At 35.5% G+C, this 72,089-nt stretch overlaps 1 protein-coding gene across 3 annotated transcripts; it reads right to left on the reverse strand.

The window, feature by feature from the left end:
• Positions 1-12,153: 12,153 nt before the first annotated feature.
• Positions 12,154-42,223, reverse strand: LOC120091545 (uncharacterized). Of its 3 annotated transcripts, none has more exons than XM_039049632.2 (17): positions 41,785-42,223; positions 41,207-41,273; positions 41,035-41,107; positions 40,826-40,948; positions 40,574-40,743; positions 40,321-40,470; positions 31,990-32,133; positions 31,773-31,833; positions 25,366-25,463; positions 15,535-15,666; positions 15,036-15,155; positions 14,837-14,923; positions 14,631-14,753; positions 14,307-14,427; positions 13,538-13,663; positions 13,296-13,430; positions 12,154-12,566 (listed from the first exon to the last, which is right to left on the reverse strand). In XM_039049632.2, exons 2-17 carry the CDS (start codon positions 41,261-41,263, stop codon positions 12,442-12,444), a joined length of 1,845 nt encoding a protein of 614 aa, XP_038905560.1. In that variant the 5' UTR covers positions 41,264-41,273; positions 41,785-42,223; the 3' UTR covers positions 12,154-12,441. The 3 variants fall into 3 exon arrangements, with proteins under 3 accessions (XP_038905560.1, XP_038905558.1, XP_038905559.1); XM_039049630.2 differs by having other exon boundaries at positions 25,366-25,676; XM_039049631.2 differs by having other exon boundaries at positions 25,366-25,676; positions 41,811-42,168.
• Positions 42,224-72,089: the final 29,866 nt, after the last annotated feature.

The raw sequence follows: 72,089 nt of genomic DNA on the forward strand, positions 1-72,089 counted from the left end.
CGATGACCCTTCACAAATTGCTCGTAAGTACATCTGGGCTAAAATTACCGTTTTTTCCCTGTAGTTATAACTCCTTAAGTACCACTAATTCCTCTAATGAACAATAAGTCATAGTTCAACTATGACTAAGTCCCTCTCGAGCCAGGAGAGGGTGTGGCCACATTTTTCAAGTCCCAGAATCAGCCGTTAAGGGAGCAATTTATCTATTTACCCTGACATTAGGGAATGAGTGAATTCCGTCTTGTGTAGCTATGTTCCCAGCTCCCCAATTAGACAAAACCCCAAATGGTAGGCTTACTGAGTTGGCAATCTAGCCACTCTCACTCATACAAATCAAAGGATTGCCTTCATGAGCAAGAGTTCACAACTCACTCAAGATTCAGGTCATGTCACATTTGGTCATCCTAGTTAAATATAAGTCTCTACTATTAATGGTGTTATATAATGAGACTTAACTATTTCATGGCCCAGTGTTATACAAACTCTTTGTATAGGATACTCCCGCTCACATGTCTCCACATGAATGATCAAGATCAGATCATTTGTAGCACTTTACAACACTTATAACATCTATAAAGTGGGTCGTATCTATAGTGTCACCAGGATAAAGTACCCAACCTTATCCATCTACTACAGACTGTTTAGGTTATTAATTAAACAAGAACCACCTGTATGTCTCTACATGTTTAAATTATATAAATTAACCTAGGATCTTATTTTATTGGATTGGGTGTATGTTCATAAAATAACAATTATTTTATTAATAACAATTTGTTTATACAAAGTCTACAAACTACGAGAATACAAGAGATTTAGGACATCAATCCCAACATTAGGTACTTAATTTTTCACACGTCAATTAATTTAAAACCTTTCGTTACAATTACCTTTAAAAATCATCCGTACAGTAATTCTCAAACAAATATTGGTTTTACAAAATGAACGATTAAAATAAATGAGGAAAGTTTGAGTAAGAGTCTAAATTGATTCATTTATGAAAATTTCGGATTTAATTAATACAATTATAATAATGGAGGATGTAGATGGATACACTTATAAATTTAAGGTTTAAATCGATACACAATTCATAAAATTTAGAATGTAAATGGATATATTTCTCAAAAATTTAAATCTCAATTATTTATTAAATATAAATATAAAAGTTGTTGACTAAATTTGTAATTTAAATGTTCTGTAGCCACCCCCTTGCAAAGGTAATTAATGACCCACGCTATTTGCATACGTATCTTATGAATGCATGAACTTAAACCAGATGAGGACAAGAGGAGTTAAATGATGATTTTGGAGTTAATGAAGGGGTAGGGCCACAGATATAAAATACTTGGAAATTAAGGGACCTTCAGATGCAATTATTGATAAATGCTTGAGATTCAATGATGATGGAGGCCAAGACGTGTTAGGGTGGAATTTCCAAGTTATCTTTCCCAAACGAATTTTAATATAATATATTAAATTTCGACTTAGGCTAAATTAATTACTTGAGCTTGAATTTGATCATCACAAATAAGGTTCAAATTTGAAATACTTGGTCCTGGATTAGATGAACCATCGAAGAATTCGCAGGGCCAATTTGGCCTTAGCATGGGCCAAGGTAACCCTAGTTTGCTTAAAAATGTACAATTTGCACACCCATGGCTCGGTATTTACCAAAGAGAGGAACCCTAAATTCAGAGAGTACGAACTTAAAAGAGATGGAGAAATTATAGGTCTGTTTATCCTATATATACATCATTACAACTATGGAAGAAGTAACATCCTAAAGTCTCGTACTAATTTTACTAATTAAGTATTGTAGGTTTTGTGACAAGTACCACACATGTGCAAAAGATATTTCATTTAGCACGTCACGTCTTTCCTAATCAAACAAATTCATCTTTGAGTACGTGAACACGAGTAAGATATTTTCTATCTAGATTTGTGCATCAACAGTAGTACAATCTTCGAACTTTTAAGTTTATATTTAATATAATATATGACACTAAATTTTAAAAAGTATATTTAATAGATTTGTTTGATAACAATTTCGTCTCAAAATGATTGGAGATGAAAAGAAAATGAAACTAGCAACGAGATTTAAAGAATACCCTAGGAAAAGGGAACAAGATCGGCGGGGGGGATAATTTTTTCCCTTCATTTTTTCATTTGTTTTATTTTTATGTGTCATGCCAGTATATATATATATATATCGATGTGTAAATTTTAAACATGTTTTGAAAATTTTACAAATAAAAAAAAATGTATGTTTCGAAAACTTTAGAAACAAAATTCAAAATTCAACGACTAAAAAAACTCATATATTTTACATGTAAAAATAGTTTAAAATACGATTGTACTACCGATTTAATTTATTAATTTTAATGTTTAAACAATTTGATTTGTGCTTTTTTTTAATGTATTTTATAACATTTTATTGTCATAACTTTAGTAGATAACAATATATTTATTATATCTAAAAATGTACGATAATATCATAAAAAATTGTTAAGATTTAATGAAATTTCTTATCAACATATATCTGATTCTATGTGTTTATAAATAACAAATTAAAATTAAACTATTAGATCCAAATATTTAATTTTGATGAAAATTTTCATATTATAAATTTTAAAATACAATAATAAATTGGTATATATTAAAACTTAAAGAACTAATAACTATTACAATTTTGAAAATACAATTACTATTCATAAATCAAGGATCAAATTTTTATTCATGAAAGTCTAATGATCATAAGCATGTTTTCTACCTATTATAAAATATATAATTTTTATTCAACAAAGTAATGTTAAAATAAATTAAATCTCTTTAACACAAAGTATGAAATCTAGCAATCACTTGAGACACATAGATCAAACTGATATTTGTTCATATCTCATATTACAGATTGGTTTAAATCTTATTTTGGTCACTAAACTTTGAATTTAGTTCTATTTTAGTTTCTAAACTTTTAAAAACGTTCATTTTTGTTCCTGAACTTCTAAAAAGTATTTATTTTAGTCTCTGCAATTAAAATTTTATTAAAACTTAAATGAAAATGTGAGGCAACATATATTTGTGGACTCTAGATGTATTGAACAAGATTAATATGAAGTAAAATGTCAAATATCAATGTAACAAAATAGTGAACGTCCAAAATTTTGAACGAAAAATGACTTTCACTTTACCACAATATTCAATACAAAATCACTTTACCACCTTACTCAAGATTGAAGGCATAGATCTTTTAGCGTGGTTAACTTATTTGGTACCTTAATCATCTAAAAATACAAGTCGTCTGACCATTTTATTAATAAGTTAACAAAATTTTAATACCAGGGACCAAAGTAAGCATTTTTAAAAGTTCAATGACTAAAATTGATATTTTTAAAAGTTTAAGGACCAAAATATAACACTATTCAAAGTTTAGGAACTAAAAGATGATTTAAACCTTAAAAATATTAAGAGATCTTACAATTTTTATAAGATAAACAAGCTACAGTCTTTTCATTACTAATTATTTTGAGATAAAACTTCATGTTATCTAATAATATCAACACAATAATGATATCATTTTAATAAATAAATAAAAAGTAGACTTTAGAATGATCAGTTTTTACTATAATAAAAGATAACGACCAAGGAGTAAAATTACATACCAACATTGATGATATCAATGTCGACGAAAATATTGAAATCTCAATTTTATTGAAACATTAATAAAATGTAGATGTTAATGAATATTTCTTAAAAGATTAAAAAAAATAAGTTCATAAAAAATGTTTAAATTAATAAATAAACAATCTAAAAATTCAACTTTAAATCATTTATATTATACCCACATTAACGATATTTTGTTAAGTATTGATATGGTAATGAAAGTTTAATACCATTGTTGAATTTCTTTTCAAAAAAAAAAATAAATAAATAAATGAAAAAGAGGATTTGATTAAACTTCCCGTGAAGAAAGAAAGGTGCATGGTATAATAGTACACAGCGTAGTACTCGATTCTCACCCACACGCCTCATTCACAAGTTTTCCCAACATCAATATCCGTGGCTGCTTTTCATTATGACGTCATTACCAAAAGTCGACATGACGTCACGATGGAGACGATTTGTCGTTTTACATTGGTTCAGTGCATTATTGGTGCACACAAATCGCATCCCACGCGATCTGTAGGACGCTGAATATACGCGCCAATAAGAAATAGAAGCAAAGTACTATTTATTTATGTCCACGCGCTCCTTCAGCGTTTGAGATTGACAAGTTTCTTTTCCTTGTAGTTCTTCGACGCCATTGGCTTACCGAATTTGCCAATTTGCTGTGATTTGTCTCAAAACATTGGCTGTTTTCAGATTCCTATTTTCCATATTACTTGTCAGCAATTTCAGTCCGAATAATAATAATAATAATTTTTTAAAAAAAAAAGTTACCCATCCTAAATTGTAAAATAACCCAAATTTTAATTTGAGATTATAACTTTTGAAAGAGTTTACTAGTTTTTTTTTTTAGTATAATTAGAGATATAAAGATTTAAACCATGAATCATGTGGTTAACAAAATACTCAGATGCCATGGAGCTATGCTCAATTTGGCAAGTATGAGTATTTTTAAATTTTAAATCAAAAATAAAATTAATGGATTTATATATATAATATTTTATATTTAACTTTTTTTCCTCCTTTATTTTCCAAGAAACCTCCTACTTACAATTTTGCAGCCACCAAACACTTTTCTTCCCCTAATAAATGAACCCCTAAAACCGCCTTTTCCTGAATCCAAACTCGAGCTCGAAAAGGATAAGAAAAAATGGATCGGAGTTTAGTGGTAAGTGAGTTGACGACGACGACGATGACAAAGAAGAAAACAACACGAAAAAGAAAATCATGCGAAGAAAAGAAGCAACCCCTAAAAGTTGTGTACATATCCAACCCGATGATGGTTCATACTAGCGCGTCTGAATTTAGAGCCTTAGTCCAGGAACTAACGGGGCGAGATGCGGAGTTTCCCGACCCGAGTAAATTGTATCCGACCTCATGCGAGATCATGAATGAAATTGAGAAGAAAGTAGTAGCAGAAGGAGAGGGAGATGAGCAAGTGTTATTAGTTGATTCAAGCTTGGATGATGATTTTTTGAGTTCATATGAAAGCTTGGAGGATATATTGAGGAGAGATATGATGGAGAACTTGGGGGCCATCTCTACATCTCTGTTCAATCCTTTGGTTTAGTAATTATTGAGGTTTCATCTTTATTCTCACTCTAAACCCTTCATCCAATTTACTTCATCTAATTTACCTATCTTTAAGCTTTAATTTATGTCCAAAAATAAATGAAAACCACAATATTTTGCAATGTGTATGTTTCCTCACACTATAATAATCCCATCTAACTCATAAATTTTAGCTTTCAATGCTTCTCTCTATATTTCTTTCAAGTTACTTCATAATTTCTAGGCTAAATCATTATTTATAAAAATTAAATTTAAAAAAAGAAAAAAGAAAAAAAGAAAAAAATTGAGTTAACCTTGCTCTAATTTTTTTTTTTTATGTATAACAAAAATGTCCTTACCCTTATTCGTTTAATATGCTCTTGATCTTCCAGGAACATTTTAGGAAAGATATCAATTTATACCCCTAAACGATTTAGAGGTTTTGTCAAATTAAACCTTGATCTAATAATTGTATTAACCCAAACTCTGAACTTTTGTAAGTGAATTTATATCGTCTATTACATTTAGTGTGAAAAAATCTTGTGTATATCTTATAATTATATAAATTAAACATCTAAACATTCATCAATCAACCAATTTCGATTCTTAGTCAGAATTTTCTTAGAGATTATCCAATGCATTTACTCTAATATTTCATTTTGTAAAATCGACATTTGAAGAAGTCTCCACATGTTTGAAAATTAATGCATGGATGATTTCCAAAGGTGAATATAATGAATGGTACTTAAATTATAAATTTTACACAATATTGATGGAATGAAATCTAAAGGAAGGGTGTAGATACCTATGAAAGTCTAATGTTTAAATTGATACAATATTAGTTTGTGGTTTTAATTGATACAACTTTTAAAGTTTACGGATATAAATTGATATACATCAACGATTTTAAAATTACTTTTGAAGTGCAGTAATACTTTAGAATTTCATACGAAAATTGTTATACAACTTAATTATGTTCTAGGTCGTCATCACTTGTCGTAATATTCAAGATTTTGATTTTCATTCGAAATTCTAAAAGAATTCTATTTCAAAAGTCATTTAACTCATTTATGAAAGGTTATATTACAACTTTTGAATTTTTAAAAATATTTTTGAAACAAAGGATAAGAAGTTTTTTTTTTTTTTTATGATTTAAACTAATTTCTATCATTTGAGTGTAGCTTACTTAACATTTTTATTATTAATAAAGAGAGACAAGAAAAATCTGATATATTGAATTATCATACGAGAAAAAAAAAAAAAAAGAAAGAAAAGAAAACCATAAACTTTAAATCCGCACATTATATCCAATTGCACTCTTGAAACAAAATTAAGCTTAGGGAATATCCTAGGACTATAATAACTATCTATTGCTACAGTAAATTTTATTTCAAACTCCCAATTAGTTACTGTAAACATTATTTTCAAAACTTCTTTGCTACAGTATTTATTATCTGCTACAGTCTTTACTATTTTACATTCATGATTTTTTAATTTTTTTACTATAGTGTTTACTATTTTCTTCTCAAATTAAGATAGTTTACATCTAAAATACATATTATTATAACCCAAACTAAAATAATCTATAATCTAAACACAAACTATTATAACACAACTATAATAACATAGGACTATAATAATCAAGTTCATGCCTCAAACGCCCCTTTAGTGATTTTTCCTAAATTTAAGCCATAATAATATATCTTAAAATTGCAATCCAAAAGTTTATGTTTTTCCACTAGTGTTGGTTACTATAGGTTCTAAGTTATTGAAACGAAATTTTATATATAATTTTTAAAGTTGTAAGAATCTAAACTGAAATTAGAGTGAAAAGATCATATATCAAATTAAACCTATAACTTATAACTCATTTATGTCAAAATGAGCAAAGCTTAACTAGCATATAAATGTATTAAAGGCCAAGAGGTTTGTGCTTCAAATTTTCTTACTCCTATTTTAAGTAAAAAAAATAAAAATAAAAAAATAAAAAAAAACTCAACCCATTTCTCAAGTTCCTTCATCTTCAATTATGAGTGCATGATTTAATAGCATTTGCAAGAAATTTGGTAACAAGCTCTTTTCCTATATATCAAACTCTCAATAATATCACAATTGAATTTGAATACTTGCTCCATAATTGATTAGACTTAAAATCATGGTAGCTTTGATTGATGATGCACTGTGATCTTGAATAATTTACATTTAGCATGTGTGTGATAAGTTTTTCAAAATCCTTAAAGAAAAACTAAAATAGTGTATATGTTTGTATCAATATTGTCTAGTTAAATTCTTTAGGTTTAATTATAATTGTAGTCCCTATGATTTGAATTTTAAAAACAAAAATAAAAATTTTAAGAGTTAGAATTTAGTCCTTATAGTTTGATCAAAACTTGATAAATAATCCATATGATTTCATAAAATTCTTATATTCCTTATCATAGAAATTATTTATGAGAGTTTTATCAAACCATGAAGACTAAATTCCTATTGGATCTTCATCGTAAAAGAAAGTGAAACATTTGAAAATTGAAATATAAACAAATGAATTTAATTATGTAGATTAAATTAAAGATTAAAAACTCTCAAATTGGATTGAAACTTCAAATTAGATTATATTTCATGTACAAATTTAATATATCTGAAATTTAATAAATTTGTAATTTTTTCAATTTGAATGAGTTGTATTTGATTTTGGTCAAGTAACAACTCAATTGAGTTAAATTTGACAAATGTTCCAATTTTTATATTTATTTTGATTTTATTTTATATTTTGGAGAATTGCTAAGTTGCTAGCCTATAAATAACAACTTGTTTCTTCATTTGTAGTATCTCATTCCAAATTGAAGAGTTCTATCATTTCTTTCTTTCTTTGGTCTTGAGTTGAATTAAGAGCAAGTATCTAAGAGTTCTGCTAGATCCGAGTAATTCGAGATTGCAATTCTATCGAAGTTAGTCGTTGTATCCTGTTGAGATCATCGTTGTAGTTTGCTTGTAGTCCGTGAAAAATAAATAACTATTTTTAGGACCGTGCTTATCAAATAGATGCCTCGGCTACATTTAGAATCTCGAAAGGTTTTGAGATTTTTTTCAAATCTTTGGTTATTTTATATCTAAGTCTTGTTACATCATCTAGCTTACGTTTGAGTTTGAATATTATTTATCGAGTATACTGTTAGTTATTAGTTGAGACATAACCAATTTGTTAGTATATTAATTCTTATATATATCATTTCTCCTAACCGTTCCAACTTTCTCTAAATGGTGGGAACTAAATTTCCAACTTGACCAAAATTTTAATGGTGCTTTAAACTGATTCAATATTACGTATTTAATAGTTTTTATAGTTGAACTCAAGGTAGTTTGAAAAATAATAATCATTATTACAATAAATAAAAACACGATGAAACATTTAACTAGTTTAATAAATTTGGAAGAAGAAGGATTCAAGTAGTTGATGATTAAAATTTCATACTAAAATATAACTTTTTAAAAGTTTTTTTTTTTTTTTTGGGAAAATTAACTTTTTGATCTAGTTTCCATAATTTGGTCCCTAAATTTTAAAATATTACACATTTAGTCATTAAACTTTGAATTTGGTTTCACTTTAATCTCTATATTTTAAAATGTTACAATTTTATCCTTAAGATTTGAATTTTATTTCAATTCAGTTCCTAAATTTCAAGATTTACACTTATAACCTTAACTTTTGTCTAAATACTCACTTTTAGTCAGTTTAATGTCTATTAATTATTTTAAGAGAACTAAAAGAACTAGAATCAATTAAGTTTCACTACTAAAATTATAGTTAAATTTCACTTCGCAATTATTTTAAATTAATTAATAGATATTAATACTAATGACTAAAAGTGATTATTTAATGAAAAATTGAGATTAAAAATGTAAATCCTAAAATTCAACATCCAAACCGAAACAAAACTCAAATCACGAAGGTAAAATCGTAATATCTTGAAATCTATAGACTAAACTAAAACCAAACGCAAAACATAAAGATTAAATGATGTATACCATTTCAAAATCTATGAACCGAATGAAAAGTAAATCTAAAATCAAGGAATAGAAAAGGTATTTTTCTTTTTTTCTTAAGTTATTGAATTTTGAAACTTATTTTCAAAATATAATAATTTTGAAACTTATTTTCAAAATATAATAATTTTGAAACATATTTTAAGAATCGTGTGATTTTATATAAGATCGAAACAAAGTTATCCTGTGAAGAAAATAAGTTTGTGTCATGATGTCATCTATTCAATAAATGATTACGCCAAAAACTGTCCTGTCGACTATATGCATTTAAGAATTTGAGAAAAACTGAGATCTTTTGTTGCAATTATTAAAAAAAAATAGTAATATTATCTTCACTTTTCATGGTATTATTTTATAAAATTTTACAAATGCATTTATTGATATATAATATAAAAAAAAATAGATTTGAATGTATATCAAAATTTTCATTATACCATTAAGAAATCGATAAAATATGAAAAAGTAAGCAATAAAATCTCACTAATTAGTTTAATATTTATAAAAATAATTTAGTTAATCATTCAAATATTTCTATTTTATTTCTAATTCTTTTTTAAGAAATATCAATCAACATGGTAATTCTTTTCATATTTCTACCAAAATTTCTGTAAAATTATGACTTCAAAGTTTTCTTCAATATTGATATTTAAAACCTTGAATTGCATCCTAAATAGAATTATCAAATTTGAGCCAGACGAAAACAAGCAGATGTCGCCATTGTGTCAAACAAAAGTTTGTTTTAATGTTATATAAGTCGTATGTTTTAAAGACAACATTTGATGTGGCAATTTTCTATCCATTAAATAATGAAGTTGTCTTTTGGAGAAATGGCATAATATACATGAAAATTCGAAAAATAATAATTTAATACTCAATAGCCATATATCATCTTAAAAAGTCATTAAATGATATATTATTGTATTTCGATGGATTTCAAATCATTTTTAATCTTTTTCGTGACAAATAATGAATAAAAAACGGAAAAAAAATCATGATACTGTAATCTTATAAAATTTTCTCGAACTTGTTTTTGGCCTATTCAAAATTATGGTATATTTAAAATAAGTTTCATAATTATTGTACTTAATAAGAATATTAAAAAGTAAATAAATAAATAAAGTTCTTTTTATTTTTGACATGTGAAATAGGAGAATCAAACATCTAATATTAAAATGGATTGTATAAATTTTATCAACAAACTCATTTTGGCAAGAAAAAAAATCTTATTTTTGAAAGCTCGTGATATAGATATATATGTATATATATAAAGTGAAATTTTGGAAAAAAGTTTGCCTTTTACGAAAAAATTCCCGGAAGAAACGTTTGCGACCATTCATCCATGGCATTGACTATTGAGTTCATGACAACATTGTGTGTGCGAGAGAGACGACTTGGATAATATGTAGCGACTAGCATTAAATAAATATCTTCAATATATTGTTGTTAAATTGATTACTATCATCATTTTCTCTCTCTCTAAATTTACGATAAATATCAATTATATCTAAACTTTAAGGGTTCTATCAAATAAAACTTCAAATTAATAATTATACTCGAATTTTTGTAAGTATCAATTTATACTTTCTATTATTTTTTATTTGAAAGAACGTAATTTGAGATTTGTATCAATTAAATCTTTAAACTTTTATAAGTAAATCAATTTAAACTCTCTTTCAACTTTTATAAGTGAATCAATTTAGACTCTCCATTATGATTTCTCTTAAAAGCGTTCATGCATCAACTCTATTCGTCTATATTGTGAAACCTAATATTTGAAGAAATTTGTATGTGTAATAATTGATGCATTAATGATTCTTGGAGATTATTATTATTAAAGGTCTAAATTCATTTACTGATAAAAAATTTAGGAGTTTAATGGACAAAAATTATAAGTTTCATATAGTATTTAACTAATCTTAATTAACTCATTAAATATATTTAGAATCTTGTTTATTAATTCATTAATAAATTTAAGTATAGAGTAATTGCATTAATTTAATATTTTTTATTTGTAAAAAATAAATAAATAAATAAGGTAATCACTAATAGACCGATACAGCCTTTAGGATTAAACTCATGAGTGCCCATCTCCCTTCAACAAACCCTCCAACCAAACAACCTTTAGGAGCCATTTTGTTTAGAGTTTTAAAAGATGTTTAAGAATTAAGTATATTTTAAAATTAAAAAAAAAAAAATGAAAATATGATTAAGAATTAAAGATGATTGTGTTTGATTATACATGAGAATATTATTAAAATTTTATGGTAACAAATTAACTTTACATTTTATTTATAAAATTAATCATGAACATCTCTATAAAACTTTGATAGATTAATTGATAACCAATAAATTCAATTCAAAGTTTTAAACAAAATTAATTATTTAACTATCAAATAATATTATTAATTAATAAAACAATTATAATTAGTTAAAAAAAATATTAACATTTTATTATTAAAAAATAACAAAATTATAATTAATCAATGATAAGCTAATTATAATTAATAGTATTAATGCATCGATTCTTTATAATTTATTATATCATTAATTAATTAATTTGAAATAATTAAATTCAAATATTATAATTTAAAATTTAATATAATTTTCTAAATTATAAATTTAATATTCATATATTAATTAATTTTAATAATATAAAATAAAAGAATAAATTAATGTATTAAAAGAGGAAATAGAATTGACATCAAAAAAAATTGCACAGTTTATTCTCATGCCTAAAACTTTAAAACTTGAATCAAACAAGGAGATGTATATCTTTTATCTATTCCCACCCTAAGGGTTAAACTCTTTCCTTTCAAACCTTTTATGTGATCTTAACATTTAATAATTCTATACTAAATTAAAGTAATTTTAACTCGATAATTAATAACATTCAAGGGGTCGAATCAACCATCAACTAATTTTTTTGAGTAAATAGATGCATATTCAACCATACGGGTAAAAAGAATAATCTAAGCCTAAAACCGAAAATTGTAACACCCAGTATACAAAATTAAATCGTAATCCTAATTAATTAACTGATTAGCTATTAACTACATCAAAAACCACCTGCCTAATAAATTGATTTGAAAAAAAAAAAAAAAAAAGTATATAATACACCGCTACAGAGAGGAGAGAAGAACAAGGGGAAGAGAGGGCAGTAAAAGACAGTGGAGCAAACTCCCAAGTTCAGTCAACTAGTACTTTCTCTAGCGTCTGTTTAATAAGAGAATTGTCACCAATTTGTGACAAGCATGAGTAAATTACTTTCCTGATTAACTTCGAAGTTTCGTACTTTGAGGCCTTATTGCTTTCTGCATCAACAGATACATCATGTTCACATATATATATCCATTGGAATTTAAGAAAATGTACGGAAATTAAGAAAAGAAAAGGAACAGAAATAAACACATAAAATCTTTTCAAGAAACAGCAACTAAGGTAATACAGGTAAACTGGAAAAAAAAAAACGAGTTGATCAATCATTCCAATTTCCAATTCCTATAGCTTGCACGCACCTCAACTCTTGTCACGGAAAAACCACCTTACTATATTTGATTACCAAGATAGCTTGCAGAATATGAAATCCCAGATGCAAGTTATCAAATTCCATAGATTTTTTTATGCTATAGTTAATGCGGTTGTGACCTGGTGTAAATGGTTCCCCTTATTTCACCACTATAGCTTTACCTTGCTCCTTTCCGATTGGAAAGATTTTTTGCAACTCTCCTTTGGGGTCTTTCCCCTTTTTGTAATTTTCTATCATCAATGAAATTGTTTCTAGATGGCTGCCATAACTTGAACTCATTCCCTCTAAGTCCTTTATTATTTACATGGTTCTATAATTAATGTAAAATAAATAATATCTAAACTAACCAATGATTTATATAAATCGATAACCATCCATGAAAGAAAAACAAATTAATGGTTATTATTGTAGTTTTTCTTTTTCTTTTTTCATTTTTTTGATAAGGTTATCATTAAAGTTAATCCATGTTTAATAAGTTTCTTGAGAAAGTGCTTAAGAGGTTTGGAAGTGTTACCTGGGGAAACTTTAAAACAAGAGAGTAGTGTGGCACAGAAACTAATATAGTCAGCAATCTGTATATGTCCAACTTTATAGGCTGAATGAAGAACCTCTATAATTCGAAACACTATTTCTGGATGCAACTCAGGACCTATGAACATGAAATAAGATGATTGTAGGGGGGGAAAGAATTGTCAAAGCAGGTAAGTATGTCGTACAGGACTGAAAACATAATAACACGATGAAATAACTACTCACATAGGCAGCAAGAAGCTAGTGATTTCAATAGAAGAGGATCCAAATAAGAGAAGTAATAAAGACAACAAATTGAGAGCTCCTGACATTCCTTAGGAAGCCTTGTAAAAGGACCGTAGCAGTTATTCCCTGCAAGATAAAAGAGAATGATAAATGAAAGAAGAGTTACTTATTTAAGGATGGAAGGAAAATTACAAACTTAACCTCCGCATTTTGTATTCTAATGAATGATGATTTGCACTTTGGTTGAAAAAGGTCGGTAAAATTACAAACCTAGTCATTGAATTTGATGGTAGTTTCACTCAACATCATTGAGCTTTCGATATCAATTTCAATAATTTTCTGCTTTCAACATTTAAGTTGGAGTGGCAAGTTGATTTGGCATAACATGTCGCAAGGGAGTTGACAAATAAATAAAACAAAGATAGGCAGAACAAAAGAAAAAATTGATTTAAAATATATCTCATCTACCTACGTCAACTGTTTTACGGCCGGGCAACCTATTTTGTTTAGTTGGCCAACTCTCTGGTGTCACTAGTTGTCCCATCGTGTTAAATGATAGATCATTTATTCAACCAACGTGCCACATGACCTAATACTGATAGATAATAGGACCCTATAGAAGTCAAAATTGAAAGTTCACATACGTAAAAACTTGTGAAAGTTCAATTACTAAACAAGCATGACCATCAAAAATTTGGAAACCAAATTTATAATTTAATAAAGAACTACAACTAAATATAAATGTCCCTCAGGCAAATGATACTTGTACCTTCAGCAGTGCTCCTGTGGTAAAACTCTTGCAGTGGGTGCTGGGTGTTGTCGTATTCCCATTTCAGAGGAGAGTTCAAGAAAGAGGCTTGTCCCACATGAAGTAAAAGGCGCAATACAACCTACGATACAGTAGCAACTTAGAAGTAAATATGAAAAATTTAAAGTCAATACAAATGTTTCCTACAGACAACCACATCCTGAATTACAGAAGGCCGGAATAAACACATTTTCATTAGATGAGGTTTCGAGGAAGGGCAAAGCAACAAGATACAGATTTTTTACTTTAGGCAAGGCATTTGCACGGCTCTAGAACGATAAATACCTCAGAACAGGAAGGATAACTATCACCAAGAAGGATCAGCAACGAAGGCAGTTCTCTAATCCATGCCACCCGATGCTCTACTATTTCAGGACAACTTGCATCTATCCACGAGAGCTCACCGGTCTATGATTGATAAAATAAATCAAAAGATGAGTCAGTTTTTATCTTTCAATAATTCCTTAAAAAATATAATTGAGAAAACTTACAGGAATGAGCAATTCTTCAACGACATGCAAGCAAGCCAATTTTAATGAAGATTCTGGGTGGCAATCTTTGAATGCATGAGTAAATCCCTGTGTAAGTATTTTACCTGATCAATATGGTTTTCTAGGTTCTATGTTTATTTCTAAAACATTAAAAACAGTCCAAACAAAATATAGAGTACGCTTGTTAAGAAGGCCAAACCTGAAGCAGTCGAAATTTCCAAGTATTCTCAACTTGTGCAATAAGTTCAGGAATAAAAGGAAGTAATGGAAGGACATGCTTCTCTCTGACCACTTTCCTAGATTGAGTCTCACTAACAATCTGTAAGTAAAAACATTAGGGAGCCCAAAAATTGATCAACCACTTTCCCAAAAGTACCAACAGAAAACAAACCTTCAACCAAAAATACCCAAGAAAACATCTTTTGATCAACTAAGGAAAACATCTGACTACCAAATAAAACCCCAGACGAATTTATGAAAGGTGAATGCTATTATTGTCAACAAGTGTAGTGAACCACATCTCGATGCAAAAGATATTATACTTAATGTGATGTGACCAATGCATGTAAATGCACTACTCACATCACCAGAAAACGAAACCCCATGAAATTTAGAAGAAGATGAACCAACAAGGTACGAGTACTACAGAGCTAAACTAAATTGCACTAAATCTTGAAATAAGGCTTGTGAATTATTACCTTTCCAAGCAAAACACTTTCTATAAATTCTAGAAATGTCTCCAATATTGCATTTGGAGGTTTGATACATTTCACCGAATGCAGAAATATCTCTGTTATGACAATGTTCACAGTCAGTAATCTATCGTGGTCCTGCCAGACAAACAAAAGAACCGAATCACTAAATTTTAAAAGGTCATAGTGCCATAACATTGGTGCATTGCTCTGACATTCATATTTTTTCAATGAACAATGAAATAATAGAAGGGCATACAAAAAAAGAGCCCACAAAAAAGAGGTGGTTACCTAAAAGAAAGACCCCCAATCAAACAAGATAAAGTTATGAGAATAATTATAAGAAAGTCCCCACACATACCCAAAAAAAAAAAAAAAAAAAAAAAAAAAACTAGAGGGGGACCAAACATCAAACAGAATAAGCTTTCTCCCGCTAAAGATTCTATTGTTCCTCTCACCCCAAAGCCCCCACAAAATAGCACGCCCCTGCTTGCCACAAACTTTCATCTAGCCAATTTTAACACCAAACTCGTCAAAGCATGTCCACACCACAAAGGCAAAGTCACAACTCCAAAGGATATGATCAAGGTCGTCAGCTACCCTTTTGCAAGGAATGCAACACAACCACCCCATCAAATTAGGCATTTTCCTAGACACCTTGTCCAAGGTATTTACCCTACCATGGAGAACCTGCCAAACAAAAACTTTCATCTACTTGAGAATTTTCATTTCATATATCGAGGTTTAGGGTTTAGGACATCCGCCAATAGCAAGCACATTATCCAAGAAGTTTCCATCCACATGGTCATATGCCTTCTCAAAGTCAATCTTAAAGATGGCCTCTTTTCTCTCTTTCGAGCTCTATAGTTCTGAATCGCCTCATTAGCAATAAGTGCATGATTAAGAATTTGTCTACCCTCAAGGGACGCACCCTGGGTTTCGAAAACCATGGAAGGGTCTTTTTTAATCTATTAGCCAACGTTTCTGCAATAATTTTAGACATTGGCAATCAAGCTTATAGGTCTGAAACCTCTCACGCTCCTCACACTATCCTTCTTAGGACTAATACGGCAAATGAAAGTCTCAAGAAGATAATTATGCAGGGCTCTCTATCATAAAACTCACAAAAGACACTAAGGGGAGTTATCCTAGAAGAAGCCATAGAAAAGCCACCCAAACCATGGGCTCTATTCCTATCAAACCTAAAAACCACCTTAATTTCCTCCATGGAGAAAGGAGCATCCACAGCTAACGAATGTAGAGTAGTGATAGGATTTCAGTCCACTCCATCAAAAAAAGGTATAGGCTTAATAGGCTAGAAAAAGATAAAGGAACAGAGAGACGATCTCCCCCTTGATATCTCCATCTTCCTGCAAGCACTCTCCTCGATCATTCTCCAAAGGGGCAATAAAATTCTTACTTCGACTACCATTGGCCATTCTATGGAAAAAAAATTGAATAAAATAAAACAAATAAAAACGTTGTATTAGCATCATTGTCCTAACCCCCAGAACACTGACTTTTGTCTCGAACTCACCACATCCTTCCTAACGAACTCTGCAAACTCCCCATTAACTAAGAGACATTCTTCCTTAAGATGATCACTAAGGTCCACCTCCACCACTAGGTCATGTAAAGCTTTAAGCCTGCTTAGGATCTCTTGTTTTTTTTAAAAAAAAAATTATTTTCAGGTCTCCAAAAATCTATTGATTCCAAGATTTCATGGACTTCTTAAGGGCTCTCGTGCCTATATAAATTGAGACCCCTCCCATTACCAAGCATCTCCCCTTGCCAACAGCCAAGCAAGAAAATCCTTGACTAACCTATGCTTGTCTCTCCCAAGGTATCTAACATTCTAGGATATCACTTTTTTTAAGAAATAATTTCATTGATGTATGAAATTACCAAAGAGGAGAAAAGAGAGATCCCTGTACCAAAAGAGTTTCAAAAAGCATCTCCAATTGGACAAAAGAGAGGAAAGAGTATAAGAGGAGATCACTTTCATTGAAACACCTCTTGAACCCCCACCTCGCTCTAGGCCTTCCTACCATTGAATTAACGGACCACGTCAAATTCTTCAACTCCCTCCTTCCAGTCCTGACCAGAAATCCCTCCCTTAATAACATGTCTCTTTCTTAGCAGTAGATTAAGACCCTTTAGATTTTCATTCATCAGAATTGAAAAAAAACTCTTCCATCTTTAGGGTGTGTGTGGGCCACACTTCTTCAAGGCCCTGCTTGTGGTTCTTTTGTCGATAGATGCTCCTATTACACTCAATGTCTCTAAAGGATGAGAGCCCACTATGTAGCATCTACCTCAAGAATTCGAAGATTGCATAGGTAATATCAGCCGCTTTATTGAGTTTACAAGGCTTACCAAAGAGAAACTTGCTACCAATGTTATTATTAATATTAGGCTCGCCTTTATTATTAATACTCTCCTAAGGCAAAAACTAGAATAGATGGCATGCGTCAATTGGATAGATGGTGGGAATTCAAATGCTAATCTCTTTTACATATATAAATATATATAAGCCAGCTTAAGAAGCTCTCCAAATTTGACCCCTCCCACATAGAGGTGACTGGATCAGGAAAGAACCCACCCATCAACCTAACAACAATGAAAGGGCTTGGCTTGAATGTTTTACTAGAGCAAGCGCACCCTTAGCAAGATCAGATCAAGAATAGCCAAACACTACAATAGCACAATAAATACAACTTATTTGAATATTCCAGTGACCTACCAAATTATATGCAAGTCGACCATGTATATGTTCTTCGTACCTCAGGCCCATAAATAGAATGAAAAGAGACATAGGCTAAAGAAAGCACCAAAAGATGATCTTTTGTGTATAATTTTCTCTTCTTTCACATTCATTAATTGAAAATCAAGACAAACTGGCCGGTCACCTTTCTTTTTAAAGGTTAAGCTTATTCATTAGGTTGAAAAACAGCTTGTAACCCTAGGGGTATTTTAGTAATTATATGTATCCTAGGCTTCCTACTAGTCTATTTATTTGGCCTATTCTCTTGTACTTTGTGTATCATAATTAATAATAAAAATCAGTCTCTATCGTGGTTTTTCTCCCTGTACTAGGGTTTCCATGTAACTGTGTTGTTGAAATCCTAGCCGTTATGGAAGAGAACCAACCACAATCATCTTCTGCTGATGGAACTTCGAGTTTTGACATGAAGACTGCTATTCGAGCGGCCGTAAAGAAGTGTTTTCAAGCAGCCCTGCCGGAGTTGATTTCTGACGTCCAGCTGCAGTCGACGAAGAGCCAGCGTCGGTGGGAGCCACCAAACCAGATAGAAGCACCAAGTGAATCTAGACAAGTCTTCGACGGACGGACAGGTACGTTTTCGGTCGATTCGAGCCGTGGGTCGCCGCAAGCCACACCGGTCGAGGCCAAATGTATCATCGACAGGAAGACAAGAACAGATCCGGTCATTTCGAGCTATGGGTCGTTCCGCACCAAATCCGTCACAGCCCTTCGCGCGCCAGCACAGTCCTTCATGCTGGTTGATCCTTTCACGCTAGATCCGTTCAACCTACGAGTCGCGCCGAACACGGTAGATCTGTCGACGCCTGGCCCTAGTTCGTTCGACCAACAACGAGTCGACGACCACTTTGAGCAGTCAAGCCGGTTGGGGTCTTCTCGAATGCCGGCGAACCCCTTCCAACCGATGACCTCCCTCCAGCTGGCGACTGCCTTCCAGCCGGCGATCTCATTCCAGCCGTTAGTGGCTGCCCCGTTTCCAGCCAGTTATGGTTTGACCCAATACCCAGATGATGTGAGACAACGGTTGGTTTATCTCCGAATGCAGATTTCAGATTTAGAAACGGCTCTTGGCACAAATCCTCAACCAGATTTCTCGGCCAACATACCAGTATACTCTAAAAACCCAGTAAATTCTTTCCCTATTTTACCCACTACAAATATCCTGCCTGGGTTTCCCTCAATAGACAGTACGACCAGCTTGAGTACGGTTGGAATCAGTACCATCGCCCAGTTAGTCAATATACAGTCTTTTGGTCTTATTAGTGTTAACGGTAAAAAAACCTTGGATTGTTGACTCAGGGGCGACGGATCATCTTACTGGTACCTTTGATCAGTTTCTCTCATATTATCCAAGTGCTGGTAACGAACGAATTAGGATTGCAGATGGGTCGTTCGCACCTGTTGTAGGAAAAGGGCATTTATCTCCGTTTGAGGGTTTGATTTTGTGGGATGTTTTGCATGTTCCTAAAATTTCATATAATTCGTTATCCATCAGTAAGATTACAAGAGATCTGAATTGTCAGGAAGTATTTTCACCTGACTCTGTTTTATTTCAGGATCTAAGCTCGAGGATGACAATTGGCACTGCCCAGCACGATAAGGGACTCTACTTCCTGACAGATGATGCTTCCTCTAGGAATGATTATAGGACTAGCCTTGTCTCCTAAAATTTTTCTAACTCTGAGAATGATTTTCTGTTATGGCATTACCACTTAGGACATCCAAACTTTCAATACATGAAATACTTATTTCCGCATTTATTTCGCAATATTAATGTCTTCTTTAAAGTGTGAAGTGTGTATTCGTGCCAAACAGATTCATGTCTCTTTCCATTCTCAGCCCTATAAACCATCCAAACCCTTCACCTTAGTCCATAGTGATGTTTGGGGTCCCTCACCAACCACAACCTCCACAGGGAAATGTTGGTTTGTCACTTTTATAGATGACCACACTCGGCTTACTTGGGTCTTTCACTGATAAGTCCGAGGTGTTATCTATATTCCAGCAATTTTATGCCACTGTGGAAACCCAGTTTAATGCCAGGATTGGTATTTTGAGAATTGACAATGGGCGGGAATTCTTTAACGCTTCCTTCCAGGAGTTCCTTGCATCCAAAGGGATTATCCACCAGAGTTTGTGTGCCTACACTCCCCAGCAAAATAGGGTAGCCGAGAGGAAAAATTGTCATTTGGTGGAAGTTGTCAAGTCCTTAATGCTATCCACATCACTCTCGTCTTACCTACGGGGTGATGTCATCCTTACTGCTGCTCACTTAATCAACCGAATGCCTTCCCGAGTCCTCAATCTCCAAAACTCATTAGACTGTTTGAAAGAGTCCTACCCTACTACTCGTTTAGTCTCCGATGTAACACTTTGAGTTTTTGGTTGTGTTGCCTTTGTTCACTCCCATAGTCCAAACCGCACAAAATTTACCCCCCGTGCTCAAAAATGTGTCTTTGTTGGGTATCCACTCCATCAGCGTAGGTATAAATGTTACCACCCATCCTCTCGCAAATATTTTGTTTCCATGGATATCACCTTCCTTGAGGATCAGCCCTTCTTCTCTGTTAGCCATCTTCAGGGGGAGAACTCTAGTGAAGAGACTAACTGGTCCACACATACAGTTCCCTTGGAGTCATCTCCTATTCCCGAACATGTCGGTCCTATCCTCCCTACCAATCATGTCCCATGGATAACATACTATAGGAAGAATCTCAGGAAGGAAGCAGCGTCACCTGTTGCATCTCCAGCTCCGGTCCATGAGTCAAACCCGACATCAGGTACGTGTATTCCTGAAATTAATGAGATTGATACTTGTACTGAGATTAACGAGTGTAGAGAGGAAAAAGGAGGAAAAGGTGCTGACAGCATCACTATAACAGATGGGAAGACGACGGTGAATGACGATTCAAACACAACTCTAGAAAATGTGAGTGATACTAGAGATAGTGGTGAAAAGGTGGTGATTTCTAAAGATGAAACCCAGGCAGAAGAGACCAATGATCACAGTGGAAATTCTGAGTCTGAAGGAGTATGATGCTTCTTTTGATCTTCCAATAGCCCTGAGGAAAGGTATTCGGTCATGTACAAGGTACCCTATGTATAGTTACATGACATACAATAACCTGTCATCTGAATTTAGGGCCTTTACCACTAGTTTAGATACAGGGATGATACCGAGTAACATACAGGAAGCAATGGGAAATGAAGTTTGGAAGGCGTTGTTATGGAGGAGATGAGGGCTCTGGAGAAAAATGGAACGTGGGATCAGGTGATCCTACCCAAAGGGCACAAGACAGTTGGATGCAAATGGGTTTTTACTATAAAGTACAAGTCAGATGAGACTATTGATCGGTACAAGGCCAGGTTAGTTGCCAAAGGGTTTACTCAAACCTTTGGAGTAGATTACTCCAAGACATTCTCTCCCGTAGCTAAACTCAATACTATCCGAATATTGATATCAATTGCAGTTAACAGAGATTGGCCTCTGCATCAACTGGATATAAAGAATGTCTTTCTCACTGGAGAACTTGAGGAGGAAGTCTACATGAATCCTCCTCCTAGATTTGAAGATCAGTTCAAACGAGTCTGCAGGCTGAGAAAGTCGCTATATGGGTTGAAACAGTCTTCGAGAGCCTGGTTTGACAGATTTGCCACCTTTGTCAAAGGACAAGAGTATACCCAAGGGCACTCAGATCACACACTTTTTACAAAGAAGTCAACTTCAGGGAAGGTAGCAGTTCCCATTGTGTACATTGCCGATATTGTGCTCTCCGATGATGATGATGATGAAATTGTGAAACTCAAAGCAAAGATGGCCAAAGACTTTGAAATTAAAGACCTTGAGAAGTTAAAGATACTTTCTCGGAATGGAAGTAACCCGGTCAAGGGATGGAATCTCAGTGTCCCAACGGAAATACACGGTTAATCTCCTAACAGAAACAGGAATGACTGGGTGCAAACCTACTGACACCCAGTTGAATATAATTCAAAGCTTAGCAATACTAGTAGCAGTGTCCCGGTCGATAAAGAAAGGTATTAGCGGTTAGTTGGAAAATTGATATACTTATCTCATACGAGACCCAATATTTCATATGTAGTGAGTGTTGTCAGTCAGTTTATGCAGGCCCCTTGTGAGTTACACATAACAGCTGTTGAGCGCATCCTACGATATCTGAAAAGTACACCAGGTAAGGGGTTAATGTTCAAACAGTCTGATAAACATTGCATTGAAGCCTACACTGATTATGATCGGGCAGGGTCTGTTGTTGATAGAAAATCAACATCTGGGTATTGCACATTTGTTTGGGGTAATCTGGTGACTTGGAGGAGCAAGAAACAGGGAGTTGTGGCCAGTAGTAGTGCAGAAGCTGAGTATCGGGCCATGAGTTTAAGGATATGTGAAGAAATCTGGTTGATCAAAGTGTTGCATATCTTCATCAAGACAATGAGCTCCCAATGAAACTGCTCTGTGATAATAAGGCAGCAATAAGTATTGCAAATAATCCTGTACAGCATGACATAACAAAACACGTTGAGATCGACCGACACTTCATCAAGGAGAGACTTGACAACGGAAGTATATGCATTCCTTATGTTCCCTCAAATCAACAAAGTGCAGATGTGCTCACAAAAGGGTTACTGAGGCAAAGCTTTGATTACTGTATCAGCAAGTTGGGTCTTATTGATATTTACGCTCCAACTTGAGGAGGAGTGTTGAAAAACAGCTTGTAACCCTAGGGGTATTTTAGTAATCATATGTACCCTAGGACTTCGCACTAGTCTATTTATTTGACCTATTCTCTTGTACTTTGTGTATCAAAATTAATAATAAAAATCAGTCTCTATCGTGGTTTTTCTCCCTATACTAGGGTTTCCACGTAACTGTGTTGTAATTCTCTTCCCTACTCTTTTATTTTTAACACATTATTTGGTACAAGGAAACTTTTCAGCAGAATATGGGGCTTCACATTGGAAGGCAACAAAGTTCAAATCATGACACTGTGGTAGAGTGGAGAAGCAGCAACACAAAGATTGATTGTTAATTGTTGGTTGTACTGAAAACTGGTCCAAGCCATAATTCTTCGTAGGGATTATTTGGCTCAACAGATAATATAAATGAAATCCCCTCCCTGACCGTCTATCTTATGAGTCTTAAGTTATAAGAATCTCTTTCTATGTTAGAGAAAGGGGTAAGGAAAGAAGAAGAAGAGGGAGGGAGGAAGAAAGAAAGAAGAAAAAGAAAATGATGAAGCAAATCTGATGTAGAAGCATTGCTTCCTGTATCTTCTATGTTCAAGAGCTTGGTAACTCATCCTAAACCTAGCTAGTGTCAGATTTTTCAAAGTCTAAGGGGAAAAGGAACATTCGGATGCATTTCTCCCTTTCTTCACTTTAAAGAGAGAGAAAGAGAGATTAGGCACGTACAATGTGAATTAAAGGAAGCAAAAGGAAAGTGGAGAGTGGATTTTTTATATTTTAGAATAAAGGTCAATTCCTTCATGTTGAGCCTATGGTCTCTAGACCCTTTATTTTTCTTTTGTTAGTTAACCCACCTTTTTCTCAAAGAGATTGCAGTTATTCTGCATCTTAACGATGGAATTGGATACCCGCTTTTCAATTGAAGTTCCATTTCAGTGCAGAATATCTCTATTTCACTCAAAAGGGTGTTCACCACTTCGACTCTCAAGACCACCAACAAAACACCCACCCTCGAAGGAACCTCAGAAATGGAATGTGGAAAACAAGAGGGGAAGCAAACCTAGCCGACTACCATCATAGGTTTTACCTCTGCCACAATATAAGGAATTTCCATCATATCCAGAGTTAAAGAGCTACCATTCTTAGCCTTTGACATCACTAAAACACCATTGGCTTCAACTCATTAGCCACTTAACCGTAAGTCAACCAACTTTTTGCCAACGAACAAACACTCACTTGACTAGACAGTATCTCAACAACGTCATCCACTCCCTCGTGCGACCCTAACAATGGTTTTTCTGGTTTATGAGCCCCAAACGAATTCCAGGCCAGCTTCTACACACCTTGACTAATCTCTCAACCCACCTGACCCTACAACATTTGGGTGTCAAGGACACGTAAGAAATTAATTCCTAAGTAGGTGGCCACCATGGATTAAACCATCGACCTCCTAGTCATTTCCTACGAGTTTTTCCCTAATCATAACCGTTTACTCCCTTTATAGAGGGTTCTCAACCCACCCAGGTTGTTTCCTTTGGCTTGCAAGGATGTGTTATTTTGTGGGTGGTGTGAGGTGAGCAGAACCATAGGGTTTTTAAAGATAGGGAAAAGGACCCTAGTGAGATTTGGTCCCTTGTGTGTTATCATGTTTCTTTGTAGGCTTCAAATTCGAAGGCTTTTTGTAACTATTCCATAGGTGTTATTTTGCATAATTGGAATCCCTTTTATGGAGGGTTCTCCCCCTTTTTTTGTTGGCTGGTTTTTGGTTACCCTTGTATTCTTTCTTCTTCTTTTTTTCTCAATGAAAGTAGTTTTTATCATAATAATAATTTTTTAATTTTTTTTTTTTAAAATCTGCCTGCTCCAGACCCAAATCCGCTTGTAAGCCCATTTCTTCCATTCACAGGGGATTGACTACTTTTCATTCTAGTCTATTTCCGTTTCTTCAGTCAACGGCCACACAGAAACACTCTTGAAGGACTAGTTTCATTTCTTGGGCTCAAGTCCTTGTGGCCTTTATCATGCACACAAGACTCGTGTTGCAGCCAAGCCTTCCTCAACAAAACCCACCCACTCTGCAAGCTTTGGGATCCATCCACACATTTATACTACATATATAAGGAGCTTATAAAACAGGTTCTTACAAAAGTATTACATGTAGCATTCCATCCTTTTCTAAATCTTTCAAAATTACCAAAAATATTTTCTATTGGAAAAAATGTCACCAAAACGCACACAAAAAATTTGATCATTAAGATGGAAAAGTGGTAAATTTGGAAGTAAGTCAAAGGTTCATTCAAAGGAAAAGCAGGTATAGGTTATCATTTGGGATCAAGAAAATGATCTTAGCTTACCTTCTCCGAGATGTGATGCAACGGATTAAGGGGAAATACAGAAAGCAATTTCTTTAACAATGCTGACGAAATAGTCCCCTCCAACTGTGTGTCAGATCCTTTACAAGGAGAATGTGATTCCACTTTACCATTTCCAATCCCATAAAAGAAATACTGAACGGCAAGATGTATACTTCGAACAACATATAGAATACAGTCATAAATTTGTGCATTAAGAAGATTTGCATCATGAACTACCGGCATAAACTCTTGGAAGCAATTTAATAACACAAGCACCAGATCCTCTAATTTCTTATTAATGACACAAGGCCCTGACCAAAACAACAAAGAAACAAAAAAAAAGGGTCGGATTTAACGGTTAATGACAAAAAACATTACAAGAAATTGATAGAATTCGCAGTATCATACAAAAAAAAGGCTACGATGACATTGATTTTCTTAAATCGGTAAACACTTATCCATTTTTTTAGTACAATCGGGGGTAGGGGGATTCGAACCACAGACCTCATGGTTACTAATACAATTGTATGCCAATCGAGGCTCGATTTGGCCATTAAAGTTGATTTTCTTAATGTGAAACAAACAATGGTTTGCAATTCTTTCATGATGAAAGCCTAAATTTCTCTTTTTTAAAAAAATAAATAAATAAAATAAATCATTAAGAAGAATTAAACAAAGCAGGAATGACTCTATCAAAAAAAAAAATGAACACACCTATTTCCGGGTTTTGTTTCCTTATGAAGCATGATGACACACTACACAATAGGTTAAATCACAACTTTAGTCTCTGGATTTTGAAATTGTCTACTTGTCATTTTGAATTTTTTGTCTAATCCCTGAAACTTAAACATGAGTAGTTATGTCCATGAACTTTCAATTTTTTGTCTAATAGGTCCTTGACATATTAAAAAAAATAGAATTAAGTAATCTATAAGTAATCTTTTATTCTCCAGGCAGCCCAAATTTCAGGATAGGTTCATTGTGCATGATGTTGAAGCTTCTATTCTCCTCCTTTATTAAAATTCTATTTGTTCAAGGTTGCAGCACTATCCCAGAGAATTGAAGCACTGAGTTGAAGTTTTTAAGGCGTTTCCTTTTTCAAACAAACTTTTGGTTGTCTACATTCAAGAGCTGCATTTTTCACTAATTCTATGGAAGTGTACTGGTCATTCATCCAAAAAGTTCAGTGGCATTTGTCTATTTTTGGTTTATTTTGTTTTTTTCCCAAAGTATTTGTATCTTTTGAGCATTAGTCTCTTTTCATTATATTATATCATTGAAAAGTTCCGTTATCTTTTCAAAAGAAATTCTATGTTAATGGAGCCTAAAACTTTCAGGTTTCAATTTTGTGTTTAATAGATCAGTGAATTTTTAAAAATATCAAAAATGTCAAAAGACTAATTAGACACCTTTTAAATTTTAATGACATATGGCCGTCCTAAGGGAAAGATTAAAGCTCACGAGGTCTCAAACAAGGAGACCCTTTATCTCCCTTCCCTTTTGTGAGATCATCATGGATTGTTTTAGTAGAATGATGATGGAAGCTCATGATCGGGACTTTATAAAAGGCTTCACTTTGGGAGGAGCTCTCTATCTATCCATCATCTTCTCTTTGCAAATGACATAATTCTTTTAACAGAGAGAGATCCTAGAGCCATTGATAATCTTTTTGGCATTGTTAAACTCTTTGAGGATTGGGCTTAAATATCAATAACTGTATATGGGCATTAACATTTCACAAGAGGACATTTGCTAAATTACTACTAAATATGGTTGTAAAATGGGTCAATGCTCTGGCCCTTATCTTGGCTTGCCCCTCTTTAAAAAGCCTCGAACATTATCTTATTGGACTCCTGTTATTGAGGAAGTGGGGAAAAGACTTTAATCATGGAAGCACTCACACATTTCCAAGGGTGGTCATGTTACCCTTCTACAGGCTACTCTTACAAACCTCTCTACTTATTACTTAATCCTATCCCTATACAAGATCCCCACCAAGGTCATCACTATCATTATAAAAATCATACAGATCCTTAATGTGGAAAGGGAGTACCAATCGACTGGATAGAATCTCGTTAGTTGGGACAAAATTATCAAGCCACTCTCACCTGGTGGCCTCGACATATAAGGCATAGGTAACAAAAACAGGGCTCTTCATGCTAAATAGATTTGGAGATACTACCATGAAGATGGAGCATTATGGAGACAAATATTTGATGCTAGATATGGTGTGGTTCCTGACTCATCATGGCCCAACACCTCTTTCCCAGAACATATTAGAGGCCCATGGAAATCCATATTGCTACATTTAAACCTTATCGAAGAGAGTTTCTATCAAAGTAGGGAAATGGAGACAGTACATCATTTTGGCATGATCATTGGCTTCAAGAAGCCCCTTTATCGACCCTATTCCCATGGCTCTACACTCTGGCCACACACAAGCGGTCCACCATAACCATTTTTGGGATGAACAACATGGATGGACCATCAATTACAGAAGGAACCTGATGTAGTCTAAGTAGCCTCAAGGAGTAATCCTCTAAGAATCAAGAACGCGGATCTTTTATTAGAATGATAATTGTGTTTGATACAAGAGGGGAAGGTTCCTATTTATAAAGCTTTAATACAAGTGGGGTAAAAAGGCGAATTAACCTAGAATATTACCCAATTACCTAATTAACCCCTATTCTTCTTGCATCATCATACCCCTCCAAAAAGAAAACCGTCCTTGAGTTTTAAAAAGAAAAAAATTATGAGGCAAACAAGGAATGAATAAACTAGTTCAACAGAGTTTGACCAAACCAGCCTCCTACATGTTGAACAAAAATAATATGATTAAAGGGATAAATTCAAGACAAAAAATCCAATATTGCCACAAAAAATGAGCTTTTCCGTTGGCCATAAATCCAAAAAAGATGTTCCCTTCAAGCTCATTCTTTTTTTTTAAAAGGAAACAAGTCTCTTTATTAATAAATTAGTGAGACAAAAGCTCAAGATACAAGAGGATTATACAATGAGCATTAAGACTAAGGATCAACGGGCGCACACGGACATCTCAACTAGGTTGACACACCCATAGCGCCCTCATCATATCCTACAAACAAACACAAAAATATACTAATCCGCGGCTAACACTCAGCCTTCACATCAAAATCAACATGACAAGACCTAACCATAAAAGAACTAGAATAAAGAAAAACAAAGATGTGAAAAGAAACCAATAAAGAGCAGCTGAAACAATGAACACAGAGTCTGCAATTAAGCTGGAAAGATAAATGCTCACCAATTCAGATTAAACTCTTGGATGCTGTAACTTTAAATGCACTTGGAAAGGATGCACCAAGATCAAGCATTGCGACGAGCAATTTCAAAATGATCCAACCATCCAAGGAATTTGTCATTGAACACCCTTTGATTCCTTCCAAACCATAATTCCGTCAAAAGCGCCTTAACCACATTAAACTCAAGTAAACGAGAGGATTTATTAAAGCACGTCCCAACTAAGAGTTGCTGCACATTTCCTCGAAAATCTTCGCTAAACACCCAAGATAGATTGAAGATAGAAAACATATTCACCCAACACCTAACTGAATACGGGCACGAAAAGAAGAGATAATGGGGATCTTCACCGTGCTGATGGCACAACGGACAAATGGATGGAGAAAGGCAGCTTGAAGGCAATTTGTGCTGCATAACTGAAGCGACATTCAAGTGACCAATCAGCATAATCCAAACGAGAATTTTCATTCTTCGTGGACTATTTGTCTTCCAAAGGGCCGTATACAGCAATTTGTCCATAGGGGAAGATGGAGAAAGATGAGTTGTGAGAGACTTAACTGAAAATTTCCCATTGTCTACTAAAAACAACGACCTTTTATCAAAGGCATCAGATACTCTCCTTGCTGCAATTTTGCCAAGCAATTCCTGAAAGTCAAGAACTTCTTCTTCCTTTAATGGGTGATGAAAAATAATAGACCAAGAGGCCAAGGAAGCGTCCCAATGATCAGCTACGGACCCTTTTGGGAGTATGGCAATTCTGAAGAGTCTTGGAAATAGAATATGAGAAGGAACCTTCCCTACCCTAGGGGTGGTCATTCAAACCGCAAAAACCGAACCGTTTCTAAAAACAAACCGAACCGAACCGAAAACTCAGTGAAACTGAAAAATGTGGTTTGATCCGGTTTAAAGAAATTTTGAAACCGAATTAATTCGATTCGATTCGGTTCAGTTTCACTTTCGAAAACCGAATTTGAAACCGAACCAAACCGTTTTTAACTAATATATATGTATATATTTATTTATATTTTTAAAACAAGAGTAAAACCGAACCGCTTTTAATTTAAAGAACAAAACTGAATTTAAAACCGAACCGTTTTTAATTAAAAAAGAATATAACATGGTTTTTTTTTAATGCCAAAACCAAATTTGAAACTAAACCGAACCACATATATGCGGTTTGGTTCGGTTCGGTTCGATTCGATTTGACCACCAAACCGAACCGAACCGTTTCCACCCCTACCCTTCCCATGGATCTAACCAAAATGCAATCCGACAGCCATTTCCCAACTTGAATTTAGCCAGAGCATCCACTTTCAACCAAGTCCGGGAAATACTTACCCAAGGGCTTCTCAAACTCTTACCATCTTTACCGATCATGTGCCAATTGAAAGAGCCCTTGCCATGAATGCTTCTAACCACCTTGCACCAAAACGAATCTTCTTCTTCAATATATCTCCACCGGCGGCACTTAACGTTGGCCCAGATGGATGCTCTGATACCAAATTGATGTAGCCTAAGTAGCCTCAAGGAGTAATCCTCCAAGAATCAAGAATGTGGATCTTTTATAAAAATGATAATTGTGTTTGATACAAGAGGGCAAGGTTCCTATTTATAGAGTTTTATTACAAGTGGGGATAAAAAGGGAATTAACTTAAAATATTACCTAATTACTCAACTAATCCCTAATCTTCTTACATCATGACCTCAAAGAAGATAAATTTAAAGATTGGATGACTCTCATGAACGATCTTGATGGAGGTTGGTTGACCACCACAAGAGATAAATGGTTTTGGAAACTAGAGAAAAATGGCCTTTTCTCCACAAATTCCTTGGCTAATGATTTGGAATTGAGGGGATGCCCTTAACACCTCCCATTTTGACACCAAATAGACGGATTCCTTCCTTCCCCCCCCCCCCCCCCCCAAAAAAAAGTAAAATGCTTCCTTTAGGAGATTAGTCACGATGCCATCAATCCAAATGATATATTCAAAGACATTTCCCTCACATGGTTCTCTCTCCACAACGTTGTCATCTTTTCCATGCCGCTTACAAGACCCAAAGTCGCCTTTTCATTCACTACTCATTTGCTCGGCGTTTTTGGAGGGAGATCACCTTCTACCCCCAACCTAATGATGTCATGAGTTTCCTCACATATACTCTCACAGGCAACCCTTTCAGCTCACATAAGAAGATAATGTGGTCAACATGATTCATGCTTCCTCAGGAAGGAGAGAAACAATTGCCTCTTTAATGATAAAGAAAGCTCTTTTGAAATTTTGTTAACATATTATCTACCTTACTTTGACTTGGTACAAGAGTACATCTTTCTATAGGTTTTTTTATCTGACATATCTTTTGACCAATTGGAGAAGTCTTTTGAAACTCCTTTGGTTTAAGCATCTTGCCCTTCTTTCGTAGATTTCATACATCAATGAAATTTGTTTCTTATAAAAAAAATAAAGTTTAATGACATATTGATATTCAACACAAAATTGAAAGCTTAGGGACCAAATAGAGACACGAACCTCAAAGTCCAAGAACTAAACTTGTAATTTAACCTATTTAAAATTAGTAAGCAAAGAAAGCCATGTACTTTCCCCTGTAAGATCTTACCTACTCGTTTCATGAGTTTTCACCCTAATTTTCATTTTCCCTTCCATGCATATTGGCATTGGCTGTTAATAATTATGCTATCTGGATTATCATCATCCTTTTCTATTTAGATAAGATTCTGCTCACGAGCCAACCATGCTATAACCATTTCTATGAAAGGAAATGGTGTATTTCCCTTCCAATAACTTCAGATGTCCAAATGAGTCAATAAACTAAACAGATACAAGTAACCAAATCTTAAAGTCAATTGGTATGGGTTCTATTATCTTTTGGCTTCATGGAGGATACTTTAACCTCCTCCTCTGTATCTTATTGTGATTTAATGGTTATTGATTGGTTTTCCCCTGTTTTAGTCATGGCCTTATTTTAGTGTGGTTATCCTTTATTTTGCCCTTTTAATTTCTTGACAAATTATGGTTTTATATCTAACAGGAAAAAAAATGGTTACCGATGGGAAAAAGAGAGAGACAATGTAACAGGCACAAGCACAGCAAATGGACTCTTCTTTCACTTACCAGCAGATTCTGTAGGCACATGAGGATCAAAAGCATGTAGCATCCCATCGTCTGCAACATTCTAAAATTCAAAGAAATTGTGTGAGACAAAAGCGCTATATGTAGAAGGCTAAAAAATAATCAAACTATATTACAAAAATCACAAACTAAAATAAATCTTAATGGAAGAATAACTAGATCAACTATCATAAAGAGAGATGTTTTCTACACATTGTACATTTTCAGATGAGCCAATTCCTCTTTTGTTGCACGGCAATAGTGATAAGCACTGGACCAACCCAGTAAGAGCATTCTTCAGCTTGCCTTTATCTTGTAGATAGAATTGATTCTTCTGTAGAATTTCAGCGTAGTTTTGGAGAATCTGAAGATGGAAAAAACAATCAACACATACTAGAGATACCGACGACAAACAGTGATAGCTTGCAGCTCTGTTGATAAATCAACAGAACCTAGATGTATTGGAAGATAAAAAGTAACCAAACTATAAGATAAACCTAAATATTAAAGATACTTGGACTCTTCCAAATTTTGAGATCACTCTCGAGCCCTAATTAATTCATCAACCTACTGTTTGCTTCCTCCTTCCCCACTCACTGTATTCATAACCAAACTTCCCTAGCAAACACTTAACTAATTGCTAATATGCTCTTTATACTCTAATTATTTCCCGATAACATTCCTATCATAAATAAAATTGATTGTTCTTAAGAAATTTGAGTTTAAGCGCTACTTTATCGATGGAATGGAACGTTGAAATCTTGCAAACTGTCGTCAAATGTGGACTACTGTTGAAAATGTTATATTTTCCCTAAGGGCGTTTTAGTCTTTTTATAATTCTCCTATATTAGGGTTTCTCTTTTAACTCTTCTCGAAAGGGAATTCTTTGACCGGCGGGTGCGAATCAGTAGCTGTTAACCTATAGAAAGGCTAAGTGAAGTACTTCTCGGGACTTCTCTTTTCTTCTTACTTATCAATCGGGGTCTTATCTACTCGCTTTCAAACGATCTTCCGCCGCCTTCTAAGTTCTGGCCATAGACTTAAGGTGTGAAATAATAATATCTCTTCTATCACGGTTTTTTCTCCCTGGTCTATGGTTTTCCACGTAAACCGTATGTTCTTCTTCCTTTCTTTATTTAATATGGTATTAGAGCATGGTGACAAAACCCTAGCCGCTATAGAAGAAAATCAATCACCAACCCTAGCTAGTTGTAACTACAGCAGAAATGATCAGCACCGCTGCTATTCAGGCAACTGTCGACTAGTATATTCGATCAATTCTCAATCCGGGGAGTGCACAGCTGGCGCCGAGAGTCCAACAGTCGATCGGGACCGGTCCAGCCGCGCCGCAGGGAGTCCAGCAGTCGATCGGACTTAGAACAACTGCTTCCGCAGCCATCGCTGGGATCTTCGAGCCACATCTGATGTTGCCTAAACCGAGCCATCTCCAAGGTCAATCGAAGCCCCAACTGTGGTCCGAGTAGGTCACGATCTCCCACCGGCCGGCACCCCAGCCACAACCTCAGTCACAGCCATTCCAGCCTTCAGCCGTCAACCATACGAGTGAAGCTTCCTCTTCCTTTTCCTATGGGCAGAAACCTTCTTCATCAGCCCTGTTTATTCCTCCTCAACATGGGTCGACTGGTCATGGTGAGTCGGGCTTGATGGGTCAATCTCTGTTTGGAGTCCAACAACAATTAGCCAGTCTTCAGCAAAAAATTGCGGCTTTTGGGGCTGTTTTTGGGGCCACAACAAACCTTCCAACAAATCCTGTAAACCTTTTTTTCCAGTTTACCATTGTATTTGGAAAATTCGGTAACAACTTTCCCTAATTTACCTACTACGAATATTTTATCTAGATCTGTGGCCAATTCTACAGGGATGATCACAGAAGAGAAGCTGAATGGCCAGAATTATTTCTCCTAGTCCCAGTCTATTAAAATGGTCCTCGAGGGGCGACATAAGTTTGGGTATTTAACTGGTGAGATACCAAAACCGAAACTTGGGGATCCTCAAGAGCGCGTCTGGAAGGGAGAAGACTCTTTACTCCGCTCGATCCTAGCATGGAACCTCAAATTGAAAAATCCTTGTTGTATTCTGCTACTACTTGAGACATTTGAGATGCAGTCCAGAAACTGTATTCTAAAAGGCAGAACGCATCACATCTGTATACCTTACAAAAACAGGTCCATGAATGCAAACAAGGGACCATGGACGTGACTTAGGAGATAGATTTGTGTCGTTAGATTGTCTGGGATTGCTCGTGTGGTGGGATTCAATATTCGGAGATTGAGGAAGTTTATCGTATTTATGACTTCCTTGTTGGGTTAAACTCTAAATTTGATACTGTTCCCAGTCGAATACTGGGACAAAGGCCGATACCGTCTCTCATGGAGGTTTGTTCCGAAGTCCAATTAGAAGAAGATAGATCAAGTGCTATGAATGGTTTTGTGATTGCTGTTGTGGATTCCGCTACGTTCAAGGTGAAATCTTCTGGGTCTAATAGTGACAAGCAAAATGGTAAATCTCCTCCATATGTGAACACTGCAAGAAACTGTGGCACACTAAGGATCGGTGTTGGAAGCTACATGGTCAACCCCCAAATGACAAACGTCGCCCTCCAAATGACAAGTCAAAGTTTGGTCGAGCACTCGTGAGTGAATCTCCTAATGTTGCACCACAGTCTCAGGTGACCAATTAGAGTGACCCAGGTACTGTTAGGATCGATATGATTGTCCAATCAGGTACCCCTCAATCTTTTGGTTTTCTTATTGAGGGAAAAGAATCATGGATACTAGATTCAGGAGTGACAGATCACTTAACTGGCTCATCTGATCGATTTCTCTCATATTCTCCAAGTGTTGGTAATGAGAGAATTCGGATTGCAGATGGGTCTCTTACTCCTGTTGCCAGGAGAGGTCATATGTCTCATTTCCAAGGGTTGATCTTACAAAATGTGTTGCACGTTCCGAAAATTTCCTACAATTTGTTGTCTGTCAGTAAAATAACTAGGGATTTAAACTGCAGAGTTATTTTCTCACCAGATACTGTTTTTTTTCAAAACTTGAGCTCGAGGACGACGATTGGCACTGCTCGACATGATAGGGGGCCTCTATTTCCTTTCTGATGATGTTGCCTTTAGGAGTTTTCCTAGGACTAGTTTGTTATCTTCATTTACAACTTCTGAAAAAGATCATTTGTTATGGGATTTTTGTCTTGGTCATTCAAACTTTCAATATATGAAACATTTATTTCCCCATTTATTTCACAGTGTGGATGTTCTTTCTTTGTCTTGTGATGTTAGTATACGTGCAAAATAGCACCGGGTCACCTTCCCTTCTCAACCTTACAAACTTTCCCAACCATTCCATCTGGTTCATAGTAATGTTTTGGGTCCTTCAAACATCACTACTTTGTCCGGCAAGTGTTGTTTTTGTAACTTTTATTGATGACCACACCCATCTTACATGGGTGTTTCTTTTCACTGACAAATCAGAAGTGACGTATGTCTTCCAACAATTCTATACTACAGTAGAGACACAGTTTAACACCAAGATTGTCATTCTTCAGAGTGACAATGGGCGGGAGTTTGTTAATAACACCCTTCGTGAGTTCTTGACTTCGAAAAGTGTTGTCCATCAAAATTCGTGTGCTTATACTCCTCAACAAATGGGGTGGCTGAACGAAAAAATCGTCACCTCATTGAGGTTGCTCAATCCCTCATGCTCCCTACATCTCTTCCCTCGTACTTATGGGGGATGTTGTTCTAACTGCAGCCCATCTCATTGATCGAATGCCCTCTCGTTTTCTCAAATTCCAGACACATCTAGAGTGTTTCAAGGAGTCTTACTTATCCACGCATCTCATTCCAGATGTTCCTCTTCGAGTGTTTGGGTGTACCACTTTTGTCCATAGTCACGGTCCTCACCAGACTAAATTTTCTCCTGGCTCAAAAGTGTGTCTTTGTCAAGTATCCGCTTCACCAGCGAGGCTATAAGTGCTTTCATTCGTCCTAGTACTGTCTCTATGGATGTGACGTTTCTTGAGGATAAACCCTTTTTTCCCGTTAGTCCTCTTCAGGGGGGAGAACACTAGTGATGAGACTAACTCGTCCACATATTCTATTCCTTTGGACTTTCTTCCTGAGCCTATCCTAGCTACAAATGACAATGTCCTTCCTACTAAACAAGTACCCCGGATAACGTACTACAAGAAGAATCTTAGAAAGGAAATAGCGCCTCCTGCTACTCCACCGAATACTGTCCATGACTCGGAACCGGCACCAGCTCAAGCTCAAGGTACTTCTATTCTTGATATTGTTCCTAATAGTAATGATGAATGCGTTGAGGGTGATGTAGTTGAAAGTGATGAAACTAATGAGGTTGTTCCAGACAAGGTCAAAACTGCAGGTAGTAATGAGTCATCAAGAGATACTCATGAGAGTGAGAACTTGCCAAAAATAAGCAAGTGTGATCACCCTTCTCGTACTAATGAGAGGTCAGGTAAAACAGGAGATTATAGTGCCACTCTTGATATACCCATTGTTCTACGAAAAGGGACTAAGTCGTGTACTAAGTATTCCATGCATAGTTTCCTTTCGTATAGTAACTTGTCTTCAGGGTTTAGAGCTTTCACTACTAACCTGGATACTATAACAATACCGACCAATGTGCATACAGCCATGGAAATTCCCGAGTAGAAGGTTGTTGTTATGGAAGAGATGAAAGCTCTTGAAACCAATAAAATGTAGACCTTGTAGCTCTCCCTAAAGGTCATAAAACAATTGGGTGCTAATGGGTGTTCGCTGTTAAGTATAAGTCTGATGGAACTACTGATAGATACAAGGCCAGACTAGTTGCTAAATGATTTACTCAGACATATGGAAATTCCCGTATGAATACTCAAAAGGGTTTACTCAGATTGTTAAGTATACAAGGCACTACTAACCTGGATACTGTAACAATATCGACCAATGTGCATACAGCCATGGAAATTCACAAGTGGAAGGTTGTTGTTATGGAAGAGATGAAAGCTCTTGAAACAAATAAAACGTGGGACCTTGTAGCTCTCCCTAAAGGTCATAAAACAATTGGGTGCTAATGGGTGTTCACTGTTAAGTATTAGTCTGATGGAACTACTAATAGATACAAGGCCAGACTGGTTGCTAAAGGGTTTACTTAGACATGGGATCCATTACTCGGAAACTTTCTCCAGTGGCAAAACTGAACACGATTTGAGTTCTTCTCTCAGTAGCCGTTAACGAAGACTAGCCCCTCCATCAACTTGATGTGAAGAATGCATTCTTGAAAGGTGAATTAGAAAAAGAGGTCTATATGAGCCCTTATCCTGGATTTGAAGCTCGATTTGATTGTCAAGTTTGTAATCTCAAAAAATCCCTATATGGTTTGAAGCAATCTCTGAGAGCTTGGTTTGACAGGTTCACCACCTTTGTTAGGTCCCAAGGTTTCATTCAGAGGCACTCTGATCACACCTTGTTCACAAAGAAGTCAACATCAAGAAAGATGGTTGTTCTAATTGTGTATGTTGATGATATTGTTTTGTCAGAAGACGATATTGCTGAAATTGTCAAACTAAAACAGAAAATGGTAGATGAGTTTGAGATATTTTCTTGGAATGGAGGTGGCAAGATCGAGAGAAGAAATATTTGTTTCTCAACGAAAATATACGCTGGATTTGTTGAGAGAGACAAGGATGATTGGATGTAAACCCGTTAATACCCCTATTGAAGTCAATGCAAAGCTGGGAGATTCTGTCGACAGAGTTCCTGTTAATAAAGAAAGGTACCGTATCTAGTAGGAAAACTGATTTACATATCTCATACTAGACCGGATATATCCTATTGTTAGTATGGTTAGTCAGTTTATGCAAGCTCCCTACGAGAAACTATATGGAGGCTGTTACTCGAATTCTGAGGTATTTGAAATCAACTCTGGGAAAGGGCTTAATGTTTAGGAAACATGACAGGAGATGCATTGAGGCTTATACTGACTCAAATTGGGCAGGATCTGTTACAAATAGAAAGTCAACTTCAAGGTATTGTACCTTTGTGTGGGGTAATCTAGTTACTTGGCGGAGTAAGAAACAAGGTGTGGTTGCTAGAAGCAGTGCGGAAGTGGAATACAGGGCTATGAGTCTAGGAATATGCAAAGAGATGTGGTTGAAGAAAGTTTTGTCTGATCTTCACTAAGACAGTGATGCTCTTATGAAACTCTAGTGTGATAATAAGGCAGCTATAAGTATAGCCAACAACCCTATGCAACATGATAGAACTAAACATGTGGAGATTGACAGACACTTCATCGAAGAAAAACTTGATAGTGGCAGTATTTGTATTCCCGACATTCCTTCCGATCAATAAGTTGCTGACATTCTCACCAAAGGATTACCAAGACAAAACTTTGATACTTGTGTTAGCAAGTTGGGTCTTATTGACATTTACGCCCCAACTTGAGTGGGAGTGTTGAAAATGTTGTATTTGCCTAAGGGCGTTTTTGTCTTTTTATAATTCTCTTCTGTATTAGGGTTTTCCTTGGTCTATTTATATTTGTGTCTGTGGTGCGTCGTAAGGTGTGAAATAATAATATCTCTTCTATCGTGATTTTTTTTCCCTGGTCTAGGGTTTTCCACAAAAATCGTGTGTTCTTCTTCTTCCTTTCTTTATTTCAATAAATACAATATGTATTCTTCTTTTCCTTTTCTTTGATATTTGTGAGTGTCCAGCCCACATGCGCACCTCACAAGACAATCTATCTAACTCTATAACATTTGGGTGCCAAGGAAACTCGTAGGATATTAAATCCTAGGTAGGTGACCACCATGGATTGAACGCATTTTCTTTAAGTACTTTATTAAACTCATAGCCTATATTGACCACTACTCAACCCATGATGGTTCCTACAATATAATCCAAAGAAGGTGATCATCATGAATTGAACACATTTCCTCTAAGCCCTTTATTAAACCCATAGCCTACATTGACCACTAGCCAACCTATGATGGGGCTAATACAAGGTGTATTCTCAATAGTTCTTTAGGAATGAAGATGAACAAAAGCTACAATATTCTAACAAAGTATGATGTAGAAAGTCTTAAATGTATTTCTTGAGATCTTTCTTGTATTTTGTGTGAGGTTTCTTGGGTCTTTGTATCAATTTCTTGTGGTTGGTCTTCATGTCACACAAAAAAAAAAAAAAAAAAAAAAAAAAAAAAAAAAAAGAACGAAAAAAAAATCTTGGTTGGTCTTTGTTAAGTTTTCTAGTCTTGGTTAAATGTTGTTTAAATGCAGTTGAAGTTTAGGTCTTGGGATTTGACTATTTGGTTTGTTATTCCTTGGCAAAGCATACAATCCAACCTATAAATATGTGTATTCACGAGTTGTTTTAGCTAATTGAATAATATTAAATACTCTCCAAGAATTGGTTTACAGCAGAGTGCTCTACCTTCTGGTCCTCGGAAGGAGGAGGAGATTTTTAGGTTGATATTTGGAGTTAAATTCTACCAGAACATTCTACCTATCTACACAAAAAAAGGTCTTCCATTCATGATATGTGGGATTCTAGACAGGGATGGTCTCTTTATTACAAGAGAAATTTAAAGAATGAAGAGTTTGATGAGTGGCTTGATCTTATGAATTGCCTACATGGTGTCCATCTATCCACTGGCAAGGAGAAATGGATTTGGGAGCCAGATGCCAAAGGTTCTTTCTCCACAAAATCCCTTTCCCACGTTTTGGGAGCTGATTGGGTTTCCTCGGATCACCCCTTCCATGCTGCTATATGGAATGACTCATACCCAAAAAAGATCAAGTTCTTCATTTAGGAAGTTAGTCACAATGTCATTACATTTGCAAGTCTGATCCTAACTCATCTAATCACCTCTTCATACACTGTCACTTTGCATAGAGGTTTTGGAAGGAAATCTTCATTTCTTTTGGGTGGCACATAGCCCTCCCCAAAGATACTAGTGGTGTCCTCACCTACACTCTCATCGGTCATCCTTTCACAAAACAAAAGAAAATTATATGGATGCACCCGATACGTGCTTTCTTATGGATTACATGGAAGGAGAGAAACAAGTGTCGTTTCACACATAAGGGAAGCTCTTTTGATAAATTTTTATGATCTTATTATCTTTCATGCTATGTCTTGGTGTAAATGTTCATCTTTCTTTAAATCAAAATACACCCTTCCGTCCCTTTTGATCAATTGGAGAATTCTTATGTAACTCTACTGGCTTCGGCCCCGACCCTTTTTTGTAAATTTCATAGATCAATGAAATTTGTTTCCTATCAATATGTGTGTGTGTGTGTGGAGTTAAATTGTTTATTTACATATCTCTCTTGTGCACCTTCACACAATCATTTTGTAATTAACCCCTGTTTCTAAGACTAGCCAAGTTGGCATCTTTTCTTTTACACCTTGGTGAAATAAGACAGTGCTTTTGTGTAAATTTTGTCTATTGATGAAATTTGTTTCCTCCCAAAATGAAAAGTAATAAACAGGCAAAGAAAACAAAGGTTTACTAAACGTACCTTATCAGCATGTAAGAAAAATGAAGAAGGGTAGTACTCCACTAAAAGTTCAAAAAATTTGAAAGCCATCATCCGAACATCAATGGATAAGTGAATCATTGCATTGAAAATATAACCCATCAATAAGGAAATGAAGAGGCCTTGATTTTCCTGGTTTTAATTGACAAAAGAACTATCAAACAAATGTTTTCTTCAACAAGCACAAGCACATTCAAGCTTAGCTAATTTAACTCACAGAAATCGAGAGAGTTACCTCCTTACAACCAGGGAAGATAACTGACTTCAAAAGCTGATATAGTGTCTCGCGAACCATTTTATCACTATCATCAATGCGTTCGCGCAATTTCTCAATAACAGTATAGCGATGTAACCTCAACTCCGCAGGGTATTTAATGAATAAATCTCTGATGCCCACCAAAGCACCTATTAACTCTCAGAGAAGAGTAGATGATTAGAATAGAGGAACAAAACCCTTCCAGAATGGAACACATATATCGAGGTATACCTTTACGAATCTTAGCATTGTAGTGGGATGTTTGCTGGAGAAGCTCCTTCAAAGTCAACCCTTTTTTATTCACAGCTAAACCTGCCTTCTCTGATGCAACGCTCTGCTCGGGCAAAATAATAGCTGACATTGTGCATATTAAACCTTGGTTACAGCAGTACATGCAACCTATGCAGCTTAAAGAATATTTTTCACTCTTTATAACTTACCTTTTGATTTAATTTCAATGTTTGTAGCATTCTTTGGCGGTGGCAATTTCCTGCCTATCTTTCGCTTGATTTTCTGTAAAATAAAATATAATAATAATTAAAATGAAACCATGCCGCAGAACTAGGTTTTTTCATCCTTTTCTTTGAGGGAAGTAATGTTGAAGAAATATACCTTAAAATCAATTCCACTCTTTTTTTGCTTCTTTGAGGCAGCTTTGGAGCGCACCATACCCGTTTACCTGAAAAATTGTAATAGCTTAAACAAATAAACTACTAAAACTCATGATATCCTACTCCTTTGTGATATCATCATAAGGTTGGGAGTCTGCTGAATATCAAAGCAGCTTAGGCAAGCTTAGCCTACTAATGGAACTTTTTGTAACGACATATCCTACTCCTTTCACATAGTTAGTTGCCTAAATTCCAGTATCATCCCTTCTAATCATTATATTTCTTCTTTAAAAAAAATGCAGTAGCTTGCTAATAACAGACTCTAAAGTGGAAAGCCAGAACCATAGGATTTCTCTCTCTAATTCTCCTATCGCCACATTCAAACTCTAGCCTTCTCACTCTTTAATACCATTGTCACTAAGCCATAGAATCACAATAATTACAGGCGTTCATTAGTTCAACATAAACAGAGATTCACCTCTTCTCGACTTAAATGAAAATATGAAGATATAGAGAAATAAGGAAACAATATAAGACCAGAAAAAAAGGGGCAAAAACCAACGAAAACCGCACACGTACTGGTTGGTGTTTCAAGGAACTGAAACCTGCAGATTCGAAGCAGTTGGAGAGCGGGTAATCCGAATCTATGATCGACTAAGCATGTGACTGAAGTGAAAAATATGCCGCTGCTCACTGCTGTCCGTCGGAAGGAACGCCGTAGAACGCCGCAATCGTCGTCCAAACGCGTCTACGAAGCCGTGGGCTGAGGCTGTCGTTCCAGGCACACTTTGAAGGAGTTGCCGTGGGTCTGGTTCCCTTCCGTAGTTCGCTGCCGCTTGGTCTGAGGTCGCGCGCAGGAGTTGCCGAGGAGCTGGTCGTGTGGGTTTTCGGCGAAGAGGGGTTTGGTGGCCGGAGAAAAACGAAAAAGTAGAGAGGGAGGTTAGGCGGCTGTTGGAAAACGGTGGGGAAAGGGTGATGCGCGAGGTAAATTTTAAATTATATTGTAATTTTTAAAAATATTTATGAAAATGTGATTCTTTTAAAAATATTTAGAAAAATATTGTAACTTTTTAATAATTACATTATCTCTCTTCTCTCTCAATTTCCACTAATCTCTAGTCATAATTCACATTTTCCTCTCTTCCCTCTTCCCCTTTCTATCCTCTCTTAATCTTTGTTCTTCTTTATTCCACTATTTCTCTTCTTTCATTTTTCCTTTCCTTTTCATCAAATTTACTTAACTATAAAATTCAAATATTATTCATCAATGGCCTTTGGATTTATTTTTGTTAACTTCTGATTTTTTTTTAGAAGTTCTAATTTTAATTTGATTTTATGATGGAAAATGATAATCCGTTTTAAATTTCATTCGTATTGTGATTTAAAAAGAGGGAGAAAAAATGATAAAAGATTTTGGCGTCGAATTTTAAATATTCTTAAATCAATAGGTTAATTTAGAAAATTCAAATTGAACCATTTTATTTATATATCTATTTTTAGGAAGATCACTTATATACTTTAAACATAATGTAAACACAATTAAAAATTATGGCAAAATAAAAAAAAATTAATCAATTACTGTAAATAAAACAAAGTTTATGGTTTGATACAATTAGAAATAAACATTAGGCAATAATACATCTTCAGTCCCTAAGTTTTGATTATAGTTTTTATTTGGTCTTTAGGTTTAAAATGTTATACATCTAGTCCTTAAATTCTAAGGGGTGTTTCAATTTAGTCCACAAATTTTAAAATATTACAATTTTACCCTTGAGATTTGAGTTTTATTTCAATTTGGTCCATGGATTTAAAAATTTTACATTTTTAACCTCGAATTTTCATTAAATACTTATTTTTAATCATTAACATCAATTTCTATTAATTAATTAAAAATAATTAGAAGTACAATTTTAAAAGTGATAAAAATAGTGAAACTTAATTAATTATAATTGTTTTAAAGATTAATTTATTAACATAAATTAATTTCAATAGACGAAAAGTGAATATTTAGTGAAAATCGAGGTTAAAAGTGTAAATTTTGAGACATATAGACCAACTTGAAGTAAAATTCAAATGTCAAAGGTAAAATTGTAGCATTTTGAAATCTAGAGGCTAAACTAAAATTAAACTCAAAACTTAAATCCTAAATGTATAACATTCTGAAATTCCTAGACTAAAGTAAACTTTTAAATTCAATTTTAAGAATGATATAAAATAGTCAAACTTGACATAGGTCAAACTTAATTAATTTAAATTTACTGACATACATTAATACTAGAGATGAAAAAAGATAATTTAATGAAAAATCAATGTTAAAGATATACATTTTGAAATCTATGAACCAAATCAAAATAAAACTCAAATGTCAAAAATTTTCTTTATTTATTTATTTTGATTTCAATGATTTTATTAATTTGGTCCGTTTCAAACTTTAATTTTAACAAAAATATCATTATTTGGTTTTTATTTTATTTCATGATAATCTTCTCTATGATTTTTTTTTTTTAAGAAATACAATTTGTTTACCTACAAAATCTTTATTGGATGATTTGATAAAAAATCAATAATAATTTTAATTATAAATATTTAAAAATTGAGTATCATTATGGAGATTGACTAGCAAAAGGTTTCAAACTTTGATTTTAACAAAAATATCGTTATTTAGTTTTTATTTTATTTCATGATAATCTCCTCTATAAATTAAAAAAACACACACACACACAATTTTTTCACGTACAAAATCTTGTTTAGATGATTTGATTAAAAATAAATAATAATTTTAATTATAAATATTTGAAAATTGAGTATCCTCTTCCATCGTGGAGATTGACTAACAATGGCAGTTGAAGATATCGAATCCCTAATGAAAATATCCTATTATATACAAAATAAAAAGTTAATGGATATGTTAGACAATTGTATCTTATTGGATACAAAACTAAAATTAGAGATTTATTAGATACAATTTGAAATTTTAGAGACTAAACTTGTAATTCAATATTATTAAATACATTGATGTAACATCTAAATTATTAATTATAAAATTACAACAAACATTCATAAAATTGATCAATCTAATATACAACATAATAATAATATTTGAAATATTTATTAAAGTTTCTTAAAGTACACTATATTTACGATATACCTATTGCACCTCCACCCATTCATAGGCGCACGGGACATGCTCGAGTAGAATAAGCTAACTATCATTCAAATGGCGGATTACAACTGACATCTCATATAAATTTTATGTTAATACCAAAAAAAAAGGGTAAAATTAAGCTTTTTTTTTTCTTGAAATTGACATCATATAGTCAATATGTCATCGTTTATAAAAGGTCAATTGATATCTAAAGTCAAAATTATTGTGGCGATATAATAGATTATTATTGTTATAATTATTACTTGCCATAGAATTAGAAAATAAATACAAAGTTAATTAAAATATCAGTATCAATACAATAACTTAATGTTTTCCATTCATTTAAAAATTAAAAATTATAAACAAACTTAAATGTGTCTAAATGAAGGGATTGAATTCCAATTTAAGCACGTGATTGCTTTTTTCTATTTCTTGAAACAAAAATACAAATGACTAAAAGAAAGTTAGGCATCATACTATTGCTAACACCGCTCTTGAAAGATGGGAGAGAATGAGGAAAGTGGATTTTCATACAACTTTCCTTAAAGAGAATTTTCAGACAACTCATGAACTTTCACCATATGATAGAAGTTTTAGTGATATGAGATTAATTAATTAAACTCTTTAATTAAATTAATTTTCATTCATTAACTACAAAGCAAATCACAGGAGACCCATAATTGAACTTTTATGCACAGTAAGACAGGTTATGTCCATCAATTTAAACCTCCATTCATTAGGAAAACGATATTCACTACAGACCATTTTTTTAATTAATAAAACAAGCTCGAGAATAACGATATAAAACTACAATATTATTATAAATATTTTTAAAACTACCATATTTTTCCAATTAGTTTTAAACACTACAATTCTTTTGCGTCTTCAATGTTCTCATTTACAAGTATGGCAAAAACGTTGGCCCAGCCCAAATAGAATTTGGGAAAAGTCTAAATTGCCCTTAAACATATGTGTGCAAAAATTAGTATAACAAGATATCATTGATATATTGAATGTAGAGGTATGTCATTGTCTGGTACGCTCAATTTTTGGTATATCAAACATCATTGATATACTATCTATCTAGTTTACTGATATATGTTATTTTGAAAAATAAATCTCTAATACCATTTGATCTGTTAATAATTTTTTATATATCCATGAATGACTGAGGAATATATATGTGGAGTAAAAACAAAAAAAAAAAAGGATGATCAACCTTTACAATAAAAATACTGATATCAATATACCTGAAACACTTGATACAATTGATAAACTTGATATACTTAATTGGTATATTTAATAATAAGGCATCTGACTGATATGTTGCTGATAAATTCATCAGTCATGCACCTGTGTCATACAATTGATAATTTGATATATTTGTGTTCGGTATCGAAAATTGATGTCGTTAATTCGACTCCAAACCAAAACAAAATATTTATAAATCACTGAAACCTACTTCTTATACTAACAAGTAGCATAAGCGGTAAGTACAAGATCGATCCACAGAAAGAGCCATGATTTAATCTTTTTTTGAGCTAAATTCGATTATGAAAAGCAGTAAAAATAGAGGTTTTGGTTTTGGAGAAAATGAAAATATGCAAGAAATTAAATTGCAAAGGATAAATGTAAATTAAGATTGGTCTATCTAGTTTCTAGAGCCAATCAATGTAATTTCTATCATCTACTTCTGTAACTTAAACATGCAACCAATTCATGCATGTACAGCAACTCGCTCGATAGAATCTAACTAGCCTCTATAGAGGTGGACGACTAGCAAAGATCGAACCTAGGGAGCATCCTAATCATCAATTAAGGTCAGAAAGACCATATCCCAACTAATTTACATGTTTCTAAATCCTATTGGGTTCGATAATATCCATATAGAATTAAAAACACATGCATTATGTTCAAGGATTCTATTGTGTCAATTAATTGTCAAGAAAGCCACATACAATTAATCAATTTTATCTTTAAACCTCGCAATTAGCACATTCTAGGAATAACCATCAAATGCACAATTAACTAATGCTACTTGATTGATTTTAGCTAAACATTCAGGTAAGAACGTGACATAACTAAAAATCGATTAGCCATGCACAATCATGCGTGAACAGTCAACCTCACAATCATGCATATGGAAATTAAATCGGATTCAAATAAGACACAAATTAAGCATGTCATTCATTCAAGAATACACGATTCTCAAGAAATTAGCAAAGAATCAAAACTCTAAAAACTAGAAAGAAAATTATTACCTCGAGCAATCCATAAACAAATCGAAGTGGAAGATCCAATCCATTTTTTACAATCCAAAAGAAAATAAAAATCTAACCTAAAGATGCAAAAAAGATAAAAGGAAAGGGAAGAACTAGCAACCACTCCTCGGCCTCCATCAGATTTTGCATAAAATTTGACATAAAATTGAAGAGATTATATATAGAAATTAGTTGGAGTGTTGCAATGCTATTACGCGAATTGCCTCGAGCATTGGGGTAGAAGCACGATGTTGGCTGACGCTTGGTTGTGCAAGAGGTGAGTGCACAAACACTGTGAATTACCATCAAAAGTCGTAACGTTGTAATACTCTTGGTAGCATTGCAACGCTGCCATGTATCCGCAACTACTGCCTTTCAGCGTTGGACTAGCATTGCAATTAGGCATGTTTCAGTATTGCGACACTTCTAACAAGGGCAGTTTGGTTATTTGTTCTCCTTTGAAACTCATATGCTCAAATTACCTCTAAATTGCTTCAATTTAACCCTGTTTGGCTCCAAAGCTCGGTTCTACCTCATGGTTGCTTGATACTTACAAAATAGGATAATTAACATTAAAAGTCTACTAACGAGCTTGAGTTAAGCTAGGAATTATAGCTCTTTTCTAGAGTATCAAACACTCCTAACTTAATTCTCGCTCATTCCGACAAGGTAAAAATTTATTCAAACATATCATGCTTGCTCTAAAATTACGATTAGTTGTTACTCTAGTCTCAATAGTAAAAAAGGAAGAAACTTGCAATTAATAATGAAATTCGATTACAATCAATCAACGAAGCACATTTTTAAGAATGATTCTAAATCTATTCATGTATGAGTGAGCCTAGGTCTTACTAGTTAAGCTTGTAGGACTCGGAAAGGTTTTATAAGGTCCTCAATCCGTTTTCCCCCTACTCTGGCTTGATTATCAACCTTGGACATACCAAACTTATGAACAAAAGGCAACACTGAGACAATGGTGCCTAAACTCACACACGCAAATCTTAAAAAGTATTTCTTTTACCTAGAAGGCTAGCTTTCACACTCAACCACTATGAACCTAACCACTATTTTCCCGCAAGGCCTTAACTAGACCTGACAGAGGTAGCTCTTTTCATCTCTAACCATGCATACACACCACTATTTTTTGCAGGCAAGCAAGCTTTTGCCTCTTTTTTTTTAGCAAGAAACTAATTTGCCTTTGCTTCTCTCCTTCTCTCTTTTATATTCACACTAGGCCCTATTTTATCCACTATGTCTAGTTTTACTCTAAAACAAGTAGAGTTACTGATAAAGAGAACTACCTCAATCACGTATGAGAACCCTCCCCCTCCTTATTTTAGGTGACCCCCCAAACGATAATAAGAATAACCCTTAATAAACAAAATGATAACAACCCCAAGAAATCTAAATAGATTTGGCTTCGAAGATTGATCGATGATCAAGAAGAAAGGAGAACTTGTTCCTAACTCCAAGATTTCAAACTCTCCACAATCTAATTGATCAAACTAGATCGAAAGTTTAAAACATGCATTCTAAACACAAGAATACAAAGAAAAAGCATAAAGCTTGAGAGAATAAACTCTAATGAAATTTCATTCAAATTCAAAGTGTTGTTCAAATGATAAATTATAGGTATTTATACTAATTGAAAAGATAACCTGAAAGGATACAGCCTTTCACCTAATTGATTAGATTCAACAAAAACTCTTCAACTACATACATGTAAATACATTGTTATAAATTGATACATCTAATATTAAATATGTGAATGAATTTGAATTTCCAAATTCATTACAACTTTTGGTGGCTTTGATTCTTGAAGGATTGCAACTTTTATACTTGGAAGCTTAATTTGGAAGTAACTTTTTTAATGCTCTAGCTCTTAATCATTGCCAATTATTTACGTATCATTCTCCCCTTCTTTGAGAAGATTCGTCATCGAATCTTAAATGGCCTTGTAACACAACTTTGTAATCATCATCTCAAACTTTAGAAAAGATTTTGAAAGTCTCGTCTCCTCTAAAATCAAATGTAAAATTTCTTTGTAGCGCACTCCACCCCAATCATCTTTGATGAAAATTTTCAAAATTGACCATCTCCCATCGTGCCTTCAATGTAGCATATAAAATACAAGGAAAATAATAGGAAAGAACGTTAATTGGAAAACTACTCCCATGATTTTTCTCACATGAATATTTTCCTTCATTTCCACTTTTAATCACACTATCTTCTTTTTCTTTGGTCACTAATATCTCACTTTTCTCTGTTTTCTTTGTCTCCATATTGTCCTTACTTTCCTCTAAAAGGTTTGGTATGATCTCATCATATTGTCCTTACTTTCCTCCAAAAGGTTTGGTATGATCTCATTCCCAATCCCAACACATACTTCAGATAGCTCTCTCCTTCCATAACTACTTCACATGTTGGCTCCTTTCCTAAACTTTGATGATCACTCACTTTCATCTCAATATCATCACTCACTTTCATCTCAATATCATCACAATTGGAATCTTCCTTTTTGACTTGTGGATGAACTCCATCATTTAGAATTGGATGATCAATTTCTGGCAATTAACTATCTTCTTGATTTTTAATGGCTCATGTGGCATGATTCTTTCTTGCTAGCTTTTGCAACTTCAACATTTCATTCAATTGGCCTATGTAATCAATGGATTAGTGCAACTTAGCCAAACTTTCTCTAAGATTCTTCCAAAAATTATCATCATTGTCGTAAGTCGCATGACAATTTCTTCTTCGATGAGACATATCATAAGACTTATAGTATTTCAACTTCAGCAAATCTTATAGTATTCTTGTGAGAATCATGCGAGAAATTCCAATATAGCCTAGAATATGAAAAGTCACAAAATTTGGAAGTTTTTTATTTTAAAAAAATGATGGAAAGACGTAAAAGACAATTTCTTTTTCTAAATTTTTCAACAACTATAATATCAAGGAAATAAAAGAAGATGAAAGATTACTTTTTTTTGCTTTTTGTTTTTTTTTTGTTATTTATTTATTTATTTATTATTTATTTTGCAGCAAGCACAAATAACGTATGAAGCAAGAAAAATGAGAAGATGAAGAGTCACAAGAAATATCGAAATCGATGAAATTAAAGAAAGAAAGATGACATGGAAAAGAAAATAAGTAAGGATATAATCTGTTTAGAGCCAAAGCTCTTATACCAAATGATAAAGGTAACTACCTCAATCATTTATGAAAACCTCCCTTTATTCTAGGTGAACCCCCACAACGACAATAAGAATACCCCCAATAAACAAAATAATAACAACCCAAAAAAGCTAAACAGATTTGGCTTGGAAGATTGATCGATGATCAAGAATAAGGGAGAACAAGTTCCTAACTTCAAGATTTCGAACTCTCCATAATCTAATTGATCAAACTAGATTGAAAGTTCTAAAACATGAATTCTAAACACATAGGTATTTATACTAATTGAAAAGACAACTTGAAAGAACACAACCTTTCACCTAATTGACTAGGTTCAACAAAAACTCTTCAACTACATACACGAACCTCCATAAATATAAATACATCGTTATAAATTAATACATCTAATATTAAATATGTGAATGAATCTAAATTTCCAGATTCATTATAACTTTTGGTAGCTTTGATTCTTGACGGGTTGCAACTCTTCGTACTTGGAAACTTAATTTGGAAGTTATCCTTTTAATGCTTTAGTTCCTAATCATTGCCAATTATTTGCTTATCAGTTATTCTTAAGTCAAAGGTGGGCCTTTCGGGGTGACAACAGAAATATAAACCTGATGATACAATCCTTAGCATGCAAGACTTTAATTTTGCAAGAACAATGACTTAAAGATGCATGAGAGAATAATTTTTTTTAAAATTGGGCTAAAAATCATGACCATGCTCTCTTAACATTCTTTCATGCAAATTCAATCACAGAAAAAGTGTGTCATAAACTACTCATCGTAACAACCTAAGCAACAAAGCAGACAAACAATCAAGCACACGACAATCAAGAAATATTTTCTGAGCACGGTGCTCAAGGACTCCAAATCAGATCAAAACTACCTAATGAGTACCTCAACCCCAACTTAAATCGATACAATGTCCCCAATGTATCCTAAGTAAAGCTCTAAAATAAAATGGTACAAGGGAATAGAAAACCTCATCGAAAAACGCTCTCGTGCACAGGTTGATGGTTGGGTTACCACTCTCTTCAATTTAGTTTTAGTTTTTAGTTTTTTTTTTATTATTATTTTTTTGGCTTTGAAGAGACCTAAAAAAAAATTAAAGGAAAAAAAAAATAAAAAAAAATAAAACTATACACAAAAATAAGTTAATTTAAATTCTACTCCTAGAAAGCAATTAAAATTTTTCACCTGGCTGCCTCCAGGAAGCGCAAATTTTTAACATCGGTTGCTCAACATGACCTGTCCTCTATCAAAGAACAGAAAAATTATCGTATTTCTGTAGTCCCTTCTTGGATGAGTCAATGTAGCCTGATAAGGCTATAAGGTTCTTCACATTTTGAAGAGAACCAGACAAGTCGAATTTATGATTTATAATTTTAGGCAAAAAAGATAAAAACAAAAAATCAAAAGACTTAAATGACCCTAAAGAGTCAAAATAAAAGAAAAAAAACTTAACAGACTCTGACTCGATTGATTCTGACTCGTAAGGAAACGATGAGCAATAATCGAAGATATAAGCAATGTCAAGATAAAAAATAGATTGAGGCTTGGTAGCCTCTAACTCTTTTACCTGAGACTCCTCAAAATGAAGCACGGGCTCATACTTAACCTTATTGACTTATTTTTGACATGGTGAGAAATAGACATATTTTTCATCACTGAAAGGGTAAAATTCCCCCATAAATTCAGCCTCAGTTGTATGAATGATGGGAAGCTTTGAACGATTCTCCAATGTAAGCATGGAATTTGTAAGCTGAGGAATAGGACCAACCTCAACAAGAATGGGGGCTTGAGTCTCCAGGTGAGACTCAATGGAATCTTGCACTTACTGAGAAGAACTATCAGCAAGTTCATGCATTATAAAACCCACAGTCTTACCTTGACCGGTGCTCTGAGGAATCGGTTGCTCAACTTGACAATCGATGCTAGTCACTTCACTTCTCAGTTCGGTATGATCAGAAGATGGTTCCATCCAAGACTTTTCAAGCCTCCCAACTGATTCATTAATTTGAGCAACGAGGTCACTTAGATTCTAAAATTTAGTTCTAGCTTTGGATTCAGAATGGAAGTTATCTTATTGGAAACTCGAGGATTCCTTATGACTAAAGAAGGGTTCCTGCACAATCTCACAAGATTTGTTAGAAAGCTCCTTAACCAATTCTTCGAAATAAATACCTGAATTGGAGGAAGAGATATGCATTGATAGCAGAGTTTGGCTAGGCATCTCCCAAAGGGAATAATAATCACGCTTAGGACCACATGAAACCTGTAATTGCCTAATAGCAAAATCTTGAACAAGAGAGATTAATTGTGAAACTTGATTTTTAAGCTCATTAAATTCTCTTGCCTTTTGTTCTTTTCGCTGAGCCGCCTACTTCGCACGAAGCGCATAGTAAATGTTTATATCATCTGCCATGATAAAACAAGTGAACACAAGAAAAGAAAATATTCTTTTGGGATTTTTAAAGTTTACAAGTCAAATTTAACTAAAAGAGATTAAATGGCTTGGCTTATTCAGCAACGATGTCATTTTGTTCGATATCGAGAATCGATGTCGTTAATTCGACTCCAAACCAAAACAAAAATATTTATAAATCACTGAAACCTACTTTTATATTAACAAGTAGCATAAGCGGCAAATACGTGATCGATCCATAGAGAGAGCCATGATTTAATCTTCTCTTGAGCTAAATTCGACTATGAAAAGCAGTAAAAATGGAGATTTTAGTTTTGGATAAAATGAAAACATGCAAGAAATTAAATTGCAAAGGATAAATGTAAACTAGGATTGGTCAACCTAATTTTTAGAGCCATTCAATGCAATTTCTATTGGTGTAAACCAAAACTCTAATTTTGAATCAATATCAATTCTCTCATAAATGAAGGAGAGAGGTGCTTTATTTATAGGAAAATTGATCACAAGTAAGGTTGAATAACAACTAACAAACCATTCACTAACTAACTTTTATTCCAACTGCCTTACATTTATTCTCATACACCATATTCCACCCCCCTAAAATTCAGACTCGACCTTGGGGCTTATTAAGAAGCTAACTGGAATGCATCAGGAGCAAAGTAGGTTTTAAATCTACTACATTGAATACTGGATTGATGTGAAGGTCAGCCAGTAGCTCATTGTGATAAGCATTCAAACTATATCTTTTAGGACTTTAAAAGGCCTCATTTGTCTATCTTTCAGCTCGTCGTAAGTTCCAATTGGGAACCTTGTCTTACGAGGTGGATCATTACAAGGTCTCCTTCTTTAAAATTGACTCATCTTCTTGATTTGTCTTTAGTTTCCTTGTAAGACTGTGTGGTCTTCTCTAGATGGTCATGAACTTCTTTGTACAATTCTTTTATTCTTTCAATCATACTTTCAGCTTCAAGACTAATATCCACAGAATAAGGTAAATTGGTAAGATCAAATGTAAGTCTAGGAGGTTGAGTATGTTGGGGTTGATGCCCTGAAGTCTCGTGTTTTGTAGTTTGTAAATAGTTTGTATGAATGCTTGTGTTGTATAATATATGATATTTTACTTCACTTTTTGATTTTGCCCATCTGAATGTTTTATTTGCTTTACCACAAACCAATAAACTAAAATCCCTGACCGTCTTTATGTAACTTAAGCATGTATGTGGTGACATACAAGTGGATCATGTCTTAAGAGATAACCAAAAATGGTCTGTAGTATATGGATATAGGAGGAAACCTTATCTTAGTAACGTTACGGATGCGGCCCACTTTGTGGCATAGTTACAAGTGTTGTGACTTGTTATATATGGTCTGGTCCTGATCATTCGTATAGGGGACATGCAAGCGGGGGAATTTTATACAAAAAGTTTGTATAAGACCTGACCATGAAGTCTCAACATCTTGTTATATAATACCGTACATGACAGAGACTTCACTTCACTATGATGACCATAGGTAACATGACCTCAATCCTGAGTGAGTTGGGAACTCCTGCCATTGAGGGCGGTCCTTTGATTTTCATGGGTGCGAGTGGCTAGGCCGCCGACTCAAACCTACCACTTTGGGGATTCATCTAATTTGGGAGCTGGAAACTCAGCTACACAAGATGGAATTCACTCATTCCCCGAAGCAAGGGTAAGTAGATAGATAACTCTCTTAAGAGCTGATTCTAGGGTTTGAACGATGTGGCACCACACGTCTTCTCATGGACCAAGAGGTGTTCACACATAGTTGGACTATGTTGTATTATTCATTAGAGGGATCAGTGGTACTTAAGGAGTGAGATGTAACTACATGGGCAGAACGGTAAATTGGCCCAACTGTACTTACGAGCATCTGTGAAAGGTTATCGTACTCATGATTGGTTATATCCGATGGACGCAGAAATATATCTGTGGTAAGAAGAGTTCAGTTGTTGGTCTTTAGTGGAATGTCTGCCAGTTAACAGATGGTGGATCTTGTGGCTAATGAGTTTAGTCAACTATTCACGTACCATTGGAGCTTCGAGCTATAGGTCTATAAAGTCCCCTTGGCAGCTTGGATAAAAGTTGAGAATCAGTTTTCAAGTCAGTTTGAAATGTTCAAATTGATAAGAGGGAATTCGATTATATATGATATAATTGAACTTGTTAATTATATATGATATGATTGATTAAATGTATGAGATACATTATATTGGAGAAAATTGGATATAAATATGATTTATATCAAGTAGAGGCGAAAACACTATAGTTGATATATGATATTAAACTATAGGTTAAGAATATAATATGATTATATTTATTATTTAATTAATGAGGCAGTTATGAGATAATTGGCCAAGTTTTTCTTCGAATTCATGCGAAAGTGGGAAGTTCAGTTCAATTCTTGTAACTGAACAATAAAATGAAAATAGTTTTCATTTTGCAAGATACACAAAGATATCCAAAAATTCGCTCACGGTGTTAAAAGTCTTTGATTGCTTAGTGTTGAGAGCTTATATAATAGTGCCCACCTTCCTAAACGATTGCACACCCGCGTAACTAAATGATTGCCCGCGATTATTTAAACGGTCCCTTACGTTTAATAGACGATCGCTCAGCGCGCCGAGCGTAACTAAACGATCGCTTAGCTATTACTACACGATGCCCCGCTCTAAACGATCAAGCACACCCGACTATACAGTAGTCTTCTCCTTTCTCCCACTTACTTGTTCCTAGTACACGATCCCTTTTTCTCTTCCCCTCTACCAATTCCATCAAAGTCCACCCTTTGGATTCTCACTCCGAGAATACCGAGGGCTTCGAGTGGTGGTGTTGTCCCTGGTTACTTGTTGTTCATGCACTGCTAATCATGTAGACGACCGTGGTGTTGCTAGGCGACTGCTTGCTGGACGAGTAGGAACGAGAAGAGTTCATTCGCGTTGGACCGAGTTCTTGTGAAGACTGTCTTCAACTGGTATGTTTTCTCGATCTTTTGTATTTATCTTTTAAAGCATGCCAGTAATTAGTGTTTTCAATGCATATTTGTATGTTAGAATGTATGTATGAAAATTCTGTCACAATGAAATCGGAAAGATCCGCTTCTGCTCACAGGCACTCTTGTATAAGAGTTCCTTCATTTGGTATCAGAGCTAGGTTTATGATATTCCAATTTCATTGATACAAAGAATTGCATATACATTGTCGGTGGGTACATCATGTCTGTCTTTGTTTTAATTGTTAAATTGCTTGTGGATGTGCGAATTAATGGAGTTTTCTGAGATGAAACCTTGGTTTGATTAATTCTTTTACATTTCCAATTAATTATAAAGGCCTCTACGTTTTTTGGCATAATTAATTGTTATCGAGTCTGTAATTCAAAGTTAGTTTGAGTTTTGAGTCGTTCATGAAGAAGTTTGGAGCAGAGGTTGTTGTTCTTCGAGGAAGAAGACGATCAAGAGTTGGTTTGGTCGTGTAGACGATGGGGTAGGCGATCGCTGAGTATCGGATGCTCGGGTGTCGTTTAACGCACGCGCGCACTAGACGATCGTATAGCTCAACAAGCCTTATCGCTTAGTTACTGACTATACGATCGCAGAGTAAAGGCGAGGTAAATCGTTTACCTTTTCAGGTCTTAAGCGATCATTTAGACGATCAGGCTTCGCAGCCTCGTTGTCGTGTAAGCTATCGTTTAGCATTTTGTGCTATCGTCTAGTGTGCGCTAAGCGATCGTTTACTTGAGGCGTTTATTAAACGATGGAACTTCGCCTGACGGTTCAAGACCAGATTCGCCTGTGAACTAGTTTGCTCGTGAGAAAAATGTAATAGATAGAATTTTTTCATTCTGCTTTTGTAAAGGTTCATGCCAATCCATTAATCTTTGGTTTATTACATGAGATGTATATTTATTATATGTCATATTGTATGCACATATAGAAAAATCCCACCTTAGGTTATGCATTAGTCATGCATCATCTCTTTATTATAAAAGTTATAATTTAGAGAAGCATGATTTAATTACGTAACAGCATGGTCATGCATCATATAATATAAGAGTTATATTTATGCATGCATAAAAAACATTGAAATGCGTCATCTTTATTATCTATATGTTAGAATGTATGCATCAATGTTGGCTAGTCGTTATAGGAGTAAGAGTTGTTCTGGTATTAATAACTGGTTGAGAACTTCTCAATTCAGAGGAGAGATGATTGACCTCTCTTCTGCAGATTTTGTCCTAAACCTTTGAAGCGTCAATGCAAAACTAGATGTCACACGGGGTTCATATTAGTTTTGCGAAAACCTTATTAGATGTTGTTTGTTTTACAATGGGTATTTGCTTAAAACCTAACGTAGGTCAATGTGTTTTTCTTTTCACCAACTCATTAGTATTTTCATTTAGTGCTTTTAATATGACCGAATACATATAGTGGAAAGAATTATGTAAAATGTATTTCGTGGCAAATGACTTTGAATTTGTCATGGTTGAGGAGTGTCCTCAAGTCCCAACCCTTGATGCACCGAAAAGTGTTTTAATGCATATGAGGTGTGGATGAAGGCTAATTTATTGGCCCGACTTCATATTTTGGCTAACATACCTAATGTTTTGGCCAAAAGGGTTGAGTACATGGTCATTGTACGCGAGATCATGGACTCGTTGTAAGATTTGTTTGAACGTCAGTTCTTACTTGTCGAGCATAAAGAGATGGATGATAAAACCAGTAGTGTCAATTGTTCTGACACTGATCCTACTACTCTCCAAAAGAGAAGGAAAGACAGTAAATCTGATTTATTGGTCTTGGAGACGTGTTTGGTAGAGAATGATGATTCTGCCTGGATCTTAGATTCGGGTGATACCAATCATGTTAGTTCCTCTTATCAAGGACTCAGTTCCTAGCAAACGTTGCCACAGGGAGAGATTACTCTTAGAGTCGGTACTGGTGAGGTTGTTTCAGCTATTGTTGTAGGCAGGCTGAAGTTATTTGTTGACAAGAAATGTTATGTTACTGGATAATGCTTTCATAGTTCCTCATATTAAGAGGAACTTAATCTCGGTTTCTTGTCTCATTGAACAAGCTGATTCTGTCTCCTTTTCTGAGAATAAAGTGTTTATTTTCAAGAATGGAATGGAGATTGGTTATGGTTCAATGGAAAGTAACTTATATGTACTAAGGCCGTTAGTCATAAAAGCCTTGTTTAACATTGAAATGTTCAGTATGGCAACTACAGCTAAAAGACCGAAGGTTTTTCCTAAGGAAAATGCCCATCTTTGGCATCTAAGATTAGGTCACATCAATCTCAATAGGATTGAGAAGTTGGTGAAAAGTGGACTAATAAAGAGTTTAGAAGAAAACTCCTTGCCAGTATGTGAATCATGCCTCAAAGGCAAAATGACCAAGTGACCTTTTACTGGAAAATGTTACAGAGCCAAGGAAGCCTTGGAGTTTATACATTCAGATCTTTGTGGTCCGATAAATGTTAGAGCTCGAGGTGGGTATGAATATTTCATCTCTTTCATAGATGATTATTCAAGGTTCGGGTATCTTTACCTAATGTAATGTAAGTCTAAAGCCCTTGACAAGTTCAAGGAGTATAAGGTTGAAGTTGAAAACTTGTTAGGTAAGAAGATAAAAACACTACGATCTGATAGTAGTGGAGAGTATATGGACCTCCAATTCCAAAACTATATGATAGAACATGGGATTGCGTCCCAACTCTCGGCCTCTGGTACACTTCAGCAGAATGGTGTATCAAAAAGGAGAAACAGAACCTTTTTGGACACGGTCTATGATGAGTTATGCTCACCTTCCATACTCGTTTTGAGGTTTTGCAGTGGAGACTGCATGTTATATCTTGAACAACGTTCCCTCGAAAAGTGTTTTTGAAATAACCTTTTGAGTTGTAGAGAGGTCGTGAAGGTAATTTATGCCACTTCAGGATTTGTGACTGTCTGGCACATGTGCTTATGACTAACCCAAAGAAATTAGAACCGCGTTCGAAGGTTTGCCTCTTTGTAGGCTACCCCAAGGAAACGAGAGGTGGGTACTTCAATGATCCGAGTGAGAACAAAGTGTTTATTTCTACAAATGCTATCTTCATAGAAGAAGTCCATATCTAGGATCATAAGCCACGAAGTAAGCTCGTTTTGCGAGAGATTTCTAGAAAGATCGACACTGCTGAGGGTTCAACAAGAGTTGTTGAGGTCGGAACATCTAGTCAACTAGCTTAAGAGTTGAGACTGCCTCAACATAGTGAGAGGGTTATGAACCCACCGGATCACTACATGGGTTTGACTGAAGCCCAAAACGTCATTTCGAATGATAGGGTCGAGCATTCGTTGTCTTTTAAGAAAGCAATGGATGATGTTGACGAAGATGAATGGATTAAAGCCATGAACCAGGAAATGGAGTCTATATACTTCAATAAAGTCTAGAAGCTTATTGATCCACATGATGGGGTAAGACCTATTGGGTGTAAGTAGATCTATAAGAGAAAGAGAGGTGTAGATGGAAAGGTGCAGACCTTTAAGGCTCGACTCGTGGCAAAGGGTTATACCCAAGTTGAGGGAGTTGAATATGAGGAAACTTTCTCACGTATTGTCATGCTCAAGTCTATCAGGATTCTCCTGTCTATAGCCATATTTTATGATTATGAATTATGGAAAATGGACATCAAGACTGCATTTCTTAATGGTAATCTTGAAGAGACCATCTATATGACTCAACCAGAAGGGTTCACAGTTCCAGATCAAGAGTAAAAGGTTTGCAAGCTTAATAGGTCCATTTATGGGCTGAAACAAGCATCTAGATCTTGGAACATCAGATTTTACATTGCAGTCAAGTCGTTTAGCTTTGATTAGAATGTTGACGAGCCTTGTGTATACAAGAAGATCATCAACAACTCATTAGCTTTCCTGGTACTGTATGTGGATGATATCCTACTCATTGAAAATGATGTAGGGTATCTGACTGACATTAAAAAATGGCTAGCTGCCCAGTTCCAAATGAAAGATTTGGGTGAGGCACAGTATGTTCTAGGGATCCAGATCATTTGGGATCGTAAGAACAAATGGTTAGCCCTGTCTCAAGCATCGTACATCGATTAAATGTTGATTAAGTACATGATGTAGGATTCTAGTAGGGGTTTGTTACCCTTCAGGCATGGAATTATTTTGTCTAAGGATCAATGTCCTAAGACATCTCAAGACGTTGAGGAGATGAGACGAATTTCCTATGCTTCAGCTGTAGGAAGCTTAATGTATGCAATGTTGTGTACCAGACCCGACATTTGCTATGTAGTAGGGATTGTCAGTCGGTATCAGTCCAATCCAAGATTTGATCACTGGACGGCGGTCAAGACAATCCTCAAGTATCTTCAGAGAACGAGGGACTACATGTTTGTGTATAGAGATAAGGATCTGATCCTTACAGGATACACATACTCTGACTTTCAAATTGATAGAGATTCTCGCAAATCGACATCGAAGTTAGTTTTCACTCTGAATGGAGGGGTTGTAGTATGGCGAAGCATCAAGCAAGGATGCATCGTGGACTCCACTATGGAAACCAAATACGTAGCCGTTTGTGAAGCAGCTAAGAAGGCTGTTTGGCTGAGAAATTCCTTTCAGATTTGGAAGTCGTTCCAAATAGGGATTTGCCTATCACACTTTATTGTGATAACAGCAGGTCTGTGGCAAATTCAAAGGAGCCTCAGAGTCATCATCGGGGTAAGCATATAGAGCGAAAATACCATTTGATCTGGGAGATTGTGCATCGCGGTAATGTGATTGTCACAAAGAATGCGTTAGAGCACAACGTTGTTGATCCCTTTACAAAGGCTCTCATGGCTAAAGTGTTCGAGGGTCACTTGGAGAGTCTACACTGCAAGACATGCGACATCTTGTCTAGGGAAAGTGGAAGATGATACTGGGGTATGCCCTAGTTTATTGTATATTGTACATTAGTCTCCCGAGTCATTAGGACAAGTGGGAGATTGTTGCGATTAGATTTCTAATTCTTCCGGAGTCTTGTTGTTTGTAATGATACACACTGTTTTATGAATAAAATAACTGTTATTTCATTCTGGCATTTCCTCATATCCTATAAAGAAAGCTCAATGGTTATCTTATGTAAACTTAAGCATGTATATGTGATATACAAGTGATTCATGCCTTAAGTGATAACCTAAATAGGTCTGTCATATAAGGATTAAGGTGGGATACCTGATCCTGGTGACACTACGGATATGACCCGCTTTGTAGAGGTTTGCAAGTGTTGTAAACTACTACAGATGGTAGATCCTGACCATTCATGTGGAGACATGCGAGCGAGGGTGTCCTATACAAAGAGTTTGTATAAGACCGGATCATGAGATGACTAGACTCTGTATATAACGCCGTTGATACTAGAGACTTACATCTCACCTAAATGACTGTAGGTGACACGACCTCAATCCTGAGTGTTTTGGGAACTCCTGCCTTTGAGGGCGGTCATTTGATAGTATGGGTGAGAGTGACCAGATTGCCAATTCAACACGCCTACCTTTTTAGGGACTTGTCTGATTTTGGAGCTGGGGACTCAATGCACAAGATAGAATTCACTCTTTTCCCAAAGCAGGGATAAGTAGAGAGATTGCTCCCTTAAGGGCTGATTCCGGGGCTTGAACATAGTGGTCACAACTTCTCTTTGGAAGAGAAGACTCAATCATAGCAGGTGATAACTGGCAGAAATGTCAGTTATTATAAGCCTTTTATTTAGAATTATGAGGGGTAATAGGTAGAAAACGTAGTGATAATACTTAGAATTTGTGAAAAATTGAGTTTTGCATCGATAATCACCTAAAACCTCACTGACCCAATATTATGCGTTAATCCGTGCTAAAGTGTCTATTTTTGTAGCTATCGCAGGAATCAAACGCATGCGTTTGTAATAAGCAATCATAGACAAACGCATGCACTGAAGCCAGGCGACCGCAAAAGACATATGCAGACGGTAGCCTCATGCGTCCAACGCATGGAAGTTGCAGTAATTGCATGCGTACAACACGTGGAGAATGCGGTGAACAAATAGAGATTGTGGCCACAAATTGACAACCATAATAGAAGATTGTAAAATGGGTAGAACGCGTTGATAACTTCAGCTAAATTCAGCTCGGACGCATACCTTGGGAGTATTAACAAGATAAGGCGATGTGACAACGCCCATACAGCGAAAAAAGCAGCAGTGAGCCGTACCTTCATAATTATAGCTGTCGGCGTCCAAATTCTATAAATAGCCCTTGAGACCTTCATTTTGAGACATCCGAGCTTTTGCCTCAAGGCAGAAGTTTGTGATCACAGATGAGAGCTTGAAAGAGATTTCCAGTGAGAATTCTTCATCTCCACAACTCAGATCGAGTGACGATCGGAGCATTCGCTGGAGATAGAGCTCAAGAGAGACATCTCCACCATTCAACCATGGCATCACCGGCGGCCTTGATACAGAATCCTTCATCTCCCGTCTAATATTTGTATTGTATTACATTTTAGCTTGAAATATTAAGATATTTTGTGATCAATGCAAACCTTAATTCCTTCATTACCGTCTTCTTCATCATCTTCATCTCTATCATAGTTTTTCTTCAGCGTTTATTTATCAAAGTCAATCGCATGCTTAATCGTGTAGCCTAGAGATAGGACGCATGTAGCAACCCAACGAGAGGTGTGCGTTATGCAAGTATAAGTGAGTTAATCCTCTTTGCTTGGTGAAAGGTTGTGGCAATGTCTATCTATGGGATGTTGCATTACTTGTCTATAAGTTAAATAGCCGCATCTAACTGCCTGAGAAGGTAAGGGATGGAACGCACTAAGTAAGGTTCGTATTGTTCCTAGAGATAGGCACAATCTTATGCTCGACGCAACCATGCACTATAAAGATATAGTCATGCGGCTGACCACCTAGAGGTGTGATGCATTAATGCAACGAGCTGGGATTACTCGAGCGATTTAGGATAGTAAACATTACTATACGTTATTGGTTGCTCTACTTATTCTCATTGCAAGTCTTCTATTGCTCAATCTGTTTAGTTAGGAATAGGAGTAGTGTGTAAAACATTTAAACCTTATTCGCTTTATTTTTATTCTTATTCAATGCCTCAAACGCATCTCCTCACAAATATTATTGAGTGACAAGTCCCCATGTTCGACCTCGGATTACCCGAGAAACACGTGTTTGTGTTATACTTGGCGCAAGCATAAGAAAACTTGTGATAGGAACATGTGATCATTGCATGCTAAGATTAATGCATCATCATTCTGACGCATGACCTCAGACGCATGGGAGCAGACGCATCAGTTATGTCTAATGCATGATTTCATGTTCAAACTCATCCATCCTTAAACGATAAAAATAAAACAAAACTAAACGCGTCCATAAATTATCCCAACAGCAAGACTATGACTTATGTTCATTAGTGGGATCAGTGGTATTTAAGGAGTTAGATGTGGCTACAGGGGCATAATGATTATTGGCCGAGCTGTACTTACGAGCGATTTGTGAAGGGTTGTCGCACTGTTGATTGGTTAAGATGGACACATAATATATCTGTGGTAAGAAGAGTTTAGTTATTGGTATTTAATGGAGTGCCTGACAGTTAACGGATGGTAGATCTTCTGACTAAAGAGTTTACTCAGTTATTCACGTACTGTTGGAGCTTCGAGCTACAGGTCTATAAGGTCCCCTTGATAGCTCAATGGATTCAAGATGAGGATCAGTACTTGTGTTAATTTGAAATATTCAAATTGAAAAGAGGTATATATAATCGGTATGGTGTATGAGATACATCAAGTGGAGGATTAATGTAAATGAGATTTACATTAAGTGTCATGAAATAGAAAAAGAGCTATGGTTTGTATGTTTCATGCGATGAAATATTAAAACTATTGGTTATAATTATATTATGGTAAGTTAATTATCATTTATATTTATAATAATATTAATTATTGGATAATTATCTCATTTTCTCTAATAACCAATTGAGTGGGAGGTTATTGGTGGTTTCATGGTAACCGTGAGATAAAAAGAAAAAATGTTTTCCTATTTTTAGTAATGTTGGTAGAATTGTTGTTTTGAGATTTCCAATCTCGAAAAATTCTCACGGGAAGTTGTCAAGTAAATGAGATTTACTAAGTGACAACTTTGATGAGCTAAACGATTGTGGAGTGTTAGTAGCCGACAGACACTCACCCAAGCGATGAGCTAAACGATCGTATAGCTTTTGCTAGACGATCGCTTAGTTTTTCCTAAACGATTGGGCATCAACCTATACGATAAGTTCGTCCATCTCCCACTTGCTAAATTGTTTACACGATTGTGTTTCCTTCTGCTTTTTGCCTCACAGAGCCCACCCTCTGGATTCTCACACCGAGAATACCAAGATAGCCTTCTTGGTGGTGTCATACTCAACTTGACACTGTCGAGGTTCTGTAGAGGCCGTTCGTGTTGTTCGGGGTGTTCGTGACCAAGACGATCGCTTAGTTCGAGTGTGTAGAGTTTGTAAAGTGTAGCGGTCGTGTTGGATGAGCGTTTATGTGTAGCTGTGAGATGACGGGCAGAAACGCACATCATTATAGGCCTTTTATTTAGAATTATGAGGGTTGTTAAGTAGAATACGCGGCGAATATGTTAGGAATTCATGAGAAAACGAGTTTACGTCGATCGACATTAAGAATCTCGGCTAATCCACTATTATGCGTTATTATGCGTTCAATTGTTTATTTTTGTAGCAACCGCAGAAAGTGATCACATGTGCGGAATCCAGGCTATCACAAAGACGATCGCATGCGAGGAATCTCTCCATCGTAGAGGCAAACGCATACATTCGACGCATGAATATTGCGTTCATTAATCACATGTGGTGATCGCATACGTCAGTCGTATGGGTGTTGCAGCTGTCGAGCGAATGCGTCTATCGCATAGAAGTTGCGCTCGTCAAGTGAATGCGGTCATCGCAGAAAGATTGCGGCTACATAATGATAACCATGATAGAAGGGGCGACTACAAGGTTGGTGGAATGTAAACATGAACGTATACCTCAGGAATATCAAAAGATGATGTTGACATTTCACCTACCACGACGTTAGCAGCAGAGATTCAGAAAAGGACCATCGCGCCACGAGTGTCAGATTCAGAGCAGATCCATTAATGTTGTCCGCGAGCAAGCTCTATAAATAGGAGCCCTTGAGCAGATCATCCAAGGTTTTTCGCCTGAGGCTCCCTACCTTAGGGCGGATCCTTGTGATCCAGATGAAAACGTGAGAAGATAGCTTGAGAGTTCTTCATATTCTTCATCCATTCCAAGTGACGACCAGAGCCTTCGCTGGAGTTAGAGCTCGAGAGAGTCTATTCCATCGCCCATCCATGGCACCACCGGCAGCCTTGACACACATCTGCTGGGAGCAAGACATTGCTTCCAGTTGGTCCTTCCATTCCTCTTCTTTTCTCGTATTATATTACATTTTGGCTTATGGAATTAATACATTTTGTGATCAATGCATTTCTATATTTCCTTCGATTCCATCTCCATCTTCATTTACTTAGCATCCTTAACTTTCATTGCATCACTAAGTGAGACTGTTAGAGTATTGCATACTTAATCATGCAGCATAGGAATATGAAGCATGTAGCAAACCACCGGGAGGTGTGCGTTGCGCGAGTATTGGGAGAAAACCTTATTTGCTTAGTGTAAAGCTGTAGCAACACTTGTCTATAAGCGGACGTAATGTTTGTCTATGAGTAAACTCAGTAGCAACTAATTTCTCGGGAGGGTAAGTGGTTGGTCACATTAAGCAATGTAAGCAAGTGTTCACTAGGGATAGGAATAATCTTACGTTAGCAAGGTTTATGTGATTACCTTGTCTTATGAGTGCATCATTCATCATTTAGGCATACTTAGGGGAGTAGTCTAAAACCCAAATCTAGGACTCGAGAGAGTGGATTGGATTGCATAAGCAAGAATAGGGAACTTAGGAATGAGCTCCGTTTATTATAACACAGCGTATGCACCCTACGGATAGGATATTGCATGCGTCCAGAAGTAGGATACGGTGGTATGTAGTCATCTTGTTTATGTGTGGGAGCACATGAGCAAAAATAGAAACTTAGGAACAATGCCTCTCGACAGTATTGCTATACATCGCATGCGTCCTAGAATTAGGCACAAGTGTGTATAGCATGATCGCATAGCTTGCGTTGGCTGGGGTTGCCCTTGCGGTCAAGTCTAGGATTGCAATGAAGACATCCTCCATTTTCTCTATTTGACTATGCATTTTACTATGCGTCAACAATTGTCGTGTCTCTACCTCTCAATCATATTCCCACCATTTAATCTGTTAGGAGATCACAAAATGTATTACTACTCCTACTCCTAACGGGCATAAAGCTAGTTTACGTCACTTCCGCATTTGGGGTTTCCCTGCACGTATGCTTGAGGAAAATTCCAAGAAGTTGGAACCACGGTCGAGGTTATGCCTTTTTGTAGGTTACCCCAAAGGTACAAGAGGGGGTTATTTTTATGATCCGTCGGAAAATAGGGTGTTTGTTTCCACGAACGCTACTTTCCTAGAGGATGATCATATTAGGGAGCATAGTCCACGTAGTAAAGTCATGTTGCGTGAACTTTCCAATGAGACTCTTGAAACTTCAACAAAAGTTGTTGTAGGACCTGCTTCATCAGCAAGAGTTGTTGATGATAGTTCATCTAGTAGGTCGGTTCCACCTCAAGAGTTGAGGGAACCTCGATGCAATGGGAGGGTTGTGAACCCACCTGTTCGCTATCTGGGTTTCATGAAAATTCTTGCTATGGTAGCAGATAGCGACGTTGAGGATCCGTTGTCTTATCAGAAGGTAATGGAGGATGTTGACCGGGATGAATGGGTCAAGACCATGGATCTCGAGATGGAGTCGATGTACTTCAACTCAGTATGGGATCTTATAGATCACCCTGATGGGGTAAGACCTATAGGTTGTAAATGGATCTACAAGCACAAACGGGGTGCTGATGGGAAGATGCAAACCTTAAAGGCTCGACTTGTGGCAAAGGGTTATACCCAAGTTGAGGGAGTCAATTATAAGGAGACTTTCTCGCCTGTTGCCATGTTAAAGTCGATCTGCATCCTTAAGTTCGTTGCAGCTTATTATAATTATGAGATCTGGCAAATGGACGTCAAGACTACCTTTCTAAATGGAAATCTTGTGGAGACCATTTACATGGTGGAACCTGAGGGATTCATTGCCCAAGGTCAAGAGAAAAAAGTTTGCAAACTGAATCGGTCCCTTTATGGACTGAAACAAGCATCTAGATCTTGAAACATACGATTTGATACTGCAATCAAATCATATGGCTTTGACCAGAACATTGATGAACCTTGTGTCTATAAGAAAATCATCAACGCTTCAGTAGTTTTCTTAGTGTTGTATGTTGACGATATACTACTCATTAGGAATGATGTAAGTCTACTGACTACAGTTAAGAACTGGCTAGCGACCTAATTCCAAATGAAAGATTTAAGAGAGGCTCAGTTTGTTATGGGTATACAGATCTTTTAGGATCGTAAGAACAAAGTCCTAGCACTGTCTCAGACATTGTACATTGACAAGATATTGCTCAAGTACTCGATGCAGGACTCAAAGAGGGGCCTACTGCCGTTCAGGCATGGATTCACTTTGTCTAAGGTTATGTGTCCTAAGACACTTCAAGTGGTTTAGAAAATGAGACGGGTCTTATATGCATCTGTCGTTGGCAGTTTGATGTACGTGATGCTCTGTACTAGACCAGACATCTGCTATGCTGCGGGCATAGTCAGTAGGTATTAGTCTAACCCAGGCCAGGTCACTGGATAGTAGTGAAAAATATCCTCAAGTATCTTCAGAGAACGAGGGACTACATGCTCGTGTATGGATCTAGGGATTTGATCCTTACTGGATACATAGATTTTGACTTTTAGACTCCATGCCAGGGTCAGTCTTTACTCTTAACGGAGGAGTAGTATTGTGGTAAAGCACTAAGCAGGGGTGAATCGCCAACTCCACTATGGAGGTGGAAAACGTAGCGGCTTGCGAAGCTGCTAAGGAGGTCCTCTGGCTCAGGTAGTTCTTGAAAGAACTGGAAGTTGTTCCAGATATGTCTAGGCCAATCACCCTCTATTGTGACAATAGTGGTGTTGTGGCAAACTTTAAGAAGCCTAGAAGTCACAGGCATGACAAAGACATAGAGCGGAAGTATCACATGATCCGCTAGATAATACATCGAGGGGACGTGATCGTCATAAAGATAGCTTCGGAGCACAATGTTGCTGACCCGTTTACGAAGGCTCTCATGGCTATAGTGTTTAAGGGTCATCTTCAAAGCATGGGTCTACCAGACCGCCCACGGCTGGACAGAGCAAGTGGGATATTCTCTTGTACTGGGCTTTTATGCCCTAGTTTATTGTTTTGTACTTGTTTATGTACACCCCATTTCTCTTTAGGAAAAGTGGGAGATTGTTAGGGTTGATGTCCTAAAGTCTCGTGTCCTGTAGTTTGTAAACAGTTTGTATGAACGCTTGTGATGTATAATATATGATATTTTACTTCACTTCTTGATTTTGCTCATCTAAATGTTTTATTTGCTTTACCACAAACCAATAAACTAAAATCCCTGGTTGTCTTTATGTAACTTAAGCATGTATGTGGTGACATATAAGTGGATCATGTCTTAAAAGATAACCAAAATGGTATGTAGTATATGGATATAGGAGGGAAACCTTATCTTGGTAACGCTACGGATGCGGCCCGCTTTGTGGAATAGTTACAAGTGTTATGACTTGTCACAGATGGTCTGATCTTGATCATTCGTGTAGCGGATATGAGAATGGGGGCGTCCTATACAAAGAGTTTGTATAAGACCTGACTACGAAGTGTTAACATCTTGTTATATAATACCGTTCATGACAAAGACTTCACTTCATTAGGATGACCATAGGTAACACGACCTCAATCTTGAGTGAGTTGGGAACTCTTGCCATTGAGGGCGGTCCTTTGATTTGCATGGGTGCGAGTGTCCAGGCCGCCGACTTAAACCTACCACTTTGAGATTCGCCTGATTTGGGTGCTGGAAACTCAGCTGCACAAGATGGAATTCACTCCTTCCCCGAAGTATGGGTAAGTAGATATATAGCTCCTTTAAGGGTTGATTTCATGGCTTGAACGATATGTCGCCACACACCTTTTCATAGCCCGAGAGGTGTTTACACATAGTTGGACTATGTTGTATTGTTTATTAGAGGGATCAGTGGTACTTAAGGAGTGAGATGTAACTATAGGGGCAAAACGGTAAATTGACTCAGCTGTACTTACGAGCATCTGTGAAGGGTTATCGTACTCATGATTGGTTATATTCGATGGACACAAAAATATATCTGTGGTAAAAAGAGTTTAGTTGTCGGTCTTTAGTGGAATGCCTGGCAGTTATCGGATGATGGATCTCATGGCTAAAGAGTTTAGTCAGCTATTCACCTACTGTTGGAGCTTCGAGCCATAGGTCCATAAGGTCCCCTTGGTAGCTTGGATATAAGTTGAGAATCAGTTTTCGGGTCAGTTTAAAATGTTCAAATTGACAAGAGGGAGTTCGATTATATATGATATAATTGAACTTGTTAATTATATATGATATGATTGATTAAATGTATGAGATACATTATTTTGGAGGAAATTGGATATAAATATGATTTATATCAAGTAAAGGGGAAAACACTATAGTTGATATATGATATTAAACTATAGGTTAAGAATATAATATGATTATATTCATTATTTAATTAATGAGGCAGTTATGAGATAATTGGCCGAGTTTTTCTCCGAATTCGTGTGAAAGTAGGCAGTTCAATTTAGTTCTTGTAACTGAACAATAAAATGAAAATAATTTTCATTTTGCAAGATACACGAAGATATCCGAAAATTCGCTCACGTGTGAAAAGCCTTCGATCACTTAATGTTGAGAGCCTATACGATAGTGCTCGCCTTCCTAAATGATCGCACACCCTCGTAACTAAACGATCGCTTAACGTGCCAAGCGTAACTAAACGATCATTTACCTTTTGATAGACGATCGCTTAGCTATTACTACACGATCGTGTACCCCACTTTAAACGATCTAGCACATTCGACTATACGATAGTCTTCTCCTTTCTCCCACTTGCTTGTTCGTAGTACATGATCACTTTTTCTCCTCCCCTCTACTAATTCCATCAAAGTCCACCCTTTTGATTCTCACTCCGAGAATGCCGAGGACTTTGAGTGGTAGTGTCGTCCTTGATTGCTTGTTGTTCGTGTGCTGCTGATCGTGTAGACGACCGTGGTGCTGCTAAGTGACTGCTTGCTTGACGAGTAGGAACGAAAGGAGTTCGTTTGCGTTGAACCGAGTTCTTGTGAAGACTGTCTTCAACCTCTACCTTTTCTCGGTCTTTTGTATTTATCTTTTAAAGCATGCCAATAATTAATGTTTTCAATGCATATCTATATGTTAGAATGTATGTGTGAAAATTCTGTCACAATGAAATTGGAAAGATCCGCCTCCGCTCACAGGCACTCTTGTATAAGAGTTCCTTCAGAGTATATACTACTTCGAAGGGGCGTCTTCCCGTTGATTTATTCTTCATGTTATTGAAAGCAAACTTCGCTTGAGCAAGGGACAAATCACATTGATTGTGAACCATTTAAACATCGTATGAGATTTCCCAATGTTCTATCATTTACTTTAGTCTGGCCATCAGTTTTTGGATGTGAAGTGGTGCTGAATTTTAAACTAGTGTCAAACTTCTTCCATAAGGTATGCCAAAAATGACTTAAGAATTTCATGTCTCTATTTGAGACGATTGATTTTAGGTATTCCATGAAGTCGAACTATCTCTCTAAAGAAGAGGTTAGCAATATAATCTGCATCACTCATTTTTTTGCATGCTAGAAAATGGGCCATTTTGCTAAAACGATCCACAACCACCATGACTGCATCAAATCCTCTTTGTGTTTTGGTTATACCAAGAATGATCAACAGATAGGTCTTCCCAAATGGTTGTGAGGGTCGATAATGGAGTATATAATCCGGCATTTGTAGAAGTTCCTTTGGCTTTTTAATAAACAACGCATTTTTTGACAAAATTATTAACATCTTTTCAAAGTTGTGGCCAATAGAATCGATTGGATACTAATTCAAACATTTTGTCTTGGCCAAAGTGCCCTGCTAAACCTCCAGAGTGAGCTTCTTTTAGGAAGGCTTCTCAAAGGGATGTATAAGGAATGCACAATTACTCTCCTTTGAATAAGAAACCATCCATAATATGAAAGTGTTCAGCATTTAAGAAATTAGTACACTTGAACCAAGTATCAACAAAGTCTCGATCATTTTCATATAATTCTGTTAGATAAGAAAATGCAGTTACTTCTGTAGCTAATGTAGTTAGAATCAACCATTTTCTACTAAGAGCATTAACAACCTTACTCTCCTTGCCAGATTGATGTTTGATCACGAATTCAAATCTTTGCATAAATGAAATCCACCGTGCTTGTAGACGACTAATATTCTTTTGAGATTGTAAGTATTTGAGTGAAAAATGGTATGTGATTAGGAGAAACTCCTTGGATAAAAGATAATGCTCCCATTGTTTGAGAGCACGAATAAGAGCATATAATTCCTATTCATATGTACTCCATTTCTGCCTTGAAGGACTGAGTTTTTCACTAAAATACTCAAGTGGTTGCACTTGTTGAGATAGGAAAGCTCCAATATCGGAGGTACAGGCATCTACTGCCACTTTAAAAGGTAAGGAGAAGTCTGATAGTTTCAAAATAGGGCAGTTTGTTCTTGCTGTTTTCGAAGTTTTTTTTTGTTGTTTTGAGCCCCAAGTGAAGCTCCCTTTCTTTAGACAATCGGTCAAGGGTGTTATCACAGAGCTAAAGTTCTTGATAAATTTCCTATAAAAGGAAGCCAAGCCAAGGAATGCTTGAACATCTTTCACAGAAATAAGGGTAGGCCATTGAGTAACAACTTCAATTTTCTTTGGATCGACTTTGATTTGACCGTGGCCTATTAGGAAGCCAAGGAAAGAAATTTCTTTCACACAAAAGAGACATGTATTGTGATTGATATATACTTTTTCTATTGTCAAGACTTGAAACAATTTATGAAGATGTCGTAAATGCTCCCCAATGTTCCTTTTATAACCAAGATATCATCAAAGTATACGACTATGAATTTATTAAAAAAAGGGTATAATACTTGGTTCATGAGTCTCATGAATGTGCTAGGGGCATTTGAAATATCGAATGGCATAACAAGCCATTCAAAAAGTTCTTCAATGGTCTTAAATGCGGTCTTCCACTCCTCGCCCGACCTTATTCTTATTTGATGATTACTCTTCAAATCAACTTTTGAAAAAATCACTGCCCCTCCAAGTTGATCAAGTAGATCACTTATTCTTGGAATTGAAAAACAATATTTCATTGTGATTCGGTAGATTTTGCTCAACTGCCTACACACATTCTCCAACTTTCATCTTTCTTTGGAGTAAGAAGAGCGGACACTGCAGATGGGCTCAAACTTGGTTTGATGTGACCTTTCTTTAGGAGCTCTTCAATATGTTGATGTAAAATTTGGTATTCCTTTAGTTTCATTCGATAATGAAGAAGGTGTAATAATGTTGCTCCTGGAATTAAATCAATATGGTGTTGGATGTTCCTCAAGGGTGGTAGACCCTTAGGTTCATCTTTCAATGAGGAAATTCATAAAACAAGTTTTTGTATTTCTAGATGGACTTCACCATTTTGAGTATCTTTGGAATTTTCAGCA

The sequence above is a fragment of the Benincasa hispida genome, chromosome 11 (assembly GCF_027475165.1).
Source record: "Benincasa hispida cultivar pf3 chromosome 11, pf3_genome.v1.1, whole genome shotgun sequence".
NCBI classification, from domain to species: Eukaryota; Viridiplantae; Streptophyta; class Magnoliopsida; order Cucurbitales; family Cucurbitaceae; genus Benincasa; species Benincasa hispida.

Coding starts and splice junctions, on each gene's coding strand:
- LOC120091545 (XM_039049630.2), bottom strand. CDS start 41,263: ATGGTGCGCTCCAAAGCTGCCTCAAAGAAGCAAAAAAAGAGTGGAATT. Junction 40,471..40,573: donor TCTTCCCTGGTTGTAAGGAG/GTAACTCTCTCG, acceptor AATTAAAACCAG/GAAAATCAAGGCCTCTTCAT. Junction 14,924..15,035: donor GGAAATTTCGACTGCTTCAG/GTTTGGCCTTCT, acceptor ATACTTACACAG/GGATTTACTCATGCATTCAA.